This window comes from Notamacropus eugenii, chromosome 2, assembly GCF_028372415.1.
Source record: "Notamacropus eugenii isolate mMacEug1 chromosome 2, mMacEug1.pri_v2, whole genome shotgun sequence".
Lineage (NCBI taxonomy): Eukaryota > Metazoa > Chordata > Mammalia > Diprotodontia > Macropodidae > Notamacropus > Notamacropus eugenii.
Window position 1 is genome coordinate 350,142,037 of NC_092873.1, and position 71,312 is coordinate 350,213,348.

At 44.9% G+C, this 71,312-nt stretch overlaps 1 protein-coding gene and 1 long non-coding RNA gene across 10 annotated transcripts; one reads left to right on the forward strand and one right to left on the reverse strand.

Moving 5' to 3' along the window:
• The first annotated feature begins 1,074 nt into the window (after nt 1-1,074).
• On the forward strand, nt 1,075-57,118 carry MPP2 (MAGUK p55 scaffold protein 2). Of its 8 annotated transcripts, XM_072646078.1 has the most exons (15): nt 1,075-1,089; nt 19,399-19,500; nt 20,637-20,791; nt 24,195-24,258; nt 32,841-32,959; nt 39,675-39,827; nt 40,398-40,547; nt 41,684-41,911; nt 44,236-44,367; nt 44,655-44,760; nt 44,849-44,917; nt 45,225-45,386; nt 48,922-49,124; nt 50,118-50,246; nt 54,998-57,118. In XM_072646078.1, exons 4-15 carry the CDS (start codon nt 24,228-24,230, stop codon nt 55,172-55,174), a joined length of 1,659 nt encoding a protein of 552 aa, XP_072502179.1. In that variant the 5' UTR covers nt 1,075-1,089; nt 19,399-19,500; nt 20,637-20,791; nt 24,195-24,227; the 3' UTR covers nt 55,175-57,118. The 8 variants fall into 8 exon arrangements, with proteins under 8 accessions (XP_072502179.1, XP_072502181.1, XP_072502180.1 ...); XM_072646080.1 differs by lacking the exon at nt 1,075-1,089 and having other exon boundaries at nt 20,685-20,791; XM_072646079.1 differs by lacking the exons at nt 1,075-1,089; nt 19,399-19,500 and having other exon boundaries at nt 20,624-20,791.
• On the reverse strand, nt 1,981-4,517 carry LOC140528333 (uncharacterized). Of its 2 annotated transcripts, none has more exons than XR_011975144.1 (3): nt 4,366-4,517; nt 2,467-2,648; nt 1,981-2,274 (listed from the first exon to the last, which is right to left on the reverse strand). It is a non-coding gene; the product is annotated as an uncharacterized lncRNA (long non-coding RNA). The 2 variants fall into 2 exon arrangements; XR_011975145.1 differs by lacking the exon at nt 4,366-4,517 and adding an exon at nt 2,901-4,034.
• Nucleotides 57,119-71,312: the final 14,194 nt, after the last annotated feature.

Genomic DNA, 71,312 nt, shown 5'->3' on the forward strand with positions numbered 1-71,312 from the left:
GGATGAAGAGTGCTTAGCACAGTACCTGGAACATAGTAGGCTCTTAAGAAATGCTTATTGATTGATCGATTAGGGCCCTTAGTTACCAAGATTTTGTGTGTGCTTGTCCTTTGTTGCCAAAGAAGACCATGCCATCAGAGAAATGATGACATGACTTGCACTTGACTTTGAGTGTAGGTCTTTCCCTGTAGCATATAATGTTAAAAAATAAAACAAGAACCACCATACTTACATTTATATACATGTATAATAAATGTATATTTATCATAAAGTTTAAAAAATTATATTCCTTTTAATGGAAAATAGGCTTATCTGTAAGTGTCTTAAAACATTTTAATATATATTTGAAGCTTGGAATATATAAGACAGTAATGACTGTTGCTAGATTTTTTTAATGGGGGCTTGATTCATAAAAGAACTGGATTTCTAGGAAGCAAAAATTGTATTAGTTGTAAATTATAAATTCTATGTTATGAGATGATTCTCTGGGAGCAAAGAGGGGTGAAGGATTCAGGAAGAAATTAAGGCAAAAGCAAAAGCGACCAACAAAAATTCAATTTAAAAAGTATAATTTGGAAGAAAGTATACATCAGTGCTTCAGGGGTTCTGTGACCTTCTTCTTCCACTGGTGTAGATGGCCATTTAGTACTTATTCTGTGTGATTCTTGTCTGTGACCTCCCATAAATGCTCTCAGAGGGATCTACGTAATGCATTGTAGTTCTTTCTTTGGGTCCTTTAACATGTTGTGGGTAGCAGTTTAGGACTTATTCTCTCTGTCTGCTCTCCCTTGCTCACATTACATGACTGACTCACCCTCCTTTTCCTACATACATTTCCTGAATGGTATCTTTCATGCCACACTATCAGAACCCATCTGAGATGTCTAGAAATAGCCACTGGGGGAAAGGTGTGTGTTCTCCTTTCTTCTCTTGCCTTCTCCCTTTCCACCTCTCTCCACCCACCCAAGATCAGGTAGAGTCGCTACCCTTGCGGGTACCTCCCCTCCCCTTTCCTGCCCTCTTTGTCCTGTCTGCTTCACTGCTAACAAGGCTTGGATGAGATGGGAGTCAACAATTCCATTCCTTCTGGTAAGCGGTAGGACAACCAAACTTTTCTACTTTCCCTGTGGCTGCCTCCTATAATCCCCTAGGCCTTGCCTTCTCTCTTGTCTCTGTGCCCTGTAACCCCTCAACACTGACATCTTTACTACTTATTTAACCTCAGGACCCTTGGCCCTTGTCATCTGCCCTGTAGCTGAGATTTCTTTTATGTGTTGTCTCTTCCAATCAGATTATGAACCCCTTGACAGCAGGGACTGCTTTGCTTCTTCTGTTAGTGTCCACAGTCTTTAGAACAGTGCTGGGCACACAGTAAGTTTTTTCATTCATTAATTCACTTCGTGTATGTGTGATATGCTATAGCATACTGAGACCCTCCACTCATCTCTCCATCGTCCTTAAGGTCGCACACAATTGCTTTGGTTGTGTGGGGATCCTGGTGTTTCATGATTCACAGCCACACAGCATCCCATGCCACAGTGGGGTATTTCAGCTAGTCTTCTGTTTGGGGAGATACCTTGTGCTTGGTGAGTCCTGTCCCTGATGTTCCCAAGGAAACAATAATGACAACACGTATTTCTATAGAATGTTAAGCTTTATAAAGCATTTCCCCCTTACAATCTTGTGCAGAAGGTGGTACAAATGTTAATATCGCCATTACAGATTAGGAAACTGGAGACCAGGGTGGTGGATGTGTTTTGCAAAGGGTCCCATGGTTACTAAGTGCTAGAGGTCTCTAGACTATCCAGTACTGTTTCCAAAAAGCTTTATTTCATATCAGAAAATTCTGGGGAGAGCAGAGGAGGATGGAAAATATTTGAAATGAAGAAGTTGTATGTGCATGTATGTATGCATTTGTGTATATGTGTGTATGTGGGTGGTACAGGGCTTTTGAGGGGGAAAGGAGGACATTGCCACTGATTGTGATAGTCTGGAAAGTTTATTTAATATTAATTATATTAATGTTAAGTATCCTCATTCAGGAGCCTCAGGAACTAGAGGGGAAATTCAGGGCAGCATCAATACTGTAGTCTGTGAGGACCTCCCCACACCCCATCCATTCCCACACTGTTGCAGTCTTCGGGATCCACTTGATTCATCTCACTTTAGAATCTTGGTCCTGGGAGGTGTTGGGATTTGGAGACTGTCCCAAAGCTCTACTACCACTGCCTGGGAAAATGATTCCTGATCTCCTAGCGTCTCCTCTTTCGGTAACTGCCAGAAAGAGAAGCAGAGTGGGCATTACCAGTCTTCACCTTACTTGTTCCCATCACATAGTGCCTAGCATTCCCAAACAATCCTGAACACAGACTTCTTCCTCCCCTCTCCATTGGCACACCTTGCTTTCACACACATTCACAGATTCACAAATCAATGGCTTCCCCAGGTGCCCCAGTCCCCACTCACGGGGACATGTCGACAGCCTCCAGCTCCTTGCCCAGCTTCAACAGGAAGGCTTCCATCTGCTCAATGTCAGCATCCTCCCCTGGATAATCTGGAATCTGCATTGTTGCACAGGCTACCCAGCCTGCCCACATCAGCAGCAGACACACTACCAAGGACAAAGGCCATCTGCAGAGGCTTATCATCTGCGGAGAGACGCAAAAGGCAGAGGGAGAAGGGGGAAGAAGGAAAAGTAGTAGGGAATAAAAAAGAGGTTGAGGAATAAGAAGAGAAGGGACAGGAGAGAGCAAATATCAAGACAGAGAGGGTGAGAAGGACAGAAAAGGACAAGATGCGGCATCTTCCCATGAACACTTACCCCAGGGCTTCAGTGACTGACATGGTTCCTTAACAGCCTGTTTCCCCAGCCCCCACAATGAGGATTGAGAGTAACTCACCCTAGGATTCTTAGAGAGATGGGAATTTGGGAGCTTGAGATATGAAGACTGAATAAAGGCTAGGGCCTAGGCTGGTCCCATTCTTTACTCCCCTCCTAGACTTTAATCTCTCCTCCAATGCCCAAACTTTTATTCTCTGGCTCCCTCCCAGACCCCTAGTTCATTTGCTCCTCAGGCACTTAGAAATCCTCTCCTTGGGCGCACAAACAGTTCTTTCTCAGTGTGCCAGGACAATCACCAAAAAATCAAACCCTTGGCTTCCTAGGGTGCCTCCTACAGTTGCCTCAATAACAGCTCTGGGGAGGTAAATGAAGGGAGGGGCAATGGGCATTGTCAGATGGGCACAGGAAGATGGGCTTGTATCAACTCAAGGACTTAGCATTGTGGTATAATGAACATGGAACCAGAGACCCTGAGTCTGAGCCCCAGTCTGTTCCTTACTTCCCTGTATGACCATGGACCAGTCATTTCCTTTCCTTCTCTACCTGCCTCCAAGACTGACAAAAAAGTAGACAACTTTCAACCCATCTGGAGGTGCCATGGGGACTAAGTAGAGAGTAGCACTGGAAAGGACAGTCAGGGAAGCCCTTGTTGGCATACAAGAAGCTTGACAATTAAAACAGTAACTGGCACTTATATAATGTTTTCCATAGATTAGATCATTTGATTCTCAGGACACCCCAATGAAGCAGGTATTATTATCATTGTCCTCCTTTTACAGATGTGGTTATTGAGGCTTTGAGAGGTTAAGTGTCTACTCCAGGGTCACACAGCTAATAAAGGTCTGAGGAAGGAATCCAGTTCAGGTCTTCCTGCTACCAAGTTGAGCCCTCTGCTCACTTTGCCAGCCTGTCTTTGAATGGTAGCATCGTCCATTTCTATAAGTTTATCTATGATGTATCAAGCCCTTTTCTTTACTCAAAACAACCCTGTCAGATCCCAAAGCTTATCCTTATCTCCATCATATCCTTGAGCGTGAGGGATTTGTCCAGTGAACAGAAGGCCAGGGCAGAAAGTGGGACAGGGTCCCAGTCAGAGGGTCCAGCAGACCACATCCTCTTTCCTTCCCAGCATACCCCCCTTATTAGGGTGTCAGCACCCCAAGCAACAACCCAAGTAGCCTGATTCAGTGCCTACAGCCAAGCTTCATTCTGTTCTGGCTCTAGATTGGTCCTGTTCCCTGCCCTCCCCTGCCACCTCTGCCTGTTAATCATAATAGAGGTAGAATGGTACACTGGGAAGAATGACTGATCTAGGGTTAAGGAGAAGTCTAGTTCCTCTCCTCTGACATTTAATAGCTGGCAAGTCATAGCATCTCCAGGTCTCAGTTTCTTCATCTACAAAATGGAAATAATACCTGTAGAACCTGCCTTGCAGGGTTGTTATGAGGATCAAATGAGACAATGTGTGCAGAACCTGATATAAATGCCAGCTATTTTTTTTTATTATTTGTTATTACAATTACCTTGAGTTCCCTGCTGCCTGGGATCTCTTCTCTTGCTCTCTAACCCTGTTCTTGGTTGGAGTTCTAGATTCTGTCTCAGACACCACTTGGCATATGACAAAGCTTCTTTGGAGGCTAGATTCTTTGTGGTGGTGGTGGAAGGGGGTGGGGAAATGACACAAGGTCTCTCCAGCTCTTTAACACACTTCAGTGAGCATACTTCCTTATCAAGGGACCCTGGTAGCCATGCCAAGTTCCTGGTCATGCTCCCTTTGCTCCACCATCTCTACATTGACATTCTTTCTCTTGCTGTGCCTGGCTCCTGGCCCATCTCTTTACCCTTATGCCCACACACAAAGAACACAGGCAGGGAACAGGGTGGTATCAATTGTGCTGGGCAGGAGACCGAGAAGGGGACATGCTGGAGGCCGGAATGGTACATGCTGAACATGCCCAGACTCCTGGGGGCTCTGGAAGGCAGCCCCTATCGAGGTAGAGAATGTGGGTGCATAACAGAAGTACCTAGAGAAAGGCTTGGGTGATATCATGAGCGTAGCTGGAGGTCAGTGACACATGGCATTTGCATAGGACTTCTTCACAGTTCATACTTTAACATATATGTGATTTCTTTTAAATTTTTATTTCTTTTTTTAATGAACAAAAATCTGCTTTCTCCATCTTCCCTTCTTCCCTCTCCCCACATTGAGAAAAGAAAAAGATAAAGAAAATCTTGGTTCCCTCCCCCTGTATTAGCATTTTATTTTTTCCAATTACATGTAAAGATAGTTTTTACCATTCACTTTTATAAGATTTTGAGTTCCAAAATTTTTTTCTCCCTCTTTTCCTTCACTCCCCCTTCCCCCAAATGGCATGCAATCTGATATAGGCTATACATATACAATCATATTAAATGTATTTCCACATTAGTCATGTTGTAAAGAAGAATCAGAACCAAACAGGAAACTCCTGAGAAGTTAAAAAACAAAACAAAAAGGAGAAAATAGTATACTTCTATCTGCATTTAGATTTCATAGTTCTTTTTCTGGATGTGGATAGCATTTTCCATCATGAGTCTTTTGGAATTGTCTTAGACGTTGTATTGCTGAGAAGAGCTAAGTCTATCAAAGTTAGTCATCAGATAATGTTGCTGCTTCTGCGTACAGGGTTCTCCTGGTTCTTCTCACTTCACTCAGCATCAGTTCATATAAGTCTTTCCAGATTTTTCTGAATTCTGCCTGTTTGTCATTTCTTATAGCACAATAATATCCCATTACATTCATATACCATAACTTGAACAGAATACTTATAACAAATGCTGAGTCATCTAAAAAAATTCCAGCATTGGTCATATGCAAAAAAAAAATATCTCATTCTGTACTCTGATTCTATCACCTCTCTGGTAGCTAGGTGGTGCAGCAGATAAGCTGGACCAAGAATTAGGAAGATATAAGTTCAATCCTATCTCAGATACCTGCTAGCTACGTGACCCTTGGCAAGTTACTTAAGGAAGGAAGGAGATGAGCATTTATTAAGGTCCTACTCTGTGTCAGGCACTATGCTAAGTGTTTTACAAATATCTCCCTTGTTCCTCATAATAACCCTAGGAAATATGTATTATTATTATCCCCATTTTATAATTAGGGAAATTGAGGCAGACAGGAGTTAAATGACTTGCCCAGGGACAAACAGCTAGTAAGTAGTAAGTAGAGGCCAAATCTGAACTCCAATCTTTCTGATTCTAGGCCAAGTTCTCTATCCACTGGACTACCTTAGCTAGCTGCTTTTTAAAAAACATTTTATTTAAAGTTTTCAGTTCCAAATTCGATCCTTCTCTCCCTCCTTCCCATCCCCTCTCCCTGAGATGGTAAGCAATCAGATATAGATTTTAGATGTGCAATTATGTAAAACATTTCCATATTAGTCATTTTGTACAAGACGACAACTAAAATTTAAGAAATGAAAGAAAGTGAAAAATAGCATGTCTCAGTCTGTTCCTTCTCTGGAGGCGGATAGTAGGCTTCATCATGAGTCATTTGGGATCGTCTTGGATTATCGTGTTGCTGAGAAGAGCTAAGTCATTCACAATTCTTTATCGAACAATGTTGCTATTACTGTGTACAACGTTCTCCTGGCTCTGTTCACTTCACTATACATTAGTTCATGTAAGTCTTCCTAGCTTTTTCTGAAATCATCCTGCTTGACATTTTTTACAGTACAACAATATTCCATCACAATCATATACCACAGCTTGTTTAGCCATTCCCCAATTGATGGGCATCCCTTTGATTTTCAATTCTTAGTCACCACAAAAAGAGCTGCTATAAATATTTTTGTACAAATAGATCCTTTTCTTTTTTGGGGGATGTCTTGGGGTTATAGGTCTTAGCTACCTACTTCTAATTTAACTTCTGACTGCCTCAGTTTCCTTATCTGTAAAATGGGGATACTAATAGCTCCTATCTCCCAGGGTTGTTGTGAGGATAAAATGAGATCATATTTGTAAAGTTCTTTGAAAACCTTAACCTGACATGTAAATGTTAAATATTAATATTAGGTGTTATCTCTGTTAGGAGGTGGGTAGCATTTTCCTCTATTTCATTATGTATCCTCTGGAATCCTAGTTGGTCACTGAGTTGCTCAGAGTTCTTAAGTCTTTCAAAGTTCTTTGTCTTTATAATGGCAATATAACTTGTTCCTCCGGTTCTGCTCACTTCACTCAGCATCAGTTCATATAAAGTCTTCCTGATTTCTTTGAAAATCATCCCTTTCATCATTTCTTATGGAAAAATTCTGTTCTATTACATTGCCATGCTGAAATTTGTTCTGTCATTGCCCCATTCGTGGGCATCCCCTTAGGTTCTAATTCTTTACCACCACAAAAAGAGCTTCTATAAGTGTTTTTATACATATGGGCTCCTTTTCCATTTTCCTCGATCTTTTTTGGGATGTAGTCAGTGTAGTGGCATTGTTATGTCTGAATAGTGTAGTAACTTTTCAGGCATAGATCCGAGTTACTTTTCCAGAATGACTGGATCAATTCACAACTCCACCAACAATAAAGTCTCCCCAGTGTTTGTCATTTTCCCTTTTTTGTCAACTTTGCCAGTTTGATGGGAATGGGATGGGACTTCAGAACTACTTCAATTTACATTTCTCTAACTATTGGTGATTTGGGACCTTTTTAAATATGGCTACTGATCACTTTAACTTCTTCCTTAGAAGCATGTCTGTTCAGCCATATCCCTTGACCATTTGTTAATTAAATAATGGTTTTCATAACATTTGCATTAGTTCCTTAAATATCTTGGAAATGAAAATCTTAGAGAGACTTGCTGTAAAGATTGTTTTTCCAATTACCTGCTTCTCTTCTAATTTTAGCTCATTTTGTTTTGTTTGTGAAGTAACTTTTTCATTTTATGTAATCAAAACTGTCCTTTTTTTCCTTTGGTGTTACTCTGTTCCTTGTTTGGTCATGACTGCTTGCTTCCCTATCCAGCATCTATCCACCAGTAACTAGGTGCTACAGTGGATAGAATGCTGGGCCTGGAGTCAAGAAGACATAAATAAGTACAATCAGGCCTCAGACACTTCCTAGCTGTGTGACCCTGGACAAGTCACTTAAAAAAACCCAACCTCTATTTGCGTCAGTTTCCTCATCTGTAAAATAAGGATAATAACAGCGTCTACCTCAAAGGATTGTTATGAAGAACAAATGAGATAATATTTGTAAGGTGTTTAACATAGTGCCAGGGATATAACTGATACTTTATCAGTGCTATTATTATTATACATAGACCTGTAAGATAATTCATTCCATAAATGTGGTTTCATATGATCCCCAAACCAATCCTGTGACATATGTGATGTAAGCATATTTTATAACTAACATTGAGGAACTGATTCTGGGTCCAAGGAGTTAGGACACTACACCCACTTTCTTCTCCTTGTAGTCCAGATCGGGTTTAGTTGTTGGAGATACTCATCTCTAATAAGAGAGAGACCAGGCTCCTTTTTCTCATGTTCTCTGGTTTGTTACATCCCCTATTTGGTCCAGTTATTTAAAGCTTAGCTTTTTGGCCCATGTTGAGATCTCTCCAATGAGTGTGTGTGTGTATGTGTGTGTGTGTGTGTGTGTGTGTGTGTGTGTGTGTGTGTGTGTGTGTGTAAGTAAAATTATTCAGTGTATAATATGAATGAAGTACAGGGCAAGTAATTTATTCCTACACACAAAAGAAATGCTAAACATAAAAAAACTGATAGTATAGATTGACAGAATAATGTAAACTGAATTCCTTAATTTATAACCAGTGGTAAAGCCTGCTGGAAGGCTGATACTTTTACATTTCATTGCAACGTAGACGATTGATTAGGCATTTTACATTTCACCTCAATTTTGTACTGTCTCCTTCAATTTCCACTTGATTTGTTTCCTCTTTTTGATGATCACATTCTCTCATAAAGAAACTCCCCTTGCTTCCAGTCACCTTTACTCAGTGGACCCAGTTCTTCCAGACCTCTCAACCTCACAAGACACTTAGAAGCCTAGATCTACCTACCTTGATATTTATGCTTCGTCACTTATATCATGAAGGAAACACACAAAAAGCAGCCAGAATCTTAGGCATGAAGTTGCCGAAGGGAGTCCCCCTACTCTAGCTGCCATATGAGAGTGATCACTATGTTGCTGGGATGAGGAAGGCCACTCCATCCCTCACCCTTCCTGGAAGTCTCAGACACTTAATGCCTCAGTGGGGTGGTGGTGATGGAACAGTAGGGTTTTGGTGAACCTCCTTCTTGTTGTCACTGCTGTCCAGGCTGCAGTCTTGACTTTCCAGCCTTTTCCCATCCTTCCATAGAAGGCTCCTGAACCATGCAGGAGCATGGTTCCACCCCTGGAACCATGGGGTTTTTTTGCTCTGCCCCTGGGTTTCTCACACTGAGAATGCACACCATCCCTGAAATCCCTTTCTCGGATTGACCCATCTCAGACCCTCCATTTAAAGAAAAGTACCCAGGAGAGATATGTCTTCTTTCTTCTCCAGGCTCCACTCCACAGTCTCTAGATTTTACTTCAGCCATGGGCTTTCACTTACTCTTCCCAAAACTCTCTGTTTTTCAGCTTTCTTTTATGTGTTATCTTCTGAGGCTGGTGACTTTGCACAGCCCTCCCTCACTTAAACCCAAATTACTAGCATGTCATGGCATCACCTTCCTGAAGTCCTGGTCCTATTGCAAAATGAAGGACAAACAGCAAACAGTCTTCCCCCTTGAGAGCAGGGACTGTCTTCCTTTTGTTTGTATCTTAGCACAATACCTGGCACTTAGAAAGTACTTAATGATTATTGACTTGACTTGCTGAGTCACTAGTTCTCTGGAGTCCCCTTAAAATCCCAGAGGGCAGCTAGGTGATAAAGTGGATAGAGCACTGGCCCTGGGCTCAGGAGGACCTGAGTTCAAGTTTGACCTCAGACACTTACCAAGTTATGTGACCCTGAGCAAGTCACTTAATCCTGTTTACTTCAGTTTCCTCTTCCGTAAAATGAGCTGGAGAAGGAAATGGCAAACCATTTCAATATCTTTGCCAAGAAAATCACAAATGGAGTCACGAAGGGTGGAACAAAACTGAACAACAACATAAAATTCCAGTAAAACAATGATGTACACTCCCTGGGATACCCCCATAAACCAATTCAACCTTTGCTACATATAGATGAAGAAACTTATATCCATGGAAGGGAAATTATTTGTTCAAGGTCACATGGTTAAAGCCAGGTCTCAAATGCAAATCTTTTGACCCTAAATCCAACACTTTCCTCTTTATATCACACCTACCTTCCTCAGGTTACTTAGAGGTGGACTGTGCTAATTCAGTCCCTGGCCTAGTCCACCACCCACTCACATGAAGCACTCTCTGGCCCATTGCTCCATCTATTGGAAACCTCTTTCCATTTAAATCTGATCAGATTTCTATAGCAATTCAGACACTTCTTCTTCCCCACAAGTCCCCATAGGGCCATTTAGTATTTCCCTGTCCAGTGAGTCAAGAATAAACCATAGAAATAGGGGAGAGGGGACAAGGAGAGGTGGGGTGAGTAGGTGGTGTTCCTTAGTGGAAGGCTAAGAATGGAAGTTGGAAGAAGACAAGGCCAGTGCAGGGGTGGGGAGAAGGTTGGTTGGTTGGTTGTTGTCCTTGGTCTTCAAAGAGGACCAAAATGACATCACCATGATAAAGTGAAATTTCAGTGTGTCCAACTGTAACTGATCAGACAATACAAGCTTGGAATGCTCTACCACAGGTTGGGCACGGATAGTCCGTGTGAATATTTGGGGTGGATGTCCCAAATTTGGGCATTCTTTTTTTTTTTTTTTTTTTTTTTTATTAAATTTATTTATTTAACTTTTAACATTCATTTTCACAAAATTTTGGGTTACAAATTTTCTCCCCTTTTATCCCCTCCCCCCCCAAACACCAAGCATTCTAATTGCCCCTATGACCAATCTGCTCTCTCTTCTATCATCCCTCTCTGCCCTTGTCTCCATCTTCTCTTTTGTCCTGTAGGGGCAGATAGCTTTCTATACCCCTTTACCTGTTTTTCTTATTTCCTAGTGGCAAGAACATTACTCGACAGTTGATCCTAACACTTTGAGTTCCACCTTCTTTACCTCCCTCCCTCTCCACCCCTTCCCTTTGGAAGGCAAGCAATTCAATATAGGCCAAATCTGTGTAGTTTTGCAAATGACTTCCATAATAGTTGTGCTGTATAGGACTAACTATATTTCCCTCCAACCTATCCTGTCCCCCATTACTTCTATTCTCTTTTGATCCTATCCCTCCCCATGAGTGTCGACCTCGAATTGCACTCTCCTCCTCATGCCCTCCCTTCTATCATCCCCCCCACCCTGCTTGTCCCCTTATCCCCCACTTTCCTGTATTGTGAGATAGGTTTTCCTACCAAAATGAGTGTGCACTTTATTCTTTTCTTTAGTGGAATGTGATGAGAGTAGACTTCATGTTTTTCTCTCACCTCCCCTCTTTATCCCTCCACTAATGAGTCTTTTGCTTGCCTCTTTTATGAGAGATAATTTGCCCCATTCAATTTCTCCCTTTCTCTTCCCAATATATTTCTCTCTCACTGCTTGATTTCATTTTGTTTTAAAGATATGATCCCATCCTATTCCATTCACTCTGTGCACTCTGTCTCTGTGTATGTGAGCGTGTGTGCATGTGTAATCCCACCCAGTACCCAGATACTGAAATGTTTCAAGAGTTACAAATATTGTCTTTCCATGTAGGAATGTAAACAGTTCAGCTTTAGTAAGTCCCTTATGACTTCACTTTGCTGTTCACCTTTTCATGGTTCTCTTCATTCTTGTGTTTGAAAGTCAAATTTTCTTTTCAGCTCTGGTCTTTTCATCAAGAATACTTGAAAATCCTCTATTTCATTGAAAGACCAATTTTTCCCCTGAAGTATTATACTCAGTTTTGCTGGGTAGGTGATTCTTGGTTTTAGTCCTAGTTCCTTTGACTTCTGGAATATACTGTTCCATGCCCTTCGATCCCTTAATGTAGAGGCTGCTAGATCTTGTGTTATCCTGATTGTATTTCCACAATACTTGAATTGTTTCTTTCTAGCTGCCTGCAGTATTTTCTCCTTGACCTGGGAACTCTGGAATTTGGCCACAATGTTCCTAGGAGTTTCTCTTTTTGGATCTCTTTCAGGCGGTGTTCTGTGGATTCCTTGGATATTTATTTTGCCCTCTGGTTCTAGAATCTCAGGGCAGTTTTCCTTGATAATTTCATGAAAGATGATGTCTAGGCTCTTCTTTTGATCATGGCTTTCAGGTAGTCCCATAATTTTTAAATTGTCTCTCCTGGATCTATTTTCCAGGTCTGTTGTTTTTCCAATGAGATATTTCACATTATCTTCCATTTTTCCATTCTTCTCTCTTTGTTCTGTGATTTCTTGGTTTTGCATAAAGTCATTAGCCTCCATCTGTGCCATTCTAATTTTGAAAGAACTATTTTCTTCAGTGAGCTTTTGAATCTCCTTTTCCATTTGGCTAATTCTGCTTTTGAAAGCATTCTTCTCCTCATTGGCTTTTTGAACCTCTTTTGCCAATTGAGTTAGGCTAGTTTTCAAGGTGTTAATTTCTTCAACATTTTTTTGGGGTCTCCCTTAGCAGGGAGCTGATCTGCTGTTCATGCTTTGACTTCATGTCTCTCATTTCTCTTCCCAGCTTTTCCTCCACCTCTCTAACTTGATTTTCAAAATTCTTTTTGAGCTCTTCCATGGCCTGAGCCCATTGGGTGGGCTGGGACACAGAAGCCTTGATTTCTGTGTCTTTGCCTGATGGTAAACATTGTTCTTCCTCATCAGAAAGGAAGGGAGGAAATGCCTGTTCGCCAAGAAAGTAACCTTCTATAGTCTTATTTCTTTTCCCTTTTCTGGGCATTTTCCCAGCCAGTGACTTGACCTCTGAATATTTTCCTCACACCCACCTCACCTCCTGATCCTCCCAGCCCGTGTTTGTGGTCTGAGATTCAAATGCTGCTTCCAGCCTCAGGGCTTTTGGCGGGGGCAGGGCTGCTATTCAGTATGAGATTATGATCTGGTGCTGAGGTTGGGGCAGGGCCACCTCTCAGGCTCAGTTCCCTCAGGGGGTTTATGCGCCGACCTTCCGCAATGGATTCAAGCTCCCGCCCGCTTGGGGAGCCCCTGTCTGCAGCCGCCTCTCAGCTTCTACCTCCCGGGGGGGGCCTGAATTATGGGGGCACCCCACTCCCCTCTCGACCCGCCAAAGAGACTCTCTCACCCACCCCTGTCACCTGTGGGTGGAGGGACTTGTGCGGCCGCTGGAGATCCCGTCCCTGAAGCCTGCTCGGATCTGTTTCTCTCGGTGCCTCAGCAGTGGCCGCAGCAGGTCTGGGCTGGGCTTTGTGTCTGCAGCGCGATGGACCTTTTGCGAGAGGTTTGCAGATCCCTCTGTGGGTGGAGGGACCCGCGTGGCCGCTGGAGATCCTGTCTGTGAAGCCTGCTCGGATCTTTTCCTCTCGGTGCCGCGGCCGCGGCAGGGCTGCACTCAGCTCCCAGTCCCGGCGCCCAGTCCGCAGCGCGAAGGACCCCCCGCGAGAGGTTTGCAGGTCTCTCTGGAACAGAAATCTCCCTCGCTCCAATGTTCCGTGGCCTCTGGGTGCGGAATTCGCCGTGAGTTACTTCCCTGTAGCCATTCTATGGGTTGTGGGTTCAGAGCTATGTGTATGTGCGTCTTTCTACTCCGCCATCTTGGCTCCGCCCCCAGAAGTCAAATTTGGGCATTCTTGCGTTTACTTTGTGAGAAGGTATTCCTTCCTAAATGCAGAGTGGAAGCCCCTTCCGACAATATTATGCAGAGTCCATTCCCTTATTTCTAACCAACAGCTCCTAATCCTGTCGTATATTATCGTATATCATCAAGTAAGAGAGTGATGTTTAGAATAATAGACTTGGGGTCACTTTTGGTCTTAAGGCTGAGGCTGGGGTACCTGGTTCATCAGGTTGGAAAAGGTGGGCTGAGTAATTTGAGAGGAATGTGTGATATTTAAGTGGAATAGTGTGGTGAATTTGGAGTCAGAGGTCCCGGGTTTAAATCTAGGCTCTGTTACTTCCTGTCTGTGTGATCTTGGACAAGTTCCTTCCTCTTTCTAGGACTCAGTTTCCTTATCTGTAAAATGGGAGGATAGGAGTAGAGAACCTATAAGGTCCTTTTTCTTAGTAGAAGGTGAACATGAGGAGAACAGGTAGTATGTTTTTGCTTTCCTTGGTATCCCTAGTATTTGGCACAGTACCTGGAACATGATCAGTGCTTGATAAATGTTTGTGGACTGACTTCTATTTTTAGATTTCTATTATGAGTTCCTTATCTTTCTTCAGGTAAGTCCTATCTAGAGATCTCCCTCCAGAGATTGACTACAGTCCTTATTCTTGGAAGCAGGCTGATGGGGGATTTGGTAACAGGTTATAAAGGGACTATAGGTTTGACTCCTATTTCTTCCTTCTGCTCCCTCGCTCTAGCAGGATAAAAGTTGATGGCCCCTGAGGGACATTACTGGAACTTGTCGGCTCCTTTCTAACCATGTCCAGTGTCCCATGTCTTCCACTTTCTGCACTGAGAACCTTCTGTGGCACCCTTAGTGTACAGAAAGCATAAATAATAATAGCTAGTATTTATATGACACTTTGAGAGGAGGAAATAAGGGAATAAGCATTTATGTAGTACCTACTATGTGTCAGACACTATGTTAAATGCTTTTAAAAATTATTAATATTAAAATTAATATTTTAAAAATATTATCTCATTTTTGTCCTCACAACAACCCTGGGAAGTAAGTGCTATTATTATCCCCATTTTATAGTGGAGAAAACTGAGGCAGGCAGAGGTTCAATGACTTGCCCATAGTTACAGAGTTAAGTATCTGAGACCAGATTTAAATTCTAGCTTTTCTCAAGCATTTATTAAATGTCTACTATGTGCTAAGCATTCTGCTAAGTGTTTTACAAATATTATCTCATTTCATCCTCACAACAACCCTGGAGGGGGTGCTCTTGTTATCCTCATTCTTCAGCTGAAGAAACTAAGGCAGACAACAGAGTTTAAATGACTCGCCTAGTTTTACGAAACTAGTGGGTGTCTGAGGCTAGATTTGAACTCGTTTTCTTGCCTCCAGCCAAGAGTGTGGTGGGAACTGAGAAAAAGAGCATTCTGCTCTCCATCCTGACCCTAGATCTCAGGAGGGAAGGGGTAGCTTCTCCTCCCTCTCCACTGAATTCTCCTTAACAATTTCACCTCTGTCAGGATCACCATCATTTCTCCCAGCCATCCCGGTTGTAAAACTCAGGAGTCATCTTTGGTGATTCTTAACCCTATTCCACATAACCAACAAGTTGCCAAATCCTGTCAATTCTACCTCCAAAATAACCGTAGTACCTAGTGCCTTATACACAGTAGGGGTCTAATAAATTTTTGCTGAATGAAGTTATACTCTTGCAGATTTCCTAACTCTCTCCAATTTCTTTTCTTTAGATTAGGGTTTTTGTAGAGTGTTGGTCTTCAGTCGTTCTCTTGTATCCAACCCAGTGGATCCTACTGTCCATGAGTTGTTGCTCAGTTGTGTCTGATACTTTGTGACCCCATTTGTGGTTTTCTTGGCAAATATATTGGAATGGTTTGCCATTTCCTTCTCCAGTGTAGATGGCAAACAGAGGTTAAGGGACTTGTCCAAGGTCACATAGCTAGTAAATGTCTGAGGCTAGATTTGAACTCTGGTCTTCCTGACTCTAAACCCAGCACTCTATCCACTTCACCACTAGGTTGTTGTTCTTCATATGCCTGACCTGCTTTTTCTCCTCAACTTGACTTCTTGGAATCCCTGGCTCTCTTCAAGGCTTGGCATGTGTTACCTACTCTTTTTTGATCCAAATCCTTTCTCCCTCCCCCAATCAAAAAAAATTTACTTCTCATGCACCTGGTATTTTTCATGTCTCCTTATGTGTTCTTTACCTTAGTAAAATGTAAACACTTTAAGAGAAGGTATGGTTTTATTTTTTGCATTTATATTTCCAAGGCCTAACAGAGTGCAACTAAGCACATAGCTGACGCTTAAAAATGCTTATTGAATTATATTATATTGGATTATCTCAAATATCCCACAGTTTCAGTTATTTCATATGTAAATATTTTATTAATTAACCAACAAATATTTATCAAGTTTCTACTATGTACCAGACATAGTTCTAGGGACTGCAGTACAAGAAAAAAGAATGAAACAATTCCTCCTCAGATCTTAACAATTAGATTGCTTCAGAAAAATGGGCTAAGAGTCAGGAGAAAAAAAGCTTAAGTTTGGTTCTGTCGCTAACATGCTATCTAACTTACTTCTATCTGGGCAGAGCCTTAAATAGCATTTTTTTGTGCCCATGGTAAACTTTCATAAAAGACGACCCAGGAAAGCAGCATAGCATACTTTTAAAGATGAATTCAGTTAGGTTGAGTGGGAGGTGGGGCACAGGCTTTCATGAGCAGAGATCCCCAAAATATAACATAAGTGATTGGAAGGGTTTGTTTTTTTGGAAGGGGGAAACAGGAAATAACTGCCAGGAGAAGGAAACTGGTGATATTTAATAGCTTCCTATTTTATTTTTTTTTCCAGTTTTTAAACATTTTTCTTTCAAAGTTTTGAGTTCCAAATTCCATCCCTCCCTCCTCCTCCCTGAGACAGTAGGCAATTAGATATAGGTTTTACATGTGCAATTATGTAAAATTAAGGTGCATATTAGTCATTCTGTACAGTAGTTTCCTATTTTAACTAATTATTCTTGTTTGGACCAGAGTTTGAATCCTGCCTCTGACATAGTTTGGTGGTGTGACCCTGGGCAAGTCACTTAACTTCCCTCAGACTCAGAAGTTTCCTCCTCTCTAAAGTCTCCTCTCTCTGGGAGAGCTCCCTCCAAGAATTGTTGTAAGGATTAAAAATGAGTAAATACACACACACACACACACACACACACACACACACACACACAGAGTGCTTTGCAAACCTTAAAGTGTCATAATATTATTATTAATACTAATTAGATTCTGAGAGAGGTGAGGTGGAGAGAGAGCTGACCATGGAGTAAGGCAGAACTCTCCCAACAGGTTACTATCGTTACTATCGGCCTTGTGACCAAATCATCTGAACCCTTAGTACTCCAGGTCTTAGCAGATAAAAAATGATTGAGCAGTTACCAATCTGCTTTGAGGAGAGCAAATAGAAGTACCTGACTTCAAAGAAATACATCAGCAAAAACCAAACCTCAAAAAAATCCAACCCCCAAATTCTAGGTTTTAAGCTTAGGTGTTTCTGTGCTTCTGAAAGAATGGAGTTGAGTATTTTTGGGGTACCCATTACAGTGCCCTGGTTATGACCCTGTCTGTCAGCCTATTTCTTTCTTCTTTTGGCCCAGACCTTCAGCTCTAACCATTCATGAATTTTTAAGTCGAATGAAGCAAGGATTTCTTCTTTCATTCCATACATTAAAGAAAACAATCAGATAACTGGTCTGGCTCAGCCTATAAAAATAACAGGCCTAGAGTCAGGAAGACTCATCTTCCTGAGTTCAAATCTGCCTCAGACATTTATTAGCTGAGTGACCCTGGGCAAGTCATTTAACTCTTTGGCCTCAGTTTCCTCATTTGTAAAAGGAGCTGGAGGAGAAAATGGCATACCAATTCAGTATCTTTGCCAAGAAAACCCCAAATGGGGTCACAGAGAGTTGAATACAACTGAAAACAACTGAACAATAACAGCCATCTCTCAGACGTGTTAATTGATGAGTCTAGAATTTGAGATTTCTACTTCCCCTGTCTTCCATCTCCCATCTCATCTCATTCTTTGAGGAAGAAAGGACTGGGCTTATAGGTTGTGATGGGACCAATTCACCGGACCCTAGGCCAGAGGGGAGGACTCTAAGCCTATTTCCTGTGCTCTCCTCACTAGATATAAAATGCTAGAAGGCCTTTAGCCAGGAAAAGAGGGCTAGGCATCCCAACTGCCTAGTTGGTATAGGTTGACTATAAACTGAGGGGTCCTTTCTGGGTCAGAATAGAGGTAATCATCCCCTAAAGATTATAGATCTGAAGTTGGAAGGCATCATAAAAGTCAGCAGTTTCAACCCCCACACTTTACAAATGAGGGAAACTGAAGCCCAGGGATGTTAAGGGTCTTGTTCAATATCACATAGGTAGGAAGTAGAATATTAGGGATTTGAACTCAGGTGCTCTGTAACTCCAAGTTCACAGCTTTTTTCATCCTACAGCCTCCAGCAGAAGATTCTGGCAAATTTAACTTCTCAGAGAGGAAAGAGTTAATGAGACAAATCTCAGACATGTCTCTCTGTACATGTCCCAGAATGGGCCCAGAAGACAGCAGCCCTTTAGCGGCATCAAACATCAAACAGTTCAATCTCCTTCAACCTAATGGCTCTCTGAGTCAGGGAAAGGTGTCAGGTCATCTCCTTTCTTCCCAAGCCTGGAATCCCATCTATGGAACACTTCTTTCACTTCTGTCCTTCCCTGGATGGGACCCATGTCCCCACCCAAAAGCTGAGAGTTGATAAGAAATCCCTAAGGAGAAGACACAGGCCAATGTAGAAAGCAAGCGTTACAGACAGTGTAGCCAAAATTCTATTAGTATCTGTTTTTATTGTGGTTTTAAAAATAATTAATTTTTAGTTTTCCACATTTCCACATTGTAAGATTTTGAGTTCTAAATTTTACCCCCCTCTTTCCCCTCCTCCCTTCCTCTCCATATACAATCATATTAAACATATTGTGTCTTTTTTTTTTTTATATCGTTTCACTTTTCCCCTCAAGGACTGGTTCCTTAAAACAGATTTTCCTCAGATGAGAATAAAGAAATGACATCTGAGACTTCCAGAACCTCTTCATTCTTCGAATTTTTTACAGTGTCTAGTGCTTATCACAATGCCTAGCAAATAGTAGGCACTTAATAAATGCTTATTGATTGATTCACATTATTTATGAGGTAAAATTGTTTCTATTCATTGATTAGTTTTGCCTTCTCCTACTCCCTTCTTCCTCTTTCTCTTTTTTCAAATTGTTTAAATTAAGGGATGTCCCTTTGGGAGAGAGAAGGGGGAGGAATGTAAAAAAAAAGATCATTAGTATTTTAATTTTTGTTCTTTTAAAATTACGACGCTAGGTTAGATACCAACCTCTGTCCTGCAATCCTGGGATAAGAGGATATTCATGTCCATCCCAAATCCCTAGACCCTGTCACTTAGACAAGGCTACCTTCTTAGAATCCCTGTGGAATTGGAAGAGATGGACAGTAAATTGGCCGGAGTATCAGAGGACCTGGGGTTCGGGTCCCACCTCTGACACCACCCATGTGACCTTGAGCCAGTCTCTTTATAGCCCTAGGCCTCAGTTTCCTCATTTGTAAAACGAGGGGGTGGGAATAGGTAGCCTCCACGTCTCTATCAGAGCTAAAGCTAGCATTCTATGCTTTCCTAGGCTCATCGGATTCCTACGCCCCGGTTCGGCAGTCAAAGCCGTCTTGGGGATCTCCAAGCACGCTTCCAGATAAGAGTTCATTTCTGTCACTCGGCTCTGAGAGTAAGTAAGGAGGTTTAAAAATATCCATTGATTAGCAAGGTAATGAGACCCTTGTCCAGAAAGGTAATGCCATTTGAACTGAAATTCCCAAGCGCCCAAGTGACAGAGGCTGGAATCGAACCCTCAGTTAAAGCTTCCAAACTCCCCAGCTCCCCACTCCGGATACGCCCTAGGACAACGCAAGCAACCAGTGGCTTAGAATAGAGGCAGGGGCGGGGCACGAGGCTGTTAAACAATTTGTTAAGTGCTCGGAGGAGGAGTGTGGAAGGAGGCAATGGGGCAATCTTCTGGGGCCCTACAGCTGGAGGTATGGGAGAAATTTAAGCCAGAGGTCATTCAGTCTCTCCCAGTTGACAGTTTAGGTGACTGAGGCCCAGAAAAGGAAGTGATCTGCCCAAGGTTACCTAGCAAGTAAAATAACTGCTAGAATTCTAACGTAGGTCCTGGGACTCCAGGTTCAGGGCTATTTGCCCTACAATACCTTTTCCTCTTGCCTAACTGAAGAAAGGGGCTATACTTAGCCTGTTCTAGGCCCTCTCTGAAAGTCAACTCTTCCTACTTTTAAAGTATGGGACCCTGGTGTCCCCAGCTCTCAGGGTTCTGCCAGAACAGAACTTCCAGCTCCCTGAAGACCTGGTTTCAAATTCTGCTTCAGTAGCTCCTGGGCAAGTCACTAAGCTACTTTGTGCCTCAGTTTCTTCATCTGTAAAACAGAGGGGGTTTGATTCAAAGGCTTTGTAAGGTCCCTTCTAGATTCTTTGCTTGTGTGTGTGTGCGTGTGTGTGTGTGTGTGTGTATGTTACCCAAATTCTCACACACTCAAGGGATGGGAAAATTGAGGTAGGGAGAAAAAAGGTGAGGTAGCTATTTAACTTCTTCTGTAGCCCTCAAGTACCCGCCCCCTCACTGAAGCCGGGTAGGAGGGTGGATAGGATGAGATTCTCCCAACTCCTTTCTTCGTCGCCCCTTTAAGAGATTCCCTAAATACCAAAGGAAGGTTTCGGGGCTCAACCCGCCTCCTTTCCCTCCTCCCCTTTCGGCTCCTTTCTCTGAGCTGGGAAGCCAGTCGCTGACCATGCCCCGCCTAGTTTCACCACTCGGGTTCTTAGATGCTGTCCCTCCGCCCATTATTCCAGCTGGAGGCCCCCACCCCCGCCCGACGCGCGCCACCTCTCTTCTCCTAGAAGGCATTGCCGCTTTAAGAGAAAGGCGAGATTGACAAGCTCGAAGAGCCGCGGAGACCCGAGGCTGAGCCGGAGCCGCCGGGAGCAAAGGACTCCCCGGGGCGCAGGTAGGCGTCCCCCTCCCCTCCACCCTTCCCTTAGCCCTGGGCCCCTGGACACAGTCCTGGGGCCTCGATCTTCTCCTCTATCCTAGTGCATCCTTGAGATGCACAAGATGAGACTCCAGTCAGGGGGGCGCTGGCACCCCGCCTCTGCCACCCCTTCCCCACACCGCTAGCCCACCGCCAGTCATCCTTCTGGCCCCTCCCAGAGGAATCTTCTACTCCAGACCCTTTTCCCGGGGCTCCCTGAAGGGGGGAGGGAGAATATAAGGAGAGAGCTGATATTCCCTGTGAGCCCTTCTCCCTCAGTCTGGCCGTCTTCCTGTTGATCCTCCTTGCCTAGGACTCCAGAGGGATGGGAACGTAGGGGGTGGCACCAGGAGACCTCCCCTAACCACCATGTGAAGGGCTCCGAGGTGACGTCAAGAGGCACTGGTGTTGGGGAGCTAACATTTGAGTGGCATCTGGGGCCCTGGGTGCCCCAGAAGTGCTATGCCGATCAGAACTGTCAGAACATTACGTTACATAAGGGTCCTCTTGCCCTGTCTACTCCGCCCCCCCAATCCACCCCATCTCCCAGGCTTGGGGAAGAGCAGAGCTTGATGGAGGATGGAAGGCAAGGATAGAGACCGTCTTGGGTCCCCTTGGTACGTTGTGTCCTCCAGTGAGGACGACCCTGAAAGGGCAGATTTGACTTGAGATTGATCACTATTGTGAGTGGAGCTGGGAGATGGGGAGGCTATTCTCAATTACTTGAAATGGGATGACGAGGCAGGGTAGGAAAGAGGATCAGGGACCCAGGATTGGGGGGTGCGGAAAGGATTCGGAGACCGAGGCGGGGGAGGACTACACTGTGACCTCATCGGTTCTTCTCCCTCAGGCACTCAAGATGCTGTTTCTTTTTATCCAGCACAACACTCGCACCCCTTCCCAGGTCCTAGTGCCGGGAGTGTTTGGAGGTTGGAAGGGTGGGGGGAGTAGTAGGAATGGGAAAGAGAGGGGGCGGGGGACTGGGACGGGGGAACCTGGCGTCCAGTCTGTCCTTTGGACAGTGGTAGCCAAGCGCTCAGCCCATGTGATCTCGGTCAGTTCGGCTTCTCTTTTATCTCGGTTATCCATGGAAGGGAGGGCGGGTGTAGTAAGGCCATTCTTTTCTCTGAGTACCCTCTCCCCTTCCAACTTCCCTCCTTCCATTCAGAGAGTAGCAATCAGAGGATTTAAAAGGATCAGTTATTACTCCACACCTCCATTTTTACAACTGAGTCCTTTACAGAATATATAGAGGCCTGGGAGGATAGCGGGGGTACAGGAAATTCTCAGGGAATCATATGTGGTTGAGACTTCTGAGACCCCATCCCATCTCATCTTTCCTCAGGCTTTATAATCCCCGAACCTGTTAATTTCCAATGCCTGAAGCATTGGTGGTGGCAGTGGCAGGAGCGGTTGTTGATGCTCAGAGGTGTGGCTATAGACTGGGGAGAAGGTGGAAGAGGGCACCTGTGCCTGACTTCCTCTAGAATGTGGAAAACATTTCCCCAGCTGTTAGAGACCCAAGACTTTGGCACTGGACCAAACTGGCTGACTGAACTGGCACTGAAGTTTCTGCTTCTCTACAGCCCTCACTTCACTCCCTTGGGAGATGGGGGAGATGAGGGGCGGGAAGGAAGAGAAGGAAAGGGAATTAAAATCGTGGGAAACAGCCTTCCACCAGAACGGATCCAGGACTTCATGGAGATAGGTCAGATAATGCAGGGACATGGGCTAGAAGGCTCTGACATCCTTTTTGGGGGGAGTTATCTTGAGTTACCTTTGAATTGTGCTGTCCCAGCTCTAATCAGTCACTACCAACTGGCAGGCATTGGGGAGGTGAAGAAAATTCCAATGGGATAGTAGAACCAGGAAGCAAGGGTTATCTCCCATGTACTGCCAAGGGGTACACTGTCTGGCATTCTGCCTGCTAAAATGAGGTCTCCCCAGATCCCTCCCAGGCTGGGTATTGACTTGAGAGTCCTTCTTTCCCTGGACCTTCTCTCCAACCTTGTTCTTGGATTCCTGGGAGCAGAGAGGCACTAAAAGAGGGATTTTCAGCCTTCCTCTTGATTTCTTATAGTGCTCAGCTGAGCATAGGACCAGCTCAGGCCCAGTGACATGCACTCTTTTGGGGAGTGGGGGAGAATAGAAGCTGGAGTTACCAGATAAGTCTCTGAAAATAATTTTTTTGGGGGGAGTATTAAAGTTCAGGCATATCTCCTCTCCTCTCCAGGACACAAAACACACTGGGCATTATGCCTCCCAGTGGGCATTGCCAACAAGCTTCTGAGCTTCTCTCTCTCCTGCAGGTCCCCCCCACCCCATTCCCTCACCCTTACTGTATGAGCCACAGGCTCCTGTTGCCATGACAACTGGGAATTAGAGTTTTATCTGGCAGCCCAACCCCTCCCTTAGGGTTTTGATGGGGGAAGGGAGGATGGTCACTGGGTATATTATTCCTATTCTCTTCTGCCCTAGGGGCTGTGGGGGTACCTAAATTCTCCCCTTTTCTACCCCTGTCTCAAGTCTCGAAATTTTAAAAATTCTCTGGCACAGGATGAGTACAGGCCCTAGACTGTGGGCACCAGCCAGAGAGGGCATCAAAGGGAATCTGATAACTTCAGCCTTCATAGATGACTATGCCTCTACCTGCAGTGACTCTTCACGTGGTATCACTCTATTTTTGTTAAAGTTTAGAGAGGGCTTTGAGATCTTGGAAAAGCCTGGGAAAGGGAGTAGACAAAGATGCCTCCCTGACAGAAAAGTTTACTTTTGTGGCAGTGGAAGAGGGGTAGCTTTGCTCCCAGCTGCCTTTTCAAGGGCCACAGAGAAAATTAATCTTAACTGGATCCCAGATTTAGAGCTTTAGGGGCTATCTGGTCCAACCCCTTTGTTTTACAGATGAGAAAACTGAGGCTCAGACATTTGCTCAAAGTCACACAGGTAGTCACACAGGCAGGAGCAAGACTCCAATCTAGGTTCTCTGATGCCAAATCCAGAACTGTTTTCTTCGCACATATTGTCATGATAATTTCCAGTCTTAATTCACCTTTAGGCTCCCTTCATGCCCTCCCCCACCATGTTCCCTTTTTGCCTCCACAGACAGACAGGGTGTGGGATTCTTCTACAATGCAATGCATCCTGCTTCTTACCACTAGCACATCTCTCCTCAGTTTCTTATTGTGTCATGGCTCTTGAGGGTCCTGGGCTGGAGTATCAAGATAGGGGAGTGATGGGCAACAGACATCCTGGGTACCACTGGACCTATCAGAAGCTCAAAAGCTTCCCAATATGGCAACGGCTTTTTCCTTCCTTTCCTCTTTTACTCCAACCCCTCATTTTCTCATGATCTCTTCTCTCTCTCTCTCTCTCTCTACAGGAAAGCTTCTTGACAACCACAACTGTCTTCATCATGCCAGTTGCTGCTACCAACTCTGAGTCTGGTAAGGGGATAGGGTACCTCTGCAGTTAGGACTCCCCTTTTGAGACCATGGAGGGCATTAACAGCGGGTACAGAGAGGATGGAGAGGTCCCCCACCTAACAGTGTCCAGAATTTGGAGACCAGTGGTAGCCAGGCAACCACTTGGACAGAATGTAGGTACCTAGGAGAAAGGGACCAAGGAAAGACGATAGTATCCCCAGAGCCAGTCTGACACATCCCATGTTGTCGCTCAGTCATATCAATCTCTTTGTGACCCCATTTGAGGTTTTATTTGGCAAGGATACTAGAGTGGTTGCCATTTCCTTCTCCAGCTCATTTTATAGATGAGGAAACTGAGCCAAACAGAGTGACTTGTCCAGGGTCCCACAGCTAGTAAGTGTCTGAGACCAGATTTGAATTCGGATCTTCCTGACTCCAGGCCTGGTGCTCTATCCACTACACTACCTAGCTGCACAGGTAATGTGTTAGAGGGATTCAGATCACTGATCTCTCTTCCCTGGGGAAAGGGCAAATTCAAATCTCCTCCCCAGACTCATTCATTCATTCACTTGGCATTTATTCCATTGCCCTATGTATTGTAAGGCATACAAAGGTGCATCAAGTCAGTACATTCAACAAACAAGCATTTATTGAGTGAACAACACTGAGAAGGAGAGGCAAATCCCCTTCCTTTGGACCACTTTCAGACTAGAAAGGGAGATAAGGTGTATACAAAGGTAAATATGACATAGGATGAAATATGACAAGTACTGCAGAGAGATACAAAAAGGCCTGAGAGATCCATGAGAAGAGAGAGATGACTTCCAGTTGGAAGGATTGGGGAAGGCTTCCTGAAAGTGATAGCATTTGGACTTCAGGGGCCTCAGGATGAATGAGATTTCAAAAGATGGTGGACAGGTTGGGGAGAGGGACCAGGGAATGTAAACAAACCCATGGAGAAAGGAAAGTATGGTTCAGGGGTGGAGAACCTGTGAACCCAAGGACACATGTGACCCTCTAGGTCCTCAAGAGAGACCCTTTGACTGATTCAGGATGCACTTGAGGACCTAGAGGGTTACATGTGGCCTGGAGGATGCAGGTCCCTCACCCTGGCATGGTCCATGCTCTGGGAACAGTGAGGAGTCTCATGTGACTGTAGTGTAAAGTTCTTGAAGCAGAAGACTATGAGATTAAGGTAAAAAGGAAGGCTAGAATCAAAATGCTGGAGAGTCTTGAATGCCAGGCTAAGAGTTTGGACTTTATTTGTGAGCAATAAGGAATTGTTGAAAGCTTTTGAACAAGGGAGTGGTGGGATCCATGTTTTAGAAAGAATTTGTTGTTGTTTAGTCACGTCTGACCTCATTTGGAGTTTTCTTAGCAGAGATACTGGAGTGGTTTGCCATTTCCTTCTCTAGCTCATTTTATAGATAAGGAACAAAGACAAGCAGAGTTAAATGACTTGCCCAGCTAGTATGTGTCTGAGGTCAGATTTGAACTCAGGTTCTCCTGACTCTAGGTCCGGCAGTCTATCCATTGCATCACCTAGCTGCCCTTTAGAAAGAATCCTTTGGCTTTAGTATGTAGGATAGACTAAGCATGAGAGATACTTGAGGTGGGGAGGCTGGCTATTCTAATATGGTAAAATACAGACCTTCCCTTCAAGGAGCTTCTAATCTCGTTGGGGAGATAAAATAGTTTCACAGATAACTACAATACAAGATCTGTGTAGTAAATGCCCTATGAGTGATAGAAACGAGAGAGAGAGAGAGAGAGAGAGAGAGAGAGAGAGAGAGAGAGAAAGGGGTAGAGAAAGGGAAGGAGAGAGAGAGAGGCAGAGAGACAAAGAAAAAGGGGTAGAAAGAAAATGAGAGAAGGGAGAGAGGGAGAGGGAGAGAGAGAAAGGGGTGGAAAGAAAGACGTAGAGAGAAGAAGAGAAAAAGTAGAAGAGAGAGAAGGGGGGGAGAGAGAGAAAGGGGTAGAGAGAAAAAGAGAGAGGGAGGGAGGGAGGGGGAAGGGGGAGGAAAAGAGGGAGAGAAAGTGGTAGAGGGAGACAGGGGAAGAGAAAGAAAGAGATAGAGAGGAAAAGAGAGAGAGAGGTAGAGCGAAAAAAAGAGGGGGGGAAGGAGGAAAGAGAGAAAGGGGTCGAGAGAGGGAGAAAGGGGAAGAGAGAGAGAAAGGAATAGAGAGGAGAGAGAGAGAGAGAGACCCTCATTGAGGTGTCAAGAAAAGCATTAGGGAGGAAGGAGGATTTGAGCTGGGCCTTGAAATCTGGGTAGTCAACTGAAATTTTTTTAAGTGTCTATATATGTGCAAGGCACTGTGCTAAGAGCCAGGGCTACAAAGAAAGGCAAAAACCAATCTCTGCTTCAGAGGAGCTCATCATCCAAGGGGTGGACTTTTGTTTGGAAGACTGTGGCAGAGAGGGCACTCTAGATAGAGGAAAGACCACAAGCAAAGCTCTGAGGTGGAAAAGCAGTGGAGAGACTGTCCAGTGTGGAGGCTTCCTGTGGAGGAGATGAGGTTGGGTTCATGTTGTAGACCTGAATGCTGGGCTAGAGGATTTGGGGGCTAGGAAGGACTGGGCAGGGAAGTGAGTTGCTCAGGTGTATATACCACTGCTCAAATAAGGACAAGACCTGCTACTTTCCTGGTCTTTTAGGGGGATCCATCTGCCTTAGTGGCACCAATCAGGGGTTTACCTAATCACTCCTCTCTCACTGTCAATTCCTGCTGCCAAAGGTTACCCTGTGCTTAGTATAAGAAATCAGGAAATTCCCTCCCTCTCCCCCTACCTTATTACTAACAGGCCAGAGTCAGGTTGAGGTATGTGACTGTAAGTATATGGCTCACTCAGCCATATACTTACATAATAATAGCTAACACTTTGAAGGTTCACAAAGTGCTTAATGTATACCATCTCATTGGATCCTCATAACATCCATGAGAGGTGCTATTAGCATCTCCATTTTGCAGATAGAGAAACTGAGTCGAGAAAAGCTAAGTGACTTTAACCAGGGTCACATAGCTAGTAAGTATTTGAGGCAGAATTTGAACTCTGGTCTTTTTGACTATCAAGTCTAGTGCTTTCTCTCCACTGAACCACCTGGATGCCTCAGTCGACTTTCAAGCTCTGACCCTTTGATTTCCAGCCTTATATATAGATTCCATCTTCTTGTACACAGGTCATGGGCCTCCCCTCTTTCCTGTGCCACACCAGGATTGGTGATGGCTCTCTGCCACTGAATGTAGCACTATAGACCTGTGTCCTGTTCCTTGGGGATCACACTGCCCCACCCACTTGGGTGCCTTTTAGTTCTGCGCCCACCTCTGTGCCAGGCCCCTTTGCTTCCCTCTCGTTGCCTTTGAGGGCCCTCCTGTAAGCTGCTTATGGGCTAATTAAATCCATCCCCTGAGCTGATGATTAGGGGCAGTAATCCTGGACCATCTAGTAAATCCATTAATGGCACGGGGAGAAGAGGGTGGGGGTTGGGTGGCATGACCAGGCTAGGTTTATCTTTGCCCAGTGAAGCTGAGGCAGACTGAGGACCAGTACTGTCCCATAGGGGTATGGGACAGCTGGGGAGGAGCAGATGGTAAAGCCGGGAGAAGGGGTTAATTGGAAACTCTGTCTCTTCTCCACACACCTCCCATAAGGGACTTCTTCAGGGTTCCCTGGGGGCATAGGTCTTAGGAGGAGGGGCCTCCAGCTTTGTCTATTGGTCCTGGTTTAGGGGTAAAGAGGAGAAAGTATGAACTTCTCTCTCTGGGTCCCTACCTTGAAACCAGTGTTGCCTGAGGGTCCTTTCTTTACCTAGAATCCTAGACTAATGATGCCATGGTGATGGTGGAATCCCAGGATCATAGATCTAGGACTGGAGGTGACCTCAGAGGTCATCTAGTGCAAACCCTTCATTTTACAGATGACTAAACTGAGGCCCAGGGGAGTTGATAGACTTGCCCAGGATCAGACAGGTAGTAATAGTGCTAAAATTTGAACTCAAATCTCATGACTCCAAACCCATCACCATTTTCACTATGTCCTCTCACCCTCAAGGGTTTGCCCTACTCATTTGGATCATAGGATATAGAAGAAGAAAGGACCTTTGTTGTTGTTCAATTATTTCAGTTGTGTCTGACTCTTCGTGACCCCTCTGGGGTTTTCTTGGCAAAGATATTGGAGTGGTTTGCTGCTTTCTTCTTCAGCTCATTTTATAGATGTGAAAACTGAGGCAAACAGGATTAAGTGACTTGTGCAGGGTCACACAGCTAGTAAGTGTCTGAAGCTGAATTTGAGCTTAGGGCCTCCTGACTCTAGGCCCTCTCTATCTACTGCATCACCTAGCAGCCCCAGTGTATTTTTCACTGCAGGCTTATTAGAGATAACCTGGGGGGCCGGCAGTGGAGTTGGGGTCCAATATTCCTCTCTATCTGGGGGAGGGATGCTTCTTTATTTAGCTCTCCCCCACCCTACCTTTTCTGATCTGTTGGATTATCTAGAAATATATGTGAGTGGGCTCCACTGTTTCTTTTGTCTTATTTAAAGACAGTGGGGCTTGTGGCAGCTTTCAAGAGTTAAAGTTAGCAAGGCCCCTGCTCTGCCCTACTGCCCCCTCCATCATAACCTGACATACCCCAGAGGTCCCGCCCCAGTCCCTTCCCTTCTCTCTTATTTGATCTCAAAGAACTTGGGGGCGTGGTTTTGCTTTTTCTCTTCTGATGGGCATGAGTTGGTGTGGGAGTTCCTTGGGGGTGGGCTTGTTCTGGGTATACACCCCTGCAGTTCTGGATTCATCCACCTAGTCTCCTTCCCTTCTCTCAAGGTTATGGTGAAAGGGAGAGGGGATGGGGAGGGAACCTTGGGGGTCTGCAGGACTGTTTCCAGGCAGTGCTGTCCCTTTAAATCTGCTTCTCATCCCTGGGTTAATGTCCTAATGTATAATCCTGCCTGCTGCCATGGCAACCAGGGGTGCTGTTCGACCCACTGCCACTCCTCCAGGAACAGCAGCAGCACCCTAGTGACCACCCTCCCTAGACACCTCGGGCACAGAATGAGAGAAGGGCAAGGAACTGGCAAGGGCTCCTTCATCCTTCCTTTGCCTCACAGCCCTTCTGGATAGTGAAAGAGGAATTCACCCTTTCCTCTTCACTTGTTCCAAAATGCCAATCGTTGTCAGACAGACAGACCCTTGCCCATCTCCCAGGGGAGGGAGAGGGAGAGGGAGAGGGAGAGGGAGAGGGAGAGGGAGAGGGAGAGGGAGAGGGAGAGAGAGAGAGAGAGAGAGAGAGAGAGAGAGAGAGAGAGAGGGAGGGAGGGAGGGAGGGAGGGAGAGATGATTGAGGAGGAAGAGTGAGGACTGAGCTTGCTGATTTTGTTGGTTGGGAAGGGAGAGTCAGAGGCGGAGCTCAATTAAGCCCATCTCTGTGCCAGACTCAGTACCCATCAGTCCTTGGCAAGAGCTGGGGGGTCATTCCTGGGCCATCTTCTTTGGCTGGGTTAAGAGCAGCGAAGATCAGGGAATTGGGAGGAGGTGAGCTTGGAAGGGATCTTGGGATTGAAGAGGACAGCAGAACAGAAGTTTCTGTAGCTGCAGTGGGAGACCCCTGGAAATGGGGAGTTTGGGGGATTTGGGGTGTGGGATATTTCAAGGGAAGGGAAGAGGAAAGAGAAATTGAGGACAAAGGTCCCCCTCCCTCTCCATGACTAGGTCTTGTGTCAGGTTTGTGGAGAGGTAGGGTGGGAAGGGGGTGGTCCTCTGGGCACTGTGCCAGTCCTGGGGTGGGGTGGAACCATGCCTGTTTTCCCCAACCTCCTCACAGATCAAAATGGGGGAGGGGCTGCCCCTTAGAAGAAGAGATTCCACATCTCCCCCCCTCCTCACCCCAGCTTCTGCCAATCAGGAAAGCCTCGGAGTCAGCTGAGCCCTACCATTGGCTAGCCCCTTGGAGGGGCTCCTAGGGTCCCTCCTTCTCCAGGCTTAGTACCTTCAGGCAGGGAGGGTGGCAGACAGCAGCAGCAACAGCAGCACTCAGGACTGGGGGGGGCAGGGAACAGGAGGGGGCCGGGCAGCTATGGCGGGCAGCCCGGGCAGCGGTGCCTCCTTGGAGGGGATATCCCTGGGCTCTTCGGAGGAAGCAGAGCTCCGGAGGGAAGGTAGGGGAGGAAGAGGTGGGATTGGGACTGGAGGGAGTGTTACCAGATGAGGCCATCCAGAGCAGCCACGAGGGGGGTTGGGGGCAGATGGCACCCTTCTCCTGCCCAGTCTTCTTGGGTCAGAGGTTGGTGAAGGTGGCATCTGCTGTGTGTGTGAGTAAGGGGCATGGGGACTTATTTAAAGAGGGAAGCCAGAGAGGTAATTCTCTATCAGCTCTTCTGTCTGAGACCCCCCATCCAATCTAATCCAACCCAAGAAGCATTTAAGAACCTACTAGGTGCAGGATGTTGTGCTAGAACTGGGGATAAAAAGACAGAATGGAAACCAGCCTATGCCATTAGTAAAAATTCATCATGGGCTGAATACACCTACCTTCACTCTCTTGAAAAGGTGTGACCACTCCACTGTTGTATGTACCACGGGTTGGTCAGATTCATGCAGGCACCTGGAAAGGAAGGCTGTTAAACCAGGGAGGAGAAGGAATGGAGGCATGGAGAGATGGCAGGTGAGAACCAGGCTACTCCACCCAGGGGCCGCTGGCAGAGTGAGTGGTGAGGCAGTTCACACCTGCTCCTTCCTTAGCTCCACAGAATCTTTCATAGTATTTCAGAGCTGAAGAATCTAGTCCTACCCCTTCCTTATACTGAGGGGCAAAATTAGGTCTAGGGAAGGGACTAGTGATCTGTTTACACTATAGCTAATAAGTGGCAGAGATAAGGCTCAAGCCCAGGTCCCATCGGCTTCCCTCTGCTATCTGTCCTGGGATGTGGCATGGTGGTGCTTGTGAATACACAGAATGAGAGAGACCTGGAGGTGGATGTGGAGACTTGAGCTGCATCAGGTCCACAAGCCCTAAAAGATTAGGGAAAGGAGCTGGATGAGGAAGGCATTTCTAAGGAAAATGAGGCAGGGAGGAGAGAGAAAGGGAAAAGAGGAAAGTGGGGGAAGGGAGGCCCCCTGCTGCCATTCTGATCAAGTCACCCACTGACTCTGTGCCTTATCCCCCACAGTCCCTCCCTAAAGGCGGGGAGCAGTGACAGGAGTAGGCAGGAGATGCCAGGGGCTGTCTCCACGCTCATCCCCTTGGGTGCTGGTGCAGATACTGGTATGGGTGGCATGGTGGGGCTGGGTAATGATACCCCCTGTCCATCTTTGCTCCCCACTGGGTACACCCAACTTTCCTCCTTCTTCCTCATTCTGAACGTCACTTCTTTCCTATGCCCAGTCAACATACACTCAACTCATACCTCAGGGACCACGGTGGGCACTGGCTGCCACAGCTCTGGTATTCCAGTTGTCCTCACGCATATCGTCATGTCCCTAGTCATGACTAGGCCATGGCTGAGACTCGGAAGTGCATCTCCCCATCACTTAGACAAGTATATTCTTCAGTCCCCACACCAGCTGCGGTGCTTTCTGGCCTCTGTCCACAAACACTTAGAGCCACATGCAGCCATGGGCTTCAACGTGTCTGGACATCCTGGTCCCCAGCAAGTGCCCAGGGTTTCACATGGTCACAATATCGCTGCTGTTGGTATCTGTGGGGTTTGGAGGAAGGTGAGAGGGAAAATGGAATTGGAGTCATCGCTTTGCTTCTGAGCCTCGGTATTGTCATCTGTAAAATGGGAATTTGCATTCAAATCCTCCAATACCTTGTGAGGAAAATGCTTTGTAAGACTCAAAGCACTATATAAGTGGTTATGTGATCGTTATATAGACAGAGGATGCAAGTTATTCAGGTCCTGCTGTCCCCCACATGAGTTCTTCCTTAGCATCAGGACATATCCTGGGGCCCCTGTGGAGCATGGGCTGCTTAGCTGGTCCTCCACTGGAGTTCAGCTGGGAATAGACAGGGGGAGGGAGAGCATGGGGAGCATCCAGCTGACCTTTACTCAGTGGAACCCTGGCAGAGATGCCTGCCAACTCTGCCTTAGTTCCTGGAACCACCTGACTGTAGGCAGAGAATGGATCCTGGAATCTGACACTACTCCCTTCTACCTCCATTTGGACACACCCAGCACAAACACACACACACACACGCACACACACACACACACACACACACACAGAGTTCTGATTGTGTTAGCAGTCTTTCATCTGCTTTACTCAGGGAGGTGGGGGCAGGGAGAGGAAGCTCAGGAAGTTTCCAGTTTTCTCCACTACCCTTTATCCCTGAGATCAGAGAGATCGTCAAGGACCAAGTGCCTGTGTTAGGCACCATCATGCCCCCTAGGTAGCAGGGGTAAGCTCTAAGCTCTGGGGATACAAAGAAGGCTACTGCCTTGGTTGCCTATGCCCCCTCTCCTGGTAGAGGGCTATAGATGTAGGCATCCCCTATTAGCCCTTCTTCTCAGGAAAAAGTTAGCATGCAGTCTGACCCAGTTGCCCTTTCTACCCTCCTGGATTTGCCACCCACCTCTCTTTTGTTCTCCTCCCTCCATCTTCCCACAGCCATGCAGCAAGTCCTTGACAACCTGGGGACCTTTCCCAATGCCACAGGTGCTGCTGAGTTAGACTTGATCTTCCTCCGAGGCATCATGGAAAGTCCAATAGTAAGATCCTTGGCAAAGGTACAGTTCCACAGGGAGGTGGCCATGGGAGTGTGGCACACAAGGTGGGTGGAGGATTGGGGTGGAGAACTCAGTTCTTGTCCTAGGAGACAGGCTTTTGAATGTGCTCTCCTGTGGTCTACAGAAGATCTCCATTTCGAAATCGACACAGGGGGAGAGCTTCAGATGATGTGTGTCTGTACTCATTCATTCGTGTGTGTGTGTGTGTGTGTGTGTGTGTGTGTGTGTGTGTGTGTGTGTGGTGGCAATTGGGATTTAGTGACTTGTCCAGGGTCACATAGTGTTTGTTGTCAGATTTGAACTCAGGTCCTTCTAATTCCAGAACCGGTGCTCCATCCACTGTACCACCTAGCTACCAAGTGTGCACCCATTCTTGAGGCATGAATTTGGGTGATTGTAGGTGGCAATGCACTTCCCCTAGACCTGATTTAGACAATTTTTGTGTGTATCAGTATAATAACTGATAATAATCCTTGTCGTTTTGTGTAATAACCCTTTTTGATATGTGGCTGAGTATGCTTATGTCTATATAAGTTTCTGTGACTTGTATGCTTTTATGTGTCTGTGTTTGAAACCCCTAGAGTCCACCCCAAAGCCACCCCCCCATCCCTACCATATTTGGACCAAATAGTGTCTCTCTCCTGAGAGCTTCAAACTCTCTCAGCCTGTCTCAGAGTTCTGTCTAGGCACAGCTGGTATCAGTTAGGGTGGCATGACTGCAGCTCACCCTAGGATCTGATAGCAGGGAGTCCATCCCCTTCCTGCCTTCTCAGAGACTCCTTGACGAGTCACAGTCCCTGTAAGGGGACCAGACCTCTTTAGTTGCAATGAGGTGGCAAACCCAGAGACTCTTGGATCGTCATCATGCCAGAGAGTTGTATATGAATGGATAAATGTGCAAGCATCTGTGGTCTACAGGTTAGAACATCAATATATTTGGCCAAAAGCCTACAGACCTTTCAGGAACAAAAGCTCCGATACAAGGTAGGCCTCAGGGGAAGCCTTATAAAAAGCAGAGATAGCAAAAATCAGACGCGAGCTGAGTTAGACTACGTTCCCAAGCGTGGAAATGGGTAGCATGGCAGAGTTTATTTCCTATACCTATATAATGGAAGCAACTTGTGAATGAACCTGCCCCACCTTGAATGACTTTTGTTCTGGTTTCTGAAGCAGCTGGTACAGGGAGAGCCTCTGAAAAGGTTCATATGTGTCTGTGCCAAACAGTAAGTGACATGGATTTCCCAGAATTATTCGTGAATACCTGCTGGCTGGAATTACACACCAGGAAACTTTGGGCACAGAGCCAGAGATACAGGGCAAAAAGAAAAGACAATGGGGTGGGGCTGGGGGGCAAGGGGAAACTCTCCAAGCCAGGGGCCTTGCAATGTAGGTTTGCTGGGTGAGAGGAGGCCGATGGCATCTGCCTTGGATCTTGGCAGTGGGCCCGGTCTGGAAATGGATAACTGTGGAGATTTGTCTGAACTTGGAAAAGGTGAGATTGACCAGGGAGAAGCAACTCTCTGTTCTTGGTCGCATTTAATTACCCTATACCATTTGGAGCAATATGGACTTTAATACAGCCGGTCTCAGTCAGGCCATTTTGAGCCAAAACCTAGTCATGAAAATTAATTAGTGCCTGCTTGAAAAGTGACCTGAAAATATGCAGGATCAGGATGAAATGGAAGCACCCCATGGGAGTGATACATGGTCTTACAATTGTGTACCCAGGGTTAGCTGGGCACCCTAGAAGAGCCTGGAATCACAAAGACCAGAGTTCAAATCCAGCCTCAGATACTTATTAGCTGTATGATCCTGGGGAAGTCATTAATCCATTATTTGCCTCAGTTTCCTTATCTGTAAAATAGGGATGAAAATAGCACCTTCTTCCCAACATTGTTGTAAGGATACATAAGATAATGTTTACAAAATTCCCTGCAAACCTGGAAGCACTATACAAATGCTAGCTAGCTATATGCTATAAATGCTATGTGTCCTTTGGAAGATACTTTCATTTTCTTAAAAAAATGAATTATGAATACATATCAGAGAACAAAATAAAATCTAGAAGGAAGCACAGAAAAGTTGAGTTGCTTTGAAAATAATGTATAGGGTTTATTACATGGGTTTTTGGGGAATGGAAATTTATTGTTTATTTTATTAATTATTTATCCGTATTTATTATGTGTTTATTATCTTCTCATATGGTCATCTGTGTAGATGGAACTGATTTTTCCTTTTCTCATTTAAAATGAATAAACATTTTTTTTAAAAGGAAAAAAAATTAATTATGGCCCTGGGAATATAGATTCTATTTGAGGGGAATATGTTTCCCTGTCTTACTATCTCTGCAACCTTGGACAAATCACATAATCTCCCTGCGCCTCAGTTTCCTCATCTGTAAAATGAAGGGTTGAATTAAATGACTTCTGAGTACCTGGAGTCAGGAAGATTTCTCTTCCTGAGTTCAAATCCAGCCTCAGACACTTACTAGGTGTGGCCCTGGGCCAGTCACTTAACCCTGTTTGCATCAGTTTCCTCATCTGTAAAATGAACTGAAAAGGGAAATGGCAAACTACTCCAGTATCTTTGTCAAGAAAACCCTAAATGGGGTCACAGAGAGTCAGATACAACCGAAGTGACAGAACAACAACGCATTTTTTATGTCATAGTCATTTCTAAATATACCCTTCTCTCTTTCCATTTCCTGTGACGAGGATAAACAGTTAAGCCAAACCAACTGAAACAGGGAACCAGTCTGACAGCATTTGCAACATTTCATACCCGTGGTCCTACATATGTCCAGACAAAAGGAGGAGGTGCATTTTATGGTATTTTAGAATTGAAAGAGACCTCAGAGATGATCTAAACCAACCTATGTTCAAAAATATACCTGATAAATACTTAGAGACCTCCAGTTAGGGGGAACCCACCACCTCTCAGCTAGATGTCACAGTGTATAGAGTGCTGGGTCTGGAGCCAGGAAGACCTGAGTTCAAATTCAGCCTCAAATACTTCCTAGCTGTGTGACCCTGGGCAAGTCACTTAATCTTGTTGGCCTCAGTTCCCTCATCTGTAAAATTAACTGGAGAAGGAAGTGGCAAACCACTCCAGGATCTTTGCCAAGAAAACCCCAAATGGGGTCACGAACAGATGAACACTACTGAAATGATGAACAATCACATTACCTCTCAGACGAGCCTGTTGCATTTTTAGATGGATGCCTCTAATTGTCAGACAGTTTTTTTTTACATCAAGCCTAAAATTGGTCCTTTTATAACTTTACCTATGGCTCCCAGGAACAAATAGAACATTTCTATCCCCTTCATATACTTGAACAGTTACCATGTCCCTGCTGGATCTGCTGTTTTCTGAGCTAAATATTCCCAGTTTCTTCAGATGATCCTCAAGTAAAATGGACTAAAGTCCCTTTACCAACCTGGTTACCACTCTCTGCCTACTCTCCAGCTTATCGATTTCCTTCTTAAAATATAGCATGTTGAACTGAACACAGTATTCCATATGTGATCTGACTAGGGCAGAGTATAGATGGTCCTCCTTATCCCTGGAAGCTCTGCTCCTCAATGTGGCCCATGACTGACTTAGTTCTTTTTGTGGTCACATCACACTGATGACTCCTGTTGAACTTGTGGTCCACTAAATCCCCTGGATCTTTTTCAGATGAGTTTTTATCTATCCATGCTTTCCTCCATCCTGTACGACTGAGGTTGATATTTTGGACCCAAGCGTTAGTTTGTTGTTGTTCAGTCATTTCAGTCATGTCCTACTTTTTATGACCCCATTTGGGGTTTTCTTGGCATGAATATTGAAGTGGTTTGCCAATTCCCTTCTCCAGTTCATTTTATAGATGAAGAAACTGAGGCAAACAGAGTTAAGTGACTTGCCCAGGGTCACACAGCTAGTAAGCATCTGAGGTCAGACCCGAACTGAGGAAGAGGAGTCTTCCAGACTCCAGGCCTGGTGCTCTATCTCCTGCACCACTTAGCTGCCCAAATATTAACACTTTATGTTTATTCCAATAGAATTTCATCTTATTAGATTCATCCCAATGGTCTAGCCTGTCAATGTCTTTTTGGATCCTGATGCCATCATCCATGTGTAGAACTGGTTCTCCTAGCTTTTTATGAGCCTACTATCTTTGTCTTCATCATTTCCTCATTTATCCTCTCCTTCCCTGATAACGAGATAGTGGATAGTCATATAGTATATCGAGACCTGGCCTCAGAACCATGCAGACCTGTCCCATCTCTTTTACGTAGAAGTTGTGTGACCCCCTGGTCAGGTCAGTTAACCTCTTAGGGCTCTAATAATAATCATAATAGCCAGCTGTTATATTGCCCTTTTAGGTCTGTACAGTCCTGTGTCTATTATTTTCTTTCTTCTTTGCTAGGCATTTGGGGTTAGGTGACTTACCCAGGGTCACACAGCAGGTAAGTGTCAAGTGTCTATGTACAGATTTGATCTCAGGTCCTCTTGATTCCAGAGCCAGTGCTCTATCCACTGTGCCACCTAGCTTCCCCTTCTATAATTTTCTCTCATTTGATACAGAACCCTATGATATAAAATGTACCCCCATTTTACAGATGAGGAAACTGAGACCCCGACAAGTTAAGTGACTTGCCCAGGGTCATACAGCTAGTAAGTATCTGAGGTGGGATTGAAAATCAGGTCTTTCTGGTTCTGAGGCCAGGTCTCTATCCCCTCTTTCACCAATATATTCTGAGTAACTCTCAGACTACAAGTTACAGAGAAGGTGGCCACCATATTGGGAGTAGGAATTACCTGGGGTTCTCTATACTAATAAAATAGCAGGTCCATTCCCTATCTATTCTTTGGTGGTATAGTTAATTCCTCATACAGGTTTTGAGCACTTAGAAAGATATCACCCTAGGAGGTAGAGAGTGGGTACCCACTGTAATAAAGATCTCCATTTACAGACATGAAAACTGAGTTAAGAGGGGGTGAGTTAATCCACTTTGGTCATGTGCTAACGCTAATGAGTCTAAGTCAGGTAGAGAATCTGGGCTTTCTGAATCTTTCTTAATGCTTAAAAAAAATAATCACTCTATGATTCCTCACAGATCAGAGCTGCCAGGGTATGAGGGAGCAAAAATAAACTTTAACAAAAAAGGAAAGGAAGAAAGGAAAGAACCCATTTAATAAGGTTTCCAGACTTGCCTTCTAGGCAGTCTTCCAGTCATATGGCTCTGTACCATAGAGAATTCTGACAGATGCTTTGTTACAGAAGAGTTTTAGTTATACTTCCTAGCTGGGTGACCCTGGACAAGTCACTTAACCCTGTTTGTCTCAATTTCCTCATCTGTAAAATGAGCTGGAGAAAGAAATGGCAAACCAATAACTCTGTGACCCTGGGTAAGTCACTTAACCCTGTTTGCTTCATTTTCCTCATCTTTAAAATGAGCTGGAGAAAGAAACAGCAAAAAACCATTCCAGTATCTTTGCCAAGGAAATCTCAAATGAGGTCACGAAGAGGTGGACACAGCTAAAAAATAGTAATAGCAGTTGAGGAAACAAGGCAGTAAAGTTAAGTGACTTTCCCAGACTCACATAGGTAATAAGTATCTAAGGCCATTTTGGAATTCTAGTCTTCCCTACTCCAGGACCAGTACTCTAGCCACTGCACCACCTAGCTGCCTCTAGATTAGATGAAATAATAGTGTTGGTCCAAATAATGGAGTCCTACACTGTGATCACCTGAAGAATGACCCCTTCTAACCTGCTTGTTCCAGGGTGGAGATGCTATTGGGTTTTCCCCAGTCCCCTGGCTTGTTCAACAGGGGCTTATTTGAGAGGGAGTGTGATGTAATGGGTATGGCAGCTGTGGTGGCAACTGGGAATCTGATGCTTTTGGGGGGAATCCAGGTGAGCATACGCAAATCTCTTATATTTTCTTAGCCTCAATTTCCTCATCTGTAGAATGGAGATAAAAATACCTGTAGTACCTTCAAAGGTTCTTGTGAACCTCAGTTTTGCTCACAGACGTGCTAGAGCACTTTAGAGACCAGAGAGCCCTACATAAATGTCAGCTGTGATTTCTACTATCCCAGACTAGACAAGGGAGAATCAGAAATAATCTAGTGCTTGATAAACCTGAAAATGCAAAGTACTAAGAAAAGAAGACCCTAATTGATTTAAAAAAAAATTGCTGGGAAAATGGAAAGCAATCTGGCAGGAATTAGGCTTAGACCAACATATTATACAATTTTCCACAATAAATTCAAAATAGTTGAGATGCCTGGAATAGGGAAGGGAGAGAGGTATGGTTTATAAAATTTTAAGACTTCTACATGGATGGCCAAAACTTCATGACAGTAACTCGTAGACAAAGAACTACTTTGGAATTGAATGGACCATTAGATTCTCCTTGTCTTGATTTGGGTGTCAGCTAAAAAAAGAAATTGCTAGTCAGGGTGAGAGGAAAGGGTGAGTGTGCATATGTGAGTTTGTGTAGGTGACTGCGTGTGGGTATATGAACGTGTAAGTATGTGCGTAGGGGTAGGTGGGCTCTGCCAACCAGACTGTTAATTGGTGCTATGTGACTGGTGGGGGTGTTCCAATTGCCAAGTGAGAGATGCCAAGGAGGGGATCTCTCTAAGGGCGTTTAATTTCATGAGGGGCCTCTGGTGGGGTGGGAGTGGAAAACCAAGGCTCTCCCTCTCCTCCTCCCTCCCACCAGGCCCATGAACGCCTGGAAGAGACCAAACTAGAGGCTGTTCGGGACAATAACTTGGAGCTGGTACAGGAGATCCTTCAGGACCTGGCTGAGCTGGCCGAGCAGAGCAGCACAGCTGCTGAACTTGCCCATATTCTCCAGGAGCCACACTTCCAGGTGGGGGGCCCCAGGTTGAAACAGGAGTGTGGGTGGGCAAAGGGACATTCTAGAAGAATTTTAGGATGAACCTCAAGGCTTTTCCATGACATGAACCCCTTACACTGGCAAATCACTTTCTGTGCCAAAGAGTTTCAGCATATCTCCTCTAGCTGTGCTTGGCATAGGAGCAGGTGGAAGGTTGGTGCTGAGGGTAGGGAATGGAGCCCTGGCTGAGGGATTGGGCTGAGAAAGTGGTTGGATCTGGTTGAGTGAAGGAAGTTTCCAGGTGGGAAGGACAGGGGGACCTGGGAAGGGAAGTTTGATAGACTTTGATGTTTGGATAGAGATCTGATGATAGAATCAGCTCCGATGGAGGTGATCTGGTCAGGGTCTTGAAAGGGCCCCAGGGGGTCTGGTAGGACTCTAAAGGAAAGGAATTGGATGGAGGAGAGAAGGTTGGGGGAAGAGAGACCTGGGAGAGAGGTATGGGGAGGATGAGTAATGAGGGGGTTGCTAGGGACTGATGGGAGGCCGCTGGGGCAGGGGAAAGCTGGGCACTGCTGTTTCTTGACTGCTCTGTTTCACTAGTCCCTCCTGGAGACACATGACTCTGTGGCATCGAAGAGCTATGAGACACCACCTCCCAGCCCTGGCCTGGACCCCATGTTCAACAACCAGCCTGTCCCTCCAGATGCTGTGCGAATGGTGGGCATCCGAAAGACCGCAGGAGAGCACCTGGTGAGGACGCTGGGGTAGGAGGTAAAGGAAATAGGGTGAAGGGCCATCAGGGAGAGCAGGGGGCACTAGGGAGGGCATGCCCATGCCCTGCCTGGGTGACACTGCAGAGCAGACCAAATGAGGGAATGTGAAGGACTTTGGGAAAGTTGGGAGAGGTAGAGATAGTTGAGACAGGGCTGGTGAGGGAAGCGGGGGTCACCAGTGAGGAGTGGCTAACCATAGCTACAAGGAAGAAAATGCAGAAATTCCAGCACCTGGGAACACATGTATGCTCAGGGTCTTTAACCAGCAAGTAAAGAGAGGCAGGACGAGACAGCTGCGGTATAATGGAAAGAGGACCGGGCTTGGGTCCCAGTCCTGCCTCTGACGATGCCCAGTCGTGGGGTTACAAACAAGGCATTTCATCTTTCCCAGCCTCAGTTTTCCCATTTGTAAAAGGGGACAATAGCACCTGCAGTCATCTAGCAAACACTGATTCAGCACCTACTATGGGTCAGGCACTGGGGACACACTCCACATAGATGAAAATAAAACCCTCCCTTCCTCCAGGAGTTTGCATCCTTTAGTGGGAGAGAGAAGGGGGGCATATGAGTAGACATAAAATAGTTATATGGAATGTGACTATGGGGGTGGGGATACCCCGCAGCTTTGGGGATCCCAGGGCCTCATTGAGGAGGTGGCCCAGTCTGAGCTGAGTTTTGAGGAGTAAAGGAGATCATTTAAAATGCCGACAAATCTCAAAGGGCTTCATAAGCTCCATTATTTATTATTGTTACTATGAGTTATTATGATTATTTTCCACTTCTAGTTAGTGCTGCCTTATGAATTGCTTCATCCAGGCTAATCAGTAGGAGGAGGGAATAAGGGAAGGGGGAGGGGTGGTGTTCTCAACCTTGGCTTCTGGGCCAGGGGGCTGGTGAGAGGGGAGGAGGGAGAGGAGGGGAGGGAGAGGAGCTGTCTGAAGAAGCCCTGCTGGGGGAGCTGAGGGCCTAGGCTTCTGAGAATTGAGCAGGAGGTGGGAGTCAGCGGTGGCAGTGGCAGGTTCTGGAGAGAAGGCTAGGACATTGAAGCTTGGGGGGAGCACAGAGTCAAACCTATCCCTTAACCTGCCCACCTCCTCTCACTGCTTTGTCCAGGGCGTGACGTTTCGAGTAGAGGGTGGGGAGCTGGTGATTGCCCGTATTCTGCACGGGGGCATGGTGGCTCAGCAGGGCCTGCTGCACGTGGGTGATGTCATCAAGGAGGTGAATGGGCAGCCTGTGGGCAGTGACCCCCGGGGGCTGCAGGAATTACTCCGGAGCGCCAGTGGTAGCGTCATCCTCAAGATCCTGCCCAGTTACCAGGAGCCCCACCTGCCTCGACAGGTGGGCATCCGGTTGGCACCTGTGCCCACCTCCCTCTCTCCCTCCCTGGACCCTGCTCCCTTTTCCTTTACACCTGATTACCCCCCACATTGTTGTCTGAAGTCAGACAAGAGTCTGTGTGGTGTATACCCATGCAGCAAATGGGGGGAGACGGGGATCCCTGCATGGAGCCGATGCATGTAACACGTGGGTATTCATACTTGCACAGATACGTAGGGGGTATGCAGAGTCAAAGGTGATGCAGAGGAAAGAATGCTGGATTTGGAGTTAGGAGAGGCCTGGGTTCCAAACCCTCCTCTGACCCAGAGCTTCCTGGCTCTGTGGCCACAGCCAGTCATCCTCTCTGAGTCTTAATTTCCTCATATGTAAAATGGAGGTAATTCAAACAGTACTTACTTCACAAGGCTGTTGTAGGACATCAACTGAGATCATGAATGTAAAGCACTTTGCCAACCTTAAATTGGTATAAAAATGCCAATTATCTTCTACAAAATTGTATTTAAGTGTGTCCACCCATCTGCATGAATGTGCATCTTTGTACTACATATGTACGTTCTTGTACATGCTTGTATATCCACATGGCAGTACATCCTTGTAAGGCATGCATGCCCTTGTACATTTGTCACACCCTTGTATATGTGCTTCCTTATACATATGTGTGTCCTTATATGTGTGCATCCTTGTATATATATGTGTATGTATCTTTTTATATGTGTGCATCCTAGTGTATATATGTCCTTATATGTGTAGCCTTATATATAATATGTGTACACACATATGTACACACATGTATATATGGGTGTCCTTATATGTGTGCATCCTTGTGTATATATGTCCTTATATGTGTGTATCCTTGTATATATGTGTGTGTCTTTATATATGTGTATCCTTATATATATGTATGTGTGTGTCTTTATATGTGTGCATCCTTGTGTATATATATATGTCCTTATATGTGTGTATCCTTGTATATATGTGTGGGTATCTTTATATGTGTGCATCCATGTATATATGTGTATGTGTCTTTTTATATGTGTGCATCCTTGTGTATGTGTATGTATCCTTGTATATATGTGTGTGTATGTCTTTACATGTGTACATACTTGTATATAGATGTGTGTGTCCTTATATGTGTTCATCCTTGTGTATATATATATGTGTGTGTGTGTCCCCTTATATGCGTGTGTCCTTATATGTGTGCATCCTTATGTATATATGTCCTTATATGTATGTATCCTTGTATATATGTGTGTGTCTTTATATGTGTGTATCCTTGTATATATGTGTGTCCTTCTATGTGTGCATCCTTGTACATATATGTTTCCTTATACATGTGTGGGCCCTAGTATGTGTGTGCATCCCTGTATATATGTGTGCACACTTACATACACACATTGCACATTTGTTTGGTCATTTCAGTGATGTCCCACTCTTCATGACCCCATTTAAGATTTTCTTGTCAAAGATACTGGGGTGCCATTTCCTTTTTCAACTCATTTTACAGATCAGAAAACTGAGGCAAAGAAGGTGAAGTGACTTGCCCAGGGTCACACAGCTACTAAGTGTCTGAAGTCAGATTTTGAACTCAGGAAGAGAAGTCTCCCTGACTCTGGGCCAGGCACTCTATCCACTGTGCCACCTAGCTGCCTTCTGTATATTTGTAGACACATGTATTTCCTTGTACATGTATGTTTATATGTGTGGCATGTATGCATATAAGCCTGTGTGGAATGTTTCTCCTTCTGGCATTAAGCATATGCAGCCTCCCATTCAGTTGAACCTCCCCAGGCCTGGCTGTTTCCTAGGAGCCTATGAGGTTTTTAGCATCTAGAAAGTGCTTTGTCACAACCCAAGTCCAGTGTGCAGGAGAGGGAGGAGAACGAGGGACCTGTCTTGGCATGGGCATCGCCCCCTCCTTCTCTCCCTAGAGTGTCTAGAGGGAGACAAGGAAGAATGATAACCGTACCCATAAATGGGAGGGACAAAGACAGGACTGATCCACCGCCCTTTGTTCTGGGCAGTGAAAGGAGCCTGGCAGTGGATGGCAGGACAAGCAGAGACAGTGACGTCCCTCCTTAAAGGGGCAAAGGCTGATGTATATGAGTGTGACTGTTTGTGTGTACTCTCATCCCCCCACTGCCTTCCCCTTGGGACTTCAGAGGCTGCGGGATGGCACCTTACACCTGGGTATCCATGAGGTAGGGGGAAGGGCACCAATCTTTTCCCTACCATTTGGCTCCTAGATGCCCTTATTGATGCCATGCCTAGCACAGCCTTTGATTTATATGTGCTTCTTCCCCTCTACCCCCCTACCCTTACCCCAGGTGTTTGTCAAATGCCACTTTGACTATGAGCCAGCCCGGGATAGCTTGATCCCCTGCAAGGAGGCTGGCTTGCGCTTTTGTGCTGGGGACCTGCTCCAGATTGTTAACCAGGATGATGCTAACTGGTGGCAAGTGAGTAAACCCAGGACCCTGTTCATGCCAGAGCTTGTCACCCCATGGAAGCCAGACCCTGTGCCCCAGGGATGCCTTGAAAACCTCCTCCCCCCCTCAGCCCTCTCTGGTCCACCTTAATCCAGTTGACCAAGTGGGGTGGTACAACTTGTGGGAAAGGAAGAAGCATGAACATGTCTTGATACCCTGAGGGAGGGTATTAGAAGTTGGCTAGATGGGAGGAAAAATGAAGGGGTAGGGGAGATAGCAAAGTTCTTAAGCCCGGTGGGCATGGGTGGGTGTTTCAGGCATGCCATGTAGAGGGGGGCAGTGCTGGGCTTATCCCTAGCCAGCTGCTGGAGGAGAAACGGAAGGCCTTCGTCAAGAGGGACCTGGAGATGACACCAACCTCTGGTAAGCAGTTTTGGGGTAAGACTTGCCATCTTTGGGGGGTGATAAGACCACTTCTGGGTTTACTCATCTCTCCTCTCCCCATTGTCAGGTGCCCTATGTGGCAGCATTTCAGGCAAGAAGAAGAAGAGAATGATGTATCTCACTACGAAGAATGCGGGTAGGTGCCCTCATGCCTGGCCACTGCCCACCTTTTCCTGTCCCTTACCCTCAGCGTTTTCTCCCTTGGTGCTGCATGGAAACTGTATACCTTAGTGTTAGACGACATTTGCCTTACCCTGGGGCACTAACCTTAGTTCTCCTTCCTGGCCACTTCCTACTGCCAGACACATTCCTGCTGGGCCTCTCGATGCCACCCATGGGCATTGCATCCCTCTCCCTGAATGTTCCTCTGTGACTCTGCCCACTTCCACCCTATTGTACCCACATTGGCCTGATGGATGGTACGCTTGCCTCTGTGCTCACAGAGTTCGATCGGCATGAACTTTTGATCTATGAGGAAGTGGCCCGGATGCCCCCTTTCCGCCGGAAAACCCTGGTGCTGATTGGTGCACAGGGTGTGGGGCGACGTAGCCTCAAGAACAAGCTCATCATGTGGGACCAAGACCGCTACGGCACCACCGTGCCCTGTGAGTTGGCCCTGGGGTTGGCTCTGTACCCCGAGAGGGCACCAGGCTGAATACTAGGTTCAGTTATCAGTCCCAGGGGGCACTGGTTTATCTTTGTTTCTTCCTCAGCACCTAGATCAGTATCTTGTCTAGAGAAGGTGTGGGAAGAGGCAGTGTGGGAGAGCAGGACCTGAAGTCAGGAACACAGGTTCAAATCTCACCTTGGACACTGGCTGTGTGACCCTGGGCAACTCACTTAACCTTTTGGGGGCTTCAGTTTCTTCACCTGTAAAATGAAGGGGTAGGTCTTCATTGTCTAAAGTTCCTTCTAACTCTAATTCTCTGATCTTATGAAATGTTTATTGAATTAGAGTGGACGCAGCCTTGAGGCCACATATGGCCTTTTAGGTCCTCAGGTGTAGCCTTTTGACTGAGTCCAAGTTTTACAAAACAAATCCTTTTTTTAGAGGGATTTATTTTGTGAAGTTTGAATTCAGTCAAAAGGCTGCACTTGAGGACCTAGAGGACCACATGTTGCCTCAAGGCCGCAGGCTCCCCACCCCTGGATGGAGTGTTGGGCTTTAGAGTCAGGAAGACTCATCTTCCTCAGTTCAAATCTGAACTGAGATACTTACTATCTGTGTGACCCTGGTAAGTCACGTAACCCATTTTGCCTCAGTTTCCTCATATGTAAAATGAGTTGGAGAAGGAAATGGCAAACTACTCTGGTATCTTTGCCAAAAAAAACCCAAAGGGAATAACAGTCAGATATGACTGAAAAACAACAGCAAACTGTGTTTGAGGAATCTAAATCAGTCTAATCTAACTAGCACTTAGGGCCAGTCTAGGCACACCTCCTTCAGGGTCCTGAATAACCCTACTTAGAGCATGGAACCATGGAGGGAAAGTAAATGTGGAGGAACAAAGGAGAGAAGGCAGGGGCAGCCGGAGCAGCTGAGAGGGAGGAAGGGAGACATTCATGTGGATTTATGGTCACATTGATTAATGTATGGAAATTGAGGTAGTCCATTAGTGGCAGTAGGGTGGTGCAGTAGATAGAGCTGGGCCTGGAGTCTGGAAGAACTAAGTTTAAATCTGTCCTGAGACATTTTTTGTCTGTATGACCCTGGGCAAGTTACTTAACCACTATCTGTTTCAGTTTTCCCACCTAGCCCACAGGGTAAAATCAGAGAGTACTGGTAAAGTGATTAAAAAAAAGTTACAGCATTACGTAAATATATAATGTATATATTTATATCACACACACACAGAATATGTAATGTATTATGTAGAAAAATGTGTATATGACACACTGAATTTTTATTTATAATTTTTATATTTATATATAAAAATCTATTTATGTATTTATAATTATATATAATATACATTTTCTGAGTCATTTTTCAGTTGTTTCTGATTCTTCATGACCGCATTTAGGGTTTTCTTAGCAAAGATACTGGAGTGGTTTGTCATGTCCTTCTCCAGCTCATTTTACAGATGAGGAAACTGAGGCAATCAGGGTGAAGTGACTTGCTCAGGGTCACACAGCTAGTAAATGTCTGAGGTCAGATTTGAACCCAGGAAGAGGAGTCTTCCTGACTCCAGGCCTAGCACTGAGACACCAAGTTGCACATAATAATTATATATAAGGCAAACGATAGTATTTATATAGGCTATGTCACATGTAACATATTGTGCATTTACACATAATATGTAGTGTATATTTATATGGAATTTATATATAAGCATTAATATCATCATCATCATCATCTTCATCATCATCGTCATCATCGTCGTCATCGTCATCATCATCCTAGCAAGGCCTGGGGTCATATACACCTGGGACTGAATGCCTACATGTTGTCTGTGTGACCAAGGGTCAATCGCTTCCCCTCCCTGGGCCTCAGTTTGCTCACCTGTAAAATGACAGAATTAGGATTCATGATCTGCAAGGTCCCTTCTAGCCCTAAATCCTAGGAGGCTATGAAATGCTGTCATTTTTATTGCTGTTCTGCCTGATTGTTTGGTGAGTGAGCACCCTCTTCCGGTGAACATGGGGCACTGCACTTTCAGGTTGGGGACTGCCTCCCACCAATAATCAGGGGTGAGGAACCTGTGGTGTTGAGGCTGCAGGTTCCCCACCCCAGAGTGATACATTGAAATGTAACCTTCTTAGCTCCCCCCCCTCTCAATAATAATAGCTTGAGTTCATATATCACTTTAAGATTTGCAAAGTACTTTAAAAAACATCTCACTTTGTCTCTACAACCACCCTGGGGGATAGGTGCTATTATTATCACCATTTTATAGATATGGAAACTGAGGCAGGTGGCAGTTAAGTGACTTGCCAAGGTCACATAACTAGGAAGTGTGAGACTAGATGTGAACTCAAATTTTCCTCATTCCAGGCTCAGTGCTCTATCCACTGGGTTACTCAAGGAACTAGTGTTCTACTACAATCTCCAATCAGAGTGGACCTCAGAGATCACCTAGTCTCTGTGTGTTTCTACATCTCCAGAGACAGGGAAAACTTTCCACTTGGGGGCAGCTTTACTCTTTAGGAAGTTTTTTTTTTCTGCTCTTGACCCAAATCTATCCCCTTTATAACTTCTACCCTTGGACTCTTCTGAAGGCAAGCAGACTATTTGCTTTTGCTTTCACCTCTTCCCTAAGTCTTCCCTCGTTCAAATTAAACACCTCCACTTCTTTTAACCAGCAGTCTTCTCATCATCCAGATTCGATGGTCTTTGAGCTGTCTTCCAACTCCAATTCTATGAAATGCTAATTGAATTGAATCGGACACAGTATCTAAGAGATTGAATTCAATCCAGTATTTCTTCTCCCTTTACCCCACCCCCAAGGTAATCAGGGTTAAGGGACTTGCCCAGGGTCACACAGCTAGTAAGTATCTAAGACTGAATTTGAACTCAGATCCTCCTGACTCCAGGGTTGATGCTCTATCCACTGTGCCACCTAGCTGCCCAAGTTCAGTTCAATCTAACCAGCATTTAGGGGCAGCCTAGGTATTTCTTAGGTGGGAGCAGCTAAGTGGTGCAGTGGATAGTGTCCAGCTTAGAGTGAGAAAAACCTGAGTTTATATCTGGTCTCAGACATTTCCTAAGTTGTGTGACCCTAGATAAGTCACTTCACCCTGTTTGCCTCAGTTTCCTCATCTGTAAAATGAGCTGGAGAAGAAAATGGCAAACCACTCCAGTATCTTTGCCAAGAAAATTTCAAATGGGATCATGAAGAGCTGGAAACAACTGAACAACAGTAGCAAGGTGTTTTTTCCTCTGGTCCTGAGCATCCCTAGTTAGAGTGGAGATCATAGAGGGATTATACTACCAGTGCATGTTGGACCTCCCCATTTTGCAGATGGGGAAACTGAGGCTTAAAGCAGTTAAGTGGCTTGTTTAGGGTCACACAACTAGTAAGTGTCTGAGGCAGGATTGGAACTCAGGTCTTAGGGGATTCCAAGCTCTGCCCCCCATGCACTATGCTATCTAGCTGCCCCAGTGTATGTTCATGCATGTTTCCCACTCTCCTTACCCACCAGACACATCTCGTCGGCCTAAGGACACTGAGCGGGAAGGCCAGGGCTATAGTTTTGTGACACGGGCAGAGATGGAGGCTGACATCCGTGCTGGCCGCTACCTTGAGCATGGGGAATATGAAGGGAACCTATATGGCACTCGAATTGATTCCATTCGAAATGTGCTCAGTGCTGGCAAGGTGTGCGTGTTGGATGTCAATCCACAGGTAAGTCCCGTCTTCCCTGCATTCCAGGCTGGCCACCTCCTTGACTGAGGGCCACATCCCCATCCCCAAAGGGGTCCTTCCTAATCCCAGGCAGCAGCCCTATCCTCAAGGACACTCTCAGTATCATATAATGTCATACTGTCCTCCATAGGGCCTTTTTTCAACCATAGGGAACACCTTATCCCCTGGGGACTTTCTTTAACCCTGCATAACACTACCCTCTCTGGGGACCCTGGGTTTGAATTCCAGCCTGACTACATTCCTACCTCTATAACCTTAGGTAAATAATTTACCACCTTTGAGCCTCAGTTTCCTAATCTGTAAAATAAGGAACTAGGTAACCTCTAAGGTCTTTTCTGTCCTTGAATCTACAATTCTCTGTATAATTGTGTTCAGGGTACAATCTATGACCACCTTCCCCCTTCTATTACCAACCCCAAGTCATCCTTCCCTCCCCCTATCCCCAAACCCTTCCCATGATGCTTTTTCTCTTACTTTTTTTTCCTAATGGATATTCTGAGACACCTACGTCTCTCTTTCCCGGGAGTAAACTTGACTCTGGCATATACTTTTTGGGGGGAGGCAATTGGGGTTAAGTGACTTGCCCAGGGTCACACAGCTAGTAAGTATCTGAGGCTGGATTTGAGCTCAAGTCCTCTTGACTCCAGGGCTGGTGCCACCTAGCTCCTCCTGACTTCATCTACTTTTAATGCTTTCCTTGACCACAGGCAATACCCCATTCTGCAGGGATCTTCTGTAGTCTTATATAGTAATAACACCCTCCACGCATCCCTAGAAACCCTGGGTTTGAACCCCTTGTCTGCTCTCTTTACCAAGGCAGCTGAAGATCCTGTCTCCCAATTCATATTTCATCTTATTTCCTGAAGAGGGAGGTTGCTATAGAGATCCCCCTGGGGTGCAAGATACTATATTGGGGAGGGGAATAAAGATTAAGGAGATAACACTGAATATTCCCCTCTTCCCCCACTTCAGGCAGTGAAGGTGCTAAGAACGGCTGAATTTGTCCCATATGTGGTTTTCATTGAAGCCCCTGACTTTGAGACCCTGCGTGCCATGAACCGGGCTGCCCTGGAGAGCGGGGTGGCCACCAAGCAACTCACGGTGAGGGGGATCTAGAAGGGAAGTGGAAAGATGGGTACAGGGTGGGGAAGAAATAAGTACTAGTATGGGATGGATGGGCTGGCCCCATGGGAGGGGTGTAGGAAGTGCTTGGGGTACAGTGGGAAATAGGGATACAGTGACTAGTGGGGAGGCTGGGCAGCTGGTCAGGGGTGCCCGAGGAAGTATGGGCAGATGTTCATTCTTTTAATCATTCATCAGATATTCATTACACAGCAGCTTTGTCGTCGGCCCAGTGAGGGATGAATTAAACTCCATCCCTGCCTCCTAGGATATACAAAAGCAAATGTAACACAAGATAAGAGATAATTGGAACAACATGATGTAAGAATCCAGAAGAGGGAGAGATTTGCCACTTCATCTAGGCCAGGGGTGGGGAACCTGTAGCCTCAAGGCCACATGTGGCCCTCTAGGACCTCAAGTTCTGCCTTTTGACTGAATCCAGACTTCCCAGAACATATCCACTTAATACAAAGATTTCTTCTGTAAAACTTAGACTCAGTCAAAAGGCCACACCTGAGGACCTAGAAGGCCTCAAGGCCGCAGGTAGGAGACTGGCAAAATCCTCATGGGAGAGGTGGCATTTGAATGAGTCCTTGACAGATAGTCTAGCTTCTGACGGATGGAGATAGAAGGTTAAGGTTGGATCAGAGAACGTGTGAGGCTGAGGAATTTAAAGTTTGTTAGAGAAGCAAGGACAGTTATTGAAAATTCTCATGTAGGGGAGAAACAGGATGACATAGAGCTTTAGAAAGCTTTCTTTGGCATGTGAGTAGAGGATGAATTGGAGACCAGTTAGGAGACAATTGGAGAGGTGAAGGTGATGTGTGAGGAAAGTCTGAACCAAAGGAACGGCTTTGAGAGTGCAGTGGAGGAGGAGTGTTTAATATTGAGGAGATAAAATGAACAAGACTTGGTAATGGAGGCTACTCACATGTTTTGAGCTTGAATAACTTGGAGGATTGCCAGCATTAGGGAAATCAGGAAGAGAATGGGTTAATGGGGTAGGTGATGGATTTAGTTTTGTATATGTTAAATTTGAGGTGTTAGCTGGACAACTGGGTGGAGATGACAAATGACAGTGGAGAGGAATAGGAAGAAAGAGAGGGAAGGAAGAAGCAAGGCAGGAGGGGAGGAAAGAAAGGAAGGAAGGAGGGAAGAAAGGAAAGAAAAGAGGAGAGAAGAAAGGATGGGAAGGAGGGAAAGAGGAAGGAGGGAGGGAAGAAAGAAGGGAAAGAAGGAATTGTAGAAGGAAGGCAGAAACAAGCATTTATTTATTTATCTGCTGTGTTCTAGGCCCTGTGCTAAGCACTTCACAAATACCTCGTTGCATCCTCATGATGACTTTGGGAGATGGTTGCTATTATTACCCCCTGTTATCGTTGAGGAAACTGAAGCAGACAGAGGTTAAGTGCCTTCAGCATCACCAGAAGAAAGGTTAAAATCAGTTCCAAATGCAGAGAGGTTAAGGAGAAAAGGTTATTGGACTGGTTTCTTGGTCCTTTTTTACCTCAGAGAAGCAGTGGCAGATTGGTAAGCACAGAAATCAGTAGTCGGGGGAGTGGGTAATGAATTTGTAAGTGGGGAAGAAGCAAAGGCAATGAGCGGAGATATTTTCTTGAGAAGTTTAGCAGTGAAAGAGGGATTAAAAAAAGGCCCTTTTGAGATATATTCAAGGGATGGGAATATTTTTTTTTCTTCAGACAGAGAGAGCTAAGTGTGTTTGGAGACCCAGGGGAAGAAACCAGTACAGGGGGAGAGACTGAAGATGCGAAGGATGGGGTTAATAAATGAAGCACAGTCTAGTAGGAGATAGGCAGAACTAGGTGCAAGGACACAGGTGGCAGGGTTAGCATTGGCAAGAAGGGGCATTTCTTCCCTTGGGAGAGAAGAGGAGAAGGAAATGGGCGACAATAAAGATGGAGAAGCAGAAAGGAGATGGGGTGGGGAACCTGCGGCCTCGAGGCCACATGTGGCCTTCTAGAGCCTTATGGGCAACCTTTATTCAGTCAAAAGACTGCGCTTAAGGTTCTAGAAGGCCACATGTCGTGTCAAGGCCACAGGTTCCCCACCTCTGGGTCTCTGTAAAGTAGGAGGAACCAAGGCTGTCTCCTGAGAGTGTAGGAGGCAGAGAATTTAAGTGGGACTGAGAACTTGTGGTTAGTGGAAAAGTTTTGGTCCCACCCCTATAGAAAATGCAGTGGAGAGTCAATAAGAGATTAATGAGAATTTTATTGAGCAGAAAGAAGCCCATTTAAGCTAAAGAGCTATGTTGGCCCCTGTCAGCCTGCTTTGGGGTCTTCTAGAAATGCTAGGTATTAGGGTGCATAGAGCTGGGCCTGGAGTTAGGAAGATTCATGAGTTCAAATCTGCCCTCAGACACTTACTAGCAGTGTGACTTACTAGCAAGTCACTTAACCCTGTTTGCCTCAGTTTCCTCATCTGTTAAATGAGCTGGAGAAGGAAATGGCAAAGCTCTCCAGTATCTTTGTCAAGAAAACCCCAAATGGGGCTATAAAGAGTCAGACGAGACTGAAAAATAACTGAACAACAATATATAGAAAGGATGCCAGTTTGGCAGGATCATAGAGTATGTGAAAAGGACCAATGTGTAACCAGCTTGGAAAAAAATAGATTGGAGTCCAGTTGTAAAAAGCCTTAAATGCCACACAGAGGAGTTTCTGTTTGATCCTGGAAAAATAGGGAGCCACTGGACCTTATCATGGGAGAATGACATGGTTAGACCTGTACTTTTGGTAGCTGAATGAAAGACAGATTGGAAGCGTGAGACTTGAGGCAGAGAGAACAATTAGAAGGCTATTACAATGATCCAGATGAGAGGTGATGAGGGCCTGGACTCCGATGGTGTCCGAGTAAGCAGAGAGGAGGCGAATGCAAGAGACATGGGAAGTAGAAGAGACAGTGTGTGGGGTGAGGTAGAGAAAAAGTCTGAGGAAAATGCCAAGGGGTGAAACAGGTGGGGAGGGGCACACAGAGGTAATGAGCTCTGTTTTAGACATGTTGAATTTGAGATGCTAATGGAACACCCAGTTTGAAATGTCCATTAGACACTAGGAGATGTGTGACTGGAGCTCTGTTGAAAGACTGGGGCTCTATCCATCTTTCTATCTATCTATCTATCTATCTATCTATCTATCTATCTATCTATCTATCTACAATCTATCCAGGGAAACAATCTGTTTATCTATCTACCATCTTTCTTTTTATTTATCTTTCCATCTATCATCTATCTATGTATGTATCTATATTCTATCCAGGGAAACTATCTATCAATCTATCCATCTGTCTATCTATCTATAATCTATCCAGGGATACTCTTTCTGTCTCTCTCTCTCTCTCAAGAACCATCTACAAAGAGATGAAATTTAAACCCATAGAACTGATGAGGTCATGAACAGAGAGAGTGTAGAGAGAGAAGAGGTGGTTGGATTTGCTGATTTCCCAGGTTCCTCCATGACCCTTTTGGGACCCAAAGTTGGGCTTCCCCAGATATTGGATGTTGTACATAAGAGTAATGGGAAGCTTCAGGGAGGCTGGTGGGGGGAAGAGGTGCAGGAAATAGTGCTGCTGGGCTGGAGTGCTCAGAATGTGGTAAGGGGGACATCAGGAAGCCCGTTTGCCTTCATCACAGGCCTTGCAGGGGTCACTCTGATCCTCTTCCAAGGCCTGGCTCTCTTCCTCTCCATTCCTAGTCCAAACCAGGAACAACAATAAGAAAATGAGAGAAAATTTTCAAGTTCAACTTGGAAGAGTGGAGGAGGAAAGGAAGGGCAAAGGTGGATGTGATTAAGAGAGAGAGGGAAGGAAGAGAGAGATAGGATTAGGGAGAGGAGCCCTCTCTAGCTAAAGAGTTCCCCCCACACCCTTGATTCTACCCCAGCCTGGTCTCCCAGTCTAGCTGGTCAGTTTGTGTTTTGCCCCCAATCTTCAGGTTCTTTTCTGCTGGAGGCTACAAAGTCTTGGGTCCCCAGGGAGCACTATCAGGTTGAGGGGGACACTTCCTAGGCAGGTGTAAGTGGGCACTCTTGGGGTTCCCTTAAAGCCTGAGAAAGGTGGTTGTGGGCCTAGATGGCATGATAAGGTGAGTCAGTCTGTTAAGGTGTGGGGTTTGTCAGTCAGTCTGTTAAGGTGAGATGGGGTTTGCTTGGCATAGGTTGAATTCATGTGGCAGAAAAAGCTCTGGATTTAGAGCGGGAAGATCTGTGTTTGAATCCATCCTCATACACTTACCTAGCTGTGTGATCTTGATCAAAACCCTTAATTTCCCTGATTCTTCAATTGATTCCTCTGTAAAATAGGATTTTATCATATCATATCAATTATTATAAAACCATAATTCCTTTCACAGGGCTAAAGCTAGCACCTACCTCACAAGGTTCTTGTGAGTCTGAAATGAAATCATGTATGAAAAGTGTTTGAGGGCTATATAAATATGAGTTATGATGCTTATGGTGATGACTTAGTGGGCCTACTTACGAATGCCCCTGCCCTGGAGATCATCTTCCCTCAGCACAGGGAATCAGTGATCACTTTGATTGGCACCATAGAGGGAAGGCCCAGACACTTAGGATCATCAAACCCAGTTGTCCTGGGATTTTCTCTCATAGGTCATTAAAGGGGAATAAGGTGGGGGAGGTTGGGTTCTCCTCCAGGGGAGGGAAGGTGAATGGCAAGGGAGCACCTGACTCAATGGATTCCTTGGGCCTGGGCAGGAGGCAGACTTGAAGAGGACAGTTGAAGAGAGCAGCCGGATCCAGAGAGGGTATGGGCACTACTTTGACCTCACTCTGGTGAACGACAACCTTGAGAGGACCTTCCGAGAGCTTCAGACTGCGATGGAGAAGCTGCGGACAGAACCCCAGTGGGTGCCTGTCAGCTGGGTATACTAACCCTGCCGCCCACCTCTGGCACAGGGATTCACATCCCCATTCCACAATCCTTAGTCACTCAAACCTCATCCTCTTCTAGGAGGTGTCCTTGGACATCTCTTACAGAGATTCCCATGTCCCTTAGCCCAGCTCCCTTGGGGAGCTGTGTCCACTCCTTGGGATAAAATGCCAGGTGGGCAATGAAAGCTAGCAACAGTTCTGCAGAAAACACTGTCAGGGTGAGGTATGGCACCTTTCCCATGCCTGTTAACGATCAGTCTACCTGGTGCCCTCTCTATTCCTCTCTATGGGACCAAACTGTGCTTAGGAGGGTGGGGGAAGGGTAGAAAATCCCCAAGGTACCCATCAGTCCATAAATGAGAAAAGCTGACATTTGGGTGAGCACCAAGGTTCCCTGCCGCCATTTTATTTAGTCAACTTTTCTCCTCAGGGCTAGCATAGATCTACCCATACCCTAGTGCCCTTCCTACTGACTAGTCACGTAATCCTGGGATCCACAGATGGGAGAATTATTATGTCACCATCTAAATGAGCTGGACATTTGGTCCAGACCTGCCTAGGAGCTAGTTCTGCCTGGTGCTACCCCTGAAGCCTGGGTAAGAATGAAACACATGAAGCCAGGGCCCATGGTGGGAAATGGGCACTATCCTCTTTCTGGATAATCCTGGAGAACAGAATGGAACCTATGTTGGGAAAGATTCCCAGGGCTTAACCTCTCTCCCTATCTCCCTTGCCCTCCCCCAAATACACAGCAACTCACTGCCGGAGACTCCCCTACTATATCTTCCAGACCCCTCAGCACTATTCTTCCCCAGCCTCATCTGGGAGGTATTGGGATGGGCAGGAAGACCTTGGCCTTGAGAAAGGAAAGCTAGACCTCCTATATTATTTCTGCTGAATATCTCCATGAACTGGAAAATTGAGAGGGGCTGGTCAGCCTCATGATCTGGGCCCAATATTCCTTTCCATTGCACCAAGGGCTTAACCTCTCCAGGCAATCTGGGCACCTGCCTTATGCAGCTGACAGGGCCTGGTTCTGGGAGTCCTGTCATGAGGGTGGAGGTAGGAGGCCTTGGTGACCTGGAGAGAGTAGGATGGAGAAGGCCAGGTGTGAGTGAAACATGAAAAATAGAGCTTCTTCTGTCCACAGCACACTGATCATATGTGTGTGAGACATATGTGTGGGCCTTTCTTTCAGGGAGGGATGGGTTATTTTGCTCTAGAGAAGAAATTTCAGAGTCTGTAGTAGAATTGGAGTGGGTGGTCCCTATTTCTCCTTTGTATTGTGAAGATCCCTCTCCTTAAATTAGAGAGAAATCCCACATTCCAGAATCTTAGAAATTGTCAGATTTTCAGCTTTTAACCCCCATTTCCATGCCTCATCCTTTAAATATATGAGGGAACACCATGACCCCCTAACTTAGGAGTTTGGAGTAGTACAGAGGCCAACTCTGTAAAATAGAATTCCCCGTTAAGAAGAGAATGCTGTCTTAGAATTTCCAGGGTCATTTCATCTACTCTCCTGCCTTCCCCTAGGATAGCCCTTTCATCTCACAGGAATCAATAGGAAACCTGGAAGGGAGGGAAAAAACCCAAAACTAGCCTCTCCTTGGGGTCTCTGGCCTCATCCCAATCTCCATCTTTACCCTAACTTGAGGGCCTACCTAGTCCTTCTGTGTGTTTAACCTCATCTTTCTTGCTGCAATGTCAACTCAAGCTGACCCCTGAACCACTGTGCCCCACCCTCCCCCACTGTATTGGGGAGGGAGGGATGTCCCTTTCCAGGAGGCCAAGGAAACTAGTGCTTCCTAAGCCCTTCTCAGTGCCCCTTCTTGCTTAGGACCCTGGGAGGGCCAGTGGTTCATTAGCATATTCCTGAGAGGGGAGGAGAAGCATATAAGAGAATTAAGTAAAAAGAGAATAAACAGACTTATTTATTACAAATGGTAGAAATCAATTTATTAATATGTAAATACTGGGTGCATAACATAAGCAAATGAAATGTAGAGGGTCCCTGGCAGCTTTCCTAGCTGTTTTCTTCTCTGCATCTCATTTGCAAAGATCTGCATACACTGTGTCTACATTTTTCCTTTGTTTTTTTCTTTCTTTTTTGCCTTCTAATTTTCTCCCATCATCCTCAGTTGTCTTCTGGTCTAGCCTGCAGAGCCAGTGGGAAGGGGAAGAAGAGATTCCCTATCTCCTGTGGAACTAGTCCTAGTTGTAAGAGATAATTTACCCCTCCCCCAACCCTCAGGAGGGGCCCAAACAGCCTCTAGCAGAAATTCCCAGCTGAGGACTTCTAGGTCCCTTTGAGCCCTAGTTTCTGTGATCTTATTACAACACTTGCCCTTTCCCCAGAGCAACCTACATGAAACTGAGAGTCAAGATGCTTTTCTAAGGATGAGAGGGGAGACACAGAAGTAAAATTGTCGGGGGCCCAGGGAAGCTAGCACAGTCCCCCAAGCCTGGAAGATTAAACTCATTCCAGCCTGAGGACCCCTTCTCAGAGATGCCACAGAAGTAACCTGTACAAGTCCCAGAATCTTCCTCCCTTTCTCCCCCTCCCCCTAGGAAGTAGGGGGCCTAGTGGAGCCTGGTGTGAAGGGAAGAGCTTGGGACATGGGTAGTCTAGACAGACAATTTAGAAGTTGGAGGATCTTCAGTTTTTATTTTTTGGTGCCAACAGTGAGATTACTTGTCATTCTGTCTGGGGAAATTTGGAAGTAGCCCAGTGGGCAAGTTGACAAAATAGAATTCCCCTTTAAGAGACTGCTGTCCTGACGAGACAGAGTAACTCCCTGGAAAGTTGTTGGGCCATCTCTATAGGAAAATGAGGCCTCTTTAGTATCTGTATAATCCATCCATCCATCCATCCATCCATCCATCCATCCATCCATCCATCCATCCATCCATCCATACATATATATAAAAGAGCACTGTATAAATGGGAGCTTTGATGATGACTAGCACTCCTTGAGCTCCCAAATGCCTGTAATCTCAGTCACACACAAAGACATACATAATATACACAGTCACCATTCATGTACCCCTCTGGAGACATACAAGTAATCTTTAGACTCTGGTATAATGGAAGACAGACTAGTTCATTTAGAGGGACTGGGCAGCTAGGTGGCACAGTGGATAGAGTGTTAGGCCCGGAATCTTCCTGACTTTAAATCCAGCCTCAGACACTTACTAGCTTTGTGACTCTGGGCGAGTCACTTAACCCTGTTTGCCTCAGTTTCCTCATCTGTAAATGAGCTGGAGAAGGAAATGGCAAACCACTCTAATACCTTTGCTTTTATGACCCAAATGGGGTCATAAAGAGTTGGACTTGACTGAAACAACTCAACAACAGAGGGCCTGGTCCCTTTACAAGTATCCTGGGAAGATTCCATATTCTTTCTAAGAAGCTGTTCATGATGTATAGGAAGCACCCTGTGGTTAAAGTGGCACCTTGTGCCTTGAAGCAACACATTAGGGTTTCACACTTGACACTATGCATCTTCCTCTTCCCAGCATGATGTCCAAGGGGAGTACCCTGGCAATGTCCCCCAGATTCTCTTTACCACCTTCCCCTCCGAATCAATATTGAACCAACCTGGCTGCCTATTGTCTCCATTCCCTTCCTGAGGACAAAGGGGAAGAGGAGGTTACCAGGTCAGGCAGGGGGTGGGTGTGTGTGTGTGTGTGTGTGTGTGTGTGTGTGTGTGTGTGTGTGTGTGTGTGTGTGTGTGTGTGTGTGTGTGTTTTACCTATAGGATATTGGAAGAACTTTCAGAATAATGAAGTCATACCCCACTCCCAGGTTCTATCTCTCTACCTTTCTGTTTCTGTCTCTGTCTCTCCCTCTCTATCTGTCCCTCTTCTTTCATTCTACTTTGCTTACATTGATTATATTTTCAGACAAAGGTGTCTTTGTGATACGTCCAAGACCAGGTAAGACAAAGGGAAACCTCTTCCAGAGTGATGAAGGGAAGGAAACATGCCCAGAGTCCAAAATGACAGATGAAACAAGAGATCAAATAATCCAGAACCAGTTTCTATTTGGCTAGAGAGTAGGGTTAGCTTCTTGTTTTAGCCTGCCAACTCAGAATTCTCTCGACAACTCTTGTTCAATCGTGCTCCACCCTTCATGACCCTGTGGACACACCAGTACTGTCCATGGGATTTTCTTGGCAAAAATACTGCAATGGCTTGCCATTTTCTTCTCCAGTGGATTAAAGCAAACAGAAGTTGTGACTTGCCCAGGGTCATGCAGCTAGTAAGTATCTATCTGGCAGGGGAGTAGCTTTAGCTGATTCACTTTCCTCCTTTTAACCCTGCAGACTCAGAATTCTCTGGACAACTGCAGGGATTGACAGCGGGCTGCAGGAATCTGGGGGTAAAATAGTCAGGGTGTCATGGAAGGGATAGGTGAGGGGTCCAGTCCCTGCTTCGCTTGGAATGCTTCCCCAAGCCAGGGGCCTTTCTGACCCTCCGCCGGTTAATTCTCCGCCTCCCTCACCCTCCAAATTACTCTCTATATATTTAATATTTATTTATCTAGGTAACATGTTGTTTCACCCCTGTAGGGCGAGGGCTTTGAAGGCAGGGACTGTTTTGTGTGCCCAGTGCCTACTACAGTGTTTAGCCCAAAGAAGAGACTTAATAAATGCTGGTTGAATTGAGCTGAGCAAAAATATATTAAGGTTCAGTGGATAGAGCACCAAACCTGGAGTCAGGAAGACCTGAGTTCAAATCCAGCTTCAGATACTTCCTGGCCGTGTGACCCTGGGCAAGTCGTTTCACCCTGTCTGCTCAGTTTCCTCATCTGTAAAATGAGCTGGAGAAGGAAATGTCAAACCACTCCAGCTACTTTGCCAAGAAAACCCCAAATGGGGTCACAAAGAGTCATACGTGACTGAAACAATGGAACACACACATATGTGTTAAGCACCTACTATATGCAGAGCACTGAGTTAGGAATTAGGGACATAAAAATTTTAGAGAAGACAGTCGGTATTCTGATGCATTCCAGAAATAACCACACATATTTATATATATATCTTAGGATAACAGATCTAGAATTGGAAAGGACCTTAGAAACCATTCAATTCAACCCCTCACCTAAAGCAATTCGAGTGGCAGATTGGGGTAAAGTAGGGTCTGAGTTTGGAGTCAGATAAGTTAGATTCAAATCCCAGTTCTGCTACTTTCTAGCTATGTGACCTTGGGCAAATGGGGGAAGGGAACAAATATTTTATTAAATGCCTACTATGTGCCAGGCACAGTGCTAAGCACTTTACAGATATTAATTATCTCATGATCCTTATTACAGTCCTGGAGATAGGTGCTATTATTCCCATTTTACAGTTGAGTAAACTGAGGCTGTCAGAAGTTACATGAGTTGCCCACGGTCACACAACTGGTGAGTATCTGATACTGGATTTGTACTCAAGTCTTCCTGTCTCCAGGTCTGGCACTTTGTCCAGTGTGTCACCAAGTTACCCTGAGTCCAGGTGTATTCTCTCCACTGTACCACCTAGCTGCCTCCAAATCACTTTATCAGGACCTCAGTTTCCTCATCTATGTAACAGCCTTAGATGACCTTTAGGGAAGTGACTAGTCTATCTCTTCGAGGTAGGTATTGCCCCTTGCATTTTACTAGTGAGGAAAGTAAGGCTCAGTGAAAATGGGACACTTGCAGGTGGATACAGAGCTAGTGAGTATTCAAATGCAAGTCTCCTAAAGCCAAGGACACCACTCTTTCCACAACAATTTATTATTTTCCCTCATGCCACCAACTTGTTGTATGATGTTACATAAAGGAGCAGGGTGGCTAGAGAGCTGAGTTTAGATCCTGTCTCAGGTACTTACTGGCTCTCTTGATATGAGTAAATCATTTTAGAAAAACCACACCACTCTGTGACTCAGTTTCCCCATTTGTAACATGAGAAGGGGTGGACTCAATGGACTTCTAAGGTCCCTTCTAGCCCTAGATCTATGATTCCATAATCCTTTATTATCCTGATTGTGTGTGTGTGTGTGTGTGTGTGTGTGTGTGTGTGTTGTGGGGGGGTGCCAGACCTGGAGTCAGGAAGACTTATCTTCCTGAGTTCAAATCTAACTTCAGACACTTGATAGCTGTGTAACCCTGGGCAAGTCACTTAACCCTGTTTGCCTCAGTTTCCTCATCTGTAAAATGAATTGGAGAAGGAAAGGGCAAACCACTTTAATACCTTTGCTAAGAAGACCCCAAATGGGGTCACAAAGTGTTGGACACAACTGAAATGACTGAACAACAAAAAGGTGGGGGCGGAGGTATGGGGAAAGCACTATCTTTGGGACTCCTCAAGTCTGTGACTGTGTGCCCTGTGCCTCGTCTTCCCTTTCTGTAACATGAAGGAGTTAAACTAGACGATGTCTAAAATCTCTTCCAGCTTTCATTTTAAGGTTTGCTGCAGCTAAGACAAAAAATGGGTTATTTCAGGATCCTTCCCTCTCTTAAGCAGTCACCTCATCACACCCTTGTGCCCCCTCTGGGTGGAAGGTGAGAGAATTCTTCCCAGGTTAGAGGTGGAGAAAGGTGACTGCTTACCTGAGGTACAGGTGAGTCAGCTACAGCTGGTTCCCAGGCCAAGGCTCATTTTCCCTCAGGTTATGCATAATCTTTGTTCCCATCCCCACCTTCGGTAGGTCGGGGGTGGGTTCCAAGGGCATTGTTACTTTCTCAGTGCAAGTAGGATCCTCGGATCCAGAGCTGAAAGGGTCCTGAGAGACCATCTACTCCAACCATCCATTTTACAGATGAGATCCAGAAAGGCTGGGATGGGGAGCTGCCCCCAAGTGGTACAGAAGGGATTCGAACACTGGTTCTTTGATTTCAAATCTAGAGCTTTCCCCATCATACCATCTGCCTGATAACTTTAGACAAGACTTAGACAACCTTCAGAAGGCTGGTGAGCGCTCTCTTCAGACAAGGATGCCACTGGCTTTTTTTTAAGCAACAAAAACATTGAATTGGGATAGAAAAGTCATAAAAATCTGAAACATTCTAAATTCATTTACAGTTTCATTCTAAATGTCTAGAATTGTTTATAATCCAGAATTCTCAAACATTAGAAGCATTGACCCAATGAGTGCATTTCCAGTCTGTGCTTCCCCATCCTAGTCTGGAGAGGAGCCCACATCCATACCTTCATCCCTGCCTCCCTCCCTGCTCCCATCCCACCCTCTACCCCCTAAAACCTGGCTATGGCTGCCTGCATCATCCTACAGGACACTGGAGGATTTTCTCTGGGTATGGCTGAATGTGGCTGCATAGGTAAGTATGTGTGCTTGGTTTGTGTGATTATGACCGGGAGTAGGTTATTTTGCCTCTCCAGGTCTCAGCTTCTTCATCTGTAAAATGAACAGGTTGGACTAGATGGCTTCTAAGGTGCCTGCCAGATTTACATCAAGAACTCTATGATGAGTCCACATGCACATGAAGATAAAACATGTTTATATTACCTAGATCACCTTTGAACTGTCTGATTCTTGTGCACTTGGTTTTTTTTTCCGCTTGAAGATAAAACATCCAATACCCTAAGGACCACATGTGACTTTGCATGATTCCCTGTGTGATAGAGTAGGTGGCCACGTGTCTCTAAGTGGGCCTCAGCATTGGTCTTGCGCTTACAACTCAGAGATCTAACATTCACTCTTTTCTATCCCTGCCTTGTCTGATGTTGGACCTCTCAGTCACCAGAGTGGGCTTGTGCCTCTTTCCCAGTGAGGCAAGGGATAGATCTGGATCTATCTATTAGTTTGGGGGAAAGCATTTTTTTTTTAATTTTTAGTTTTCAAAGTTCTCCTCCCTCCCCAAGACAGCATGCAATCTGAATATAGGCTCTACAGATACATTCATATTAAATATATTTTCACATTAGTCATACTGTAAAGAAGACTTAGAACCAATGGGTGAAACAAACAAAAAAAAAAAGAGAGAAAATAGCATGCTTTGATCTGTATTCAGATTCCATAATTCTTTTTCTGAAAGTGGATAGTATTTTCCATCATGAGTCTTTTGGAGGTGTCTTAGATCCTTGCATTGTTAAACAGTCTATCAAAGTTAGCCAATTCATTGTACTATGTTGCTGTTACTATATACAGTGTTTTCTTGGTTCTGTTTACTTCCTCAGCATCAGTTCATGTAAGTCTTTTCAGGTTTTCCTGAGGTCTGCCTGCTTATTATTTCTTATGAAACAATAGTAAATCATTACATTCATATACCACAGCTTGTTCAGCCATTCCCCAACTGATGGGACTCCCTTCAATTTCCAATTCTTGGCCACCACAAAAAAAGCTGCTGGAATTATTTTTATACATGTGGGTCCTTGGGGGAAAGCATTCTTATGGGTCCTTATGAACCCTTCCCCACATTCATGTCCTAGACCACAAGCCTTGGCAATGAGTCCTGAAGAATGGTGAGTTTTAGGGGAGAGACAGACTGTAGAGAGGCAGCCTGGCACAAGGGCTGTAACTAAGCTAGGAGTACATACTGATCGATACTTCCCCAGTCTAGGGAGTTGGTTGGACTGTGGAAAAGTTATAGATGAGAAGTACTTGAAAAGTTCAGAATCTGGATCATCTAGAAACAAGCCACGATAAAGAGCTAGGCAGGTGACTGGGGATGTTTTTGAAGGGCCAGATTCAGAGCTGTGAAAGAGAAGGGGTGGCAAAAGGTTCACCAGAAGATCCTAGAAGGGACTGGTCAGGAGTGAGGTCCAGGGTTAGAGCTGCCAGGTAGTACCAGGTTAATGAACAGGTTGATGAACTAGAGCTAGGTGACCTCGGGTAAGTCCATTTAAGTCCTCTCTGGGACTCAGTTTCCTCATTTGTAAAATGAAGGGATTGGAGTAAATGACCTTTCTAGCTCTAAGCCTATGAATTCATGGCCTCCATTTGCCTGGTCTGTGAGCCTCTGGATGTACAAAGCTTCTCTTGACATTTCTTTAACTCAGAGCTTCTTAACTTGGGGTCTGCAGATCTCAGGGATCTGTGCCTAGATTTCAGTGGGAGTGCTCTGTGAACCTGAATGGGAAAAAAATATTCCATTCTTATTTCAACGTGATTGATTTACTTTGTAATCCTATATACTTTATTTTCACATTTAAAAGCATTAATCTGAGGAGAGGTCCATAGGCTTCACCAGACAACCAGAGGAGTCTGACAAAAACAAAAAGGTTTTTTGTTTTCAGTTATTTCAGTTGTGTCCAACTCTTTGTAATCCCATTTGGGGTTTTCTTGGCAAAGATACTGGAGAGGTTTGCCATCTCTTTCTTCAGTTCATCTTACAGATGAGGAAACTGAGGCAAACAGGATTAAGTGATTTGTCCAGAGTTATATAGATAGTGGTCTGCCATTTTCTTCTCCAGTTCATATTACAGATGAGGAAACTGAAGCAAAAAGGGTTAAGTAACTTGCCTAGAGTCACAACCAGTAAACATCTGAAGTCTGATTTGAACTCATGAAGATGAATCTTCCTAACTCCAGGCCTGGCCTATTATCTACTGTGCCACCTAGTTTGTACCTTTCAAAGAATCCCTTTCAAAGGCTCCTGTTGACCCCATCCTCTCTGTTCTCTATGGCAAAGGCCAAATTAAGCTATTTATAATGTCCCTGCTGACGTTACTTTATGGTATGTTTACATTACCTAGATCACCTTTGAACTGTCTGATTCTTGTGTACTTGGTTTTTTTTTCCGCTTGAAGATAAAACATCCAATACCCTAAGGAATGACAGGTTGAAATACTGCTTTTTCAGTGATTATTTTTAAAGACAAAGAAGGATCTGTGATGTTGTCAGTCAATCAACAAGTGTTTCTGAAGGCTTACTAAGTGCCAGGCACTCGGGATGCTGTCTTCTGGGAGCTTATATTGTAACCAAGGAAGATGGCATAAAAAGAAGCTGAAAAGGGTGGGGGGATGGGATGAAGGTACTCATGGAGGCCTTGGAGGGTGAGTTCTGAGTGCAGCCTGAACAGGAATGAGACATGGCTCCTTAAATGGAAGTTGTAATTTTGTCAGCATGAGGAAGTCCAGATTGCAATTAGTCTGCAGCCAAGTAGATAAATCTTGGGGAGGTAGTAGCCCGAGGCATGAAGAAATTAAGTTGACTTGTCTGGAGTCACATAGCTGTTCCAAGCCTAGCGTTTCTTCTATTTTCTATAACGTGCTGCTTCTGTGTGATGATCGTAGCTCAGATTTATTTAAAGCTCTAAGGTTTATGAAGCCCTTTACATGCATTTCATTTGATCTTCACAAGGAGATGAGGTAGGTAGGTGCTATTATCATCATTCCCATTTTACAGATGGGAAATCAGACTCAGAGAAATTAAGGTAACTTTCCCAGGTCGCAGTGCTTGAGACAAAGCTCAAACCCAAGTCTTTATGATTTCAAGTCCAGCACTCATGTCCTGGGTGGCTAGGTGTTGAAGTGGATTGAGTGCTGGCTCTGAAGTTAGGAACACTCATCTTCCTGAGATCAAATCTGACTTCAGACACTAGCTGTGTGACTCTGGGCAAGTCACTTTAACCCTGTTTGCCTCTGTTTCCTCATTTGTAAAATGAGTTGGAGAAGGAGGTGGCAAACCACTCCACAGTCTTTGCCAGGAAAACCCCAAATGGGGACACAGAGTCATAAGTGATTGAAATGACTGAAAAATAACAACAAATAAAGCCTAGAGAGGTTAATTGGCTTTTCTCCAACCACACTGGTCAAGAAGTATTAGAGCTGGGATTCAAACCTACGTCTCCTAACTCCCAGTCCAGGTCACTTTCTCCTGTGCCCTATTGTACAGGTGGTCGTAAGCCAAAAACTTCTCATCATAATCAACCAAGCTTTGATTTAGCGCAAAGTATCCCAATTCTATAGTCTCTCTCCCAGGATCTTTTTAGCCATTAAGAGTCATTTCCAGATGTTTTCCTCCACCCTCTCCACTTCCCCTACCCCCACCCACCCAATGATCTATCCCTTATGTCATCAGGGGCTCAAAGCTAATTTGTATAAGACCCTTTTCATTGGTGGAGATTGATGCCTGAGTACAAAGAGGAGGGTCTTATGCAGATATGCCTTGAACCCCTGATAAGCAAAACAATTGAGAAACTGACAATATTTGACCATGAACATTCTGTACTCAGTCTCCTCCCTCTCTGATGAAAGGATAGAACATGTACTAAGGCAGCTGGGTGGTACAGTGGATAGCATTTTGGACTCAGAGTCAGGGTAGCCTGGGTTCAAATCCTGCCTCAAATATTTTCTAGCTGTGTGACCCTGGGCAAGTTACATAGTTTCTCAGTCTCAGTTTTCTCATTTGTAAAATACGCATAATAAAACACCTATCTCACCAGGTTATTGTGAGGCTCAGAGTAATATCAGGGTGGGGGGAGGGGAGAGATGGGGAGAAAATTTGGAACTCAAAATCTTGTGGAAGTGAATGCTGAACACTAAAACAAATTTAAAAAATTTAAAGAGAGTAATATTAAATCAAATATGTGAATTTGTAAAAAATAATGTATTTTAAGCACTTTTCAGACCTAGGAGTACTATCTAAAGGATAGATATTATCATTAGCTCTTCTCAGTGGCCACTCTTGTTTGTTACAATTGTATGATGTTTATCTTGGCTTTAATGTTCTTTTTGTTAACATTAATAGGTTGTTTTTCTTATTCGATCCATACAATTCTTGCTATGTTTCCTTGGAACTCCACATATTCATAGTTTGTTATAGTAAAATAATATCCCATTACATTCATATGCCACATTTGGTTAAGCCATTCCTCGACTGACGGTCACTCACTTTGTTTCCAGTTTTATTGTTACTATAAAAAGCACTGCTATGAAATTTTTGGTATGTATGAGAACCTTTCTTTCTGTCTCTGATTTACCCAGGGAGATGAATGTGCAACTGAGTCACCTTCCTATTCTGATTCCAAACTCTTTCCCAGAACCAGTTCACAGTTCTACCAAGAATATATTACTCTGTCCATTTTCCCATAGTTCTTCCAACATGGACAATGGCCATCCATCTTCTGTCTGTGCCGGTTTGATGCGTATGAGGTGAAACCTTAGGGTTTTCGTTTGCATTCAATATTGGCCTTTGCATAACACATTTTGTAATATTTGAATAGGGTTCTGAGATGAAATGATCCTAGGGATGCTCCAACCTTGAAATGTAATTGCTGCACAGTGGAAAATGAAATGAAACTTTTTGTTCCCAGTCTCACCAGCAATTTCCCAAGCTTGAGGGGCTAATTTGGGACAGTTATATTTGCCATTCCATGCTCCCAAGAAAGCCCTTTACAGATCAGATCTTCAAGCATAGATGAGGCCTGCTGGACCCAGTGTGGAACCAAATGTTTTCATCTGGCGTACAGACATTGCTTTTCACTGGGGCAGTGAAAGAATACTACATTTGCAGTCAGATAATTTGTAGTTGCATTACCAGCTCTGCCACTTACTAGCTCTGTGACTTCAGGCAACTCATTTACCTTCTGGGCTTCAGTTTCCTTATCTAAAAATAAGGCATTTGGACTAAATCAAGGATTCTTAACCTGGGGTCTGTGAGCTTGTTTGTTTAAAAAATATTCTGGTTACTGTGTTTCAATATAATTGGTTTCCTGTGTAATCCTATGTATTTTATTTTATGCATGTAAAAACATTATTCTGAGAAGGGATCCATAGGCTTCATCAGATTGCCAAGGAGTTCATTCCCAACCCCCCTCAAAATGTTAGAAATCCCTGGACAAAATGATCTTTATGGTTCCTTTCTAGCTCTAAATACTTTAATTTATGCATACCTTGATCTATTCTTACGTCCATAGCTATGGCAGCACTTGGGTGCTTGATCTTATCCACTGTTAGATTCTCAAATTCCCAGAGTGTTGGAACTATAAACATTATAGTACTATAAACACTGGATGGAGTATGGCCTATCTGTGATGAGTTATTCATAATTTTTGAGGACACTATATACAAATAACTAAGTCAAGTTAAACAGCAATTATTAAGCGTTTACTATGGGCTTGGCACTGTGCTAAGCTGGGGGTGGATGGGTGAGAAGAAATACACAAACAAACAGAATGATACTTTAGGCCTTCAAGGAGCTTATAACACAAGGAAGCTGAAAGGTGCAGAGAGGGTGATGGAAGAGATGGAGAGAAAATCCAAGAAAATGAGGAATGCTGTTTGGAGAAGAATGAAGGCCCAGCTGACCTAGGACTCTTCCTTAAAATGGAAGTTCTGGCCAATCAGAGGATTTCCTCTGCATGGGGAACTCTCCCAGTGTGGGAACTCCCTCCTCCACCAAGGAGACAGAACCACATGGAAAGTAAGTGACTTGCCCAGGATCACGTTGCTAATAAGTATCAGATGATTTAAATCTATTCTTCAGACTCCAATCCAGTTTTCTATCCTCTATGCCACACTATCCCAACAACAAACACAGCTCGTACAACTTGTTTGTATTTCCTTTTTCCCTGGGGTGGGTAAGAGGGTAAGATAGCTTGTGGTTGCCATTGTTGACATAATCAAGGCAGTAATCCGACTACTCTGGGGGAAGGGAAGCAGAAGCTGTTGCCAATAGCTTAAAAAGGGCACCAGCCAGGGATAGCTGGGTGGTGCAGTGGATAGGGCATCAGTTCTGGAGTCAGGAGGATCTGAGTTCAAATCTGACCTCAGATAGTGAATGTGTGACCTTGGGCAAGTCATTTAACCCCAATTGCGTGAAAAAACAAATGTGGTGAGGAGCCAATTATGAGGCTACCAGGAAGTACCATACGACATCAAGACAAGGTCCTTTTTGAAAACGAAGAACCCCTTGGCCCAACGGCAAGGTCTAAACAGGCCCTTAGATTGCTTTGCTGACTGCATTTATTGGTGGGAGGGCCAGGGAAGCAGGTGAGACCTCTGTGACAAAGTAGAGTGAGTGGCTTTCCCTGAGTGACTGAGTTCATTTCCCTCAGCATTGTGTGTATCCCTGGGAAAAATCTTTTGTAGGGCATTAAACTATTAGCTGCCCGAAGTCTTAAGGCACAGCAGATACCAAAGTATCTGAGTAATAATGCTATTGGGTCATAGGTCAGCTAAAGGCCTCTGAAGCAGCTCCTATCAGATTGGACTGGAGAGCCTGACCGTGAAGTTTTCAGTGTAACTGTTTATACCTCAGAAATAAGCAAATACTCATCAGCATGATTCATTTACTTTAATAAAAAACATCAATTAAAATTGAAAAATTTTAATAAATTAAATTCCTACAATTAAATAAAAAATAAATGAAGATTTATTACTAACTTTGGCCCACCACCAGTTTTTGTGCATTCCTCATTTTCTCGGATTTTCTCTCCATCTCTTCCATCACCCCCTCTGCACCTTTCAGCTTCCTTGTGTTATAAGCTCCTTGAGGGCATAAAGTGTCATTCTGTTTGTTTGTGTATTTCTTCTCACCCATCCACCCCCAGCTTAGCACAGTGCCAAGCCCATAGTAAACGCTTAATAATTGCTGTTTAACTTGGCTTAGTTATTTGTATATAGTGTAAACCCTTGGTATGTAGTATAAACCCTTGGTCTAGATGGAGAGAAATGGAGAAAATATTAATAACGCAGATTAAACCTAAAAGTGTGACCTGTGAACTTTCTTTTTGACTCTTTATTTAGGAGAGTCAGTTGTTAAACTTTTACCAATGAACCAGAAGCTTCACCCATTAGATTGTAAGCTCCCTGAGGGCAAGGACTGTCTTTATTCTCTTTTTGTATCCCCAGTGCTGTGCCAGGAACATGCCAGGCACTTAATAAGGGTTTATTGACTAACTGATAGCGTCCTTCACAAAATGGCATAGAGGATAAAGGACTGGATCTGGAGTTGGGTTCAGATCCTGGCTATGACATTAGATTGTATGATCTTGAGCTAGTTGAAATCTCTTTGGGCCTTGGTTTCCCTATTTGTAAAAAGGTCCTTTCCAATTCTTAATCTACAATCCAACAGCCTTCTGAATCTTTCCTTGTTTTTTAGGTGCGCCTGTTGCAGAGGCAAACACCTTAGCCTCAAGGTTGGTAAGGAGCAAGTTTGGATACACAATCTAGGTATAAAGGTTGATACTATCAACAAATTAGGGAAGCTAGGAACAGTTTATTTGTCAGGTTTATGGAGAATGGAGAATTTTAAGACCAAACAAGAGATAGAGAACATTATGAAATACAAAATGGATAATTTTGATTACATTAAATTGAAAAGTTTTTGCACGAACAAAGCCAATGCAATCAAGATTAGGAGGAAAGTAGAAAACTGGGAAAGGTCTGTCTGTGATAAAGGTCTCATTTCTAAAATACATAGAGAACTGAGTCAAATTTACAAGAATACAAGTCATTCCCCAATTGACAAATGGCCAAAGGATAAGAATAGGCAGTTTTCAGAGGAAGAAATTAAAACTATCTATAGTCATATGAAAAAATGCTCTAAATCACTATTGATTAGAGAGATGCAAATCAAAACAACTCTGAGGTACCACATCACACCTATCAGATTGGCTAACATGACAAAACAGGAAGATGATAAATGTTGGAGAAGATGTGGGAGAGTTGGAACACTAATTCATTGCTGGTGGAGCTGTGAGCTGTTCTGGAGAACAGTTTGGAACTATGCTCAAAGGGATATAAAAATGTGCACACCTTTTAGTCCAGCAATAGTGCTTCTAGGGCTGTATCCCAAAGACACCATAAAAATGGGAAAGGGTTCCACAAATACAAAAATATTTATAGCAGCTCTTTTTGTGGTAGCCAAGAACAGGAAATTGAGGGGATGCCCATCGATTAGGGAGTGGCTGAACAAATTGTGGTATATGACTGTAATGGAATACTATTGTGCTGTAAGAAATGATGAACAGGCAGACTGTAGAGAAACCTGAATAGACTTATATGAACTGATGCTAAGTGAAGTGAGCAGAGCCAGGAGGACATTATACACAGTATTAGCCACAGTGTATGAGGACAGTTTTTGATAGACTTAGCCCTTCTCAGCAATGCAAGGACCTCAAACATTCCCAAAGGACACATGGTGCAAAATGCCATTCACACCCAGAGAAAGATCTATGGAGTCGGAATGTAGAACAAACCACGCT

Coding starts and splice junctions, on each gene's coding strand:
- MPP2 (XM_072646078.1), top strand. CDS start 24,228: ATGCCAGTTGCTGCTACCAACTCTGAGTCTG. Junction 39,828..40,397: donor TCCAGGAGCCACACTTCCAG/GTGGGGGGCCCC, acceptor CTGTTTCACTAG/TCCCTCCTGGAGACACATGA. Junction 41,912..44,235: donor AGCCCCACCTGCCTCGACAG/GTGGGCATCCGG, acceptor CCCTTACCCCAG/GTGTTTGTCAAATGCCACTT.